This window comes from Rousettus aegyptiacus, unplaced genomic scaffold, assembly GCF_014176215.1.
Source record: "Rousettus aegyptiacus isolate mRouAeg1 unplaced genomic scaffold, mRouAeg1.p scaffold_m13_p_8, whole genome shotgun sequence".
Classification (NCBI taxonomy): Eukaryota; Metazoa; Chordata; class Mammalia; order Chiroptera; family Pteropodidae; genus Rousettus; species Rousettus aegyptiacus.
In genome coordinates this window covers 26,831,472-26,898,347 of record NW_023416311.1, presented here as the reverse complement: position 1 = coordinate 26,898,347, position 66,876 = coordinate 26,831,472, and the positions used below count along the sequence as shown (strand labels likewise).

The 66,876-nt window shown below is 49.9% G+C and overlaps 6 protein-coding genes, 1 long non-coding RNA gene, 1 other non-coding gene and 1 pseudogene across 16 annotated transcripts; 5 read left to right on the top strand and 4 right to left on the bottom strand.

Moving 5' to 3' along the window:
- The first annotated feature begins 937 nt into the window (after positions 1–937).
- Positions 938–4,313, top strand: LOC107511768. The gene is made up of 3 exons (XR_004952444.1): positions 938–1,055; positions 1,640–1,757; positions 3,969–4,313. It is a non-coding gene; the product is annotated as an uncharacterized LOC107511768 (long non-coding RNA).
- Positions 4,314–11,430: 7,117 nt separating this feature from the next.
- Positions 11,431–15,555, top strand: VPS37D (VPS37D subunit of ESCRT-I). The gene is made up of 4 exons (XM_016146580.2): positions 11,431–11,692; positions 13,089–13,260; positions 13,767–13,849; positions 14,466–15,555. The coding sequence occupies exons 1-4, from the start codon at positions 11,555–11,557 to the stop codon at positions 14,826–14,828; spliced, it is 756 nt and encodes a 251-aa protein (XP_016002066.1). The 5' UTR covers positions 11,431–11,554; the 3' UTR covers positions 14,829–15,555.
- A 2,769-nt stretch (positions 15,556–18,324) lies between these two features.
- Positions 18,325–18,443, bottom strand: LOC118607011 (annotated as a pseudogene).
- A 2,718-nt stretch (positions 18,444–21,161) lies between these two features.
- Positions 21,162–23,249, bottom strand: DNAJC30 (DnaJ heat shock protein family (Hsp40) member C30). Its single transcript, XM_016146581.2, has one exon. The coding sequence runs from the start codon at positions 23,235–23,237 to the stop codon at positions 22,557–22,559; it is 681 nt and encodes a 226-aa protein (XP_016002067.1). The 5' UTR covers positions 23,238–23,249; the 3' UTR covers positions 21,162–22,556.
- Positions 23,250–23,368: 119 nt separating this feature from the next.
- Positions 23,369–34,069, top strand: BUD23 (BUD23 rRNA methyltransferase and ribosome maturation factor). Of its 2 annotated transcripts, none has more exons than XM_016146579.2 (12): positions 23,369–23,494; positions 23,596–23,633; positions 24,823–24,918; positions 25,010–25,092; positions 25,181–25,277; positions 27,221–27,317; positions 28,376–28,426; positions 29,191–29,276; positions 29,479–29,524; positions 29,693–29,751; positions 31,475–31,532; positions 33,523–33,618. In XM_016146579.2, the coding sequence occupies exons 1-11, from the start codon at positions 23,447–23,449 to the stop codon at positions 31,518–31,520; spliced, it is 747 nt and encodes a 248-aa protein (XP_016002065.1). In that variant the 5' UTR covers positions 23,369–23,446; the 3' UTR covers positions 31,521–31,532; positions 33,523–33,618. The 2 variants fall into 2 exon arrangements, with proteins under 2 accessions (XP_016002065.1, XP_016002064.1); XM_016146578.2 differs by lacking the exon at positions 31,475–31,532 and adding an exon at positions 33,763–34,069 and having other exon boundaries at positions 23,371–23,494; positions 33,523–33,612.
- LOC118607195 lies at positions 32,955–33,087 on the top strand. Its single transcript, XR_004952732.1, has one exon.
- Positions 34,070–34,913: 844 nt separating the features above from the next.
- On the bottom strand, positions 34,914–51,744 carry STX1A (syntaxin 1A). 3 transcript variants are annotated; one of them, XR_001597142.2, is made up of 10 exons: positions 51,637–51,744; positions 43,533–43,610; positions 43,093–43,192; positions 40,413–40,487; positions 39,591–39,664; positions 39,385–39,493; positions 39,215–39,288; positions 38,311–38,448; positions 36,662–36,854; positions 34,914–36,321 (listed from the first exon to the last, which is right to left on the bottom strand). XR_001597142.2 is itself a non-coding variant. In XM_016146577.2 (10 exons), the coding sequence occupies exons 1-10, from the start codon at positions 51,664–51,666 to the stop codon at positions 36,244–36,246; spliced, it is 867 nt and encodes a 288-aa protein (XP_016002063.1). In that variant the 5' UTR covers positions 51,667–51,744; the 3' UTR covers positions 34,914–36,243. The 3 variants fall into 3 exon arrangements, 2 of the variants coding, with proteins under 2 accessions (XP_016002063.1, XP_036081491.1); XM_016146577.2 differs by having other exon boundaries at positions 36,662–36,772; XM_036225598.1 differs by having other exon boundaries at positions 34,914–36,772.
- An 8,049-nt stretch (positions 51,745–59,793) lies between these two features.
- Positions 59,794–60,960, top strand: LOC107511758 (BICD family-like cargo adapter 1). The gene is made up of 4 exons (XM_016146476.2): positions 59,794–59,922; positions 60,262–60,356; positions 60,585–60,705; positions 60,790–60,960. Exons 1-4 carry the CDS (start codon positions 59,794–59,796, stop codon positions 60,934–60,936), a joined length of 492 nt encoding a protein of 163 aa, XP_016001962.1. The 3' UTR covers positions 60,937–60,960.
- Positions 60,956–63,411, bottom strand: ABHD11 (abhydrolase domain containing 11). Of its 6 annotated transcripts, none has more exons than XM_036226050.1 (6): positions 63,201–63,411; positions 62,895–63,030; positions 62,049–62,330; positions 61,710–61,880; positions 61,436–61,617; positions 60,956–61,241 (listed from the first exon to the last, which is right to left on the bottom strand). In XM_036226050.1, exons 1-6 carry the CDS (start codon positions 63,323–63,325, stop codon positions 61,109–61,111), a joined length of 1,029 nt encoding a protein of 342 aa, XP_036081943.1. In that variant the 5' UTR covers positions 63,326–63,411; the 3' UTR covers positions 60,956–61,108. The 6 variants fall into 6 exon arrangements, with proteins under 6 accessions (XP_036081943.1, XP_016002069.1, XP_036081944.1 ...); XM_016146583.2 differs by having other exon boundaries at positions 62,049–62,222; positions 63,201–63,409; XM_036226051.1 differs by having other exon boundaries at positions 62,895–63,070; positions 63,201–63,311.
- Positions 63,412–66,876: the final 3,465 nt, after the last annotated feature.

Genomic DNA, 66,876 nt, shown 5'->3' with positions numbered 1-66,876 from the left:
TGGGAGTGGGGCACCTGGGAGCCAGAAGGAAGCCATGGCCTTCCCGGGCCAGACCAGTGGGATGCCCTTAGCCACTTCTCTAGCCCCTACTGTTGGCTATAAGTCTGGTGGCTATGAATCTACATGGCTTCCCTGTCCCACCATGATCAGAGGGCCTACCTGGAACCAGCTTCTCCACTGGTTCTTTTCAATACATTTGCCAGCCTCCTCCCATCCCACCCCCAACTTCACAGAGAGCCCCTTAGACCATGATTCAACCCCAGCCCAGCCAGAGGGACTCAGGAGGCAGCAGGAACCTGTGTGTACCTCACCCTCTGCTCCTGGAAGGTCGAACAGGAAGAACTCTTGGATTCTTGATACTGAGCCCTTTCTGAGGTAGGAGTTTGCTTCTCTCCCTTTGGTAGTAGAGCCTGAGTGAGGGGGGCGGGTCCACAAGAGTATTAACGCCTTCGGCCCAGTAGTCAAAAAAGCGCCCCTCCCCATTTGACAAGTGGGAGGGAGACTGAGGTCCGGTAGAGGGGAAGCTCCGACTCCCCTTAGGCTAGGCACCTACATTCACCTGATCCTTTCCACGCCCCTCACCTGGATTCCTCGGGATCTTCGGGTGGGGTGGGTCCCAGCCAGGGCCAGAGGGTCCCCAGACAAGCGTCCCCGTGGGATGCTTCGGGGTAGCGGAAGCTCTCGGCGTCTACTCGGCGCTGGCGGCAGAGGGCTCTGTGCTCTGCGCTGCACCGCTGGCCCGGCTTTTAGCAGCGGGTGTGGACTGCGGACACTGCCCGCCCCGCCCGCCCCGCTCCCCCACCCCCTCAGCTCAGGGTGTTCTTTGCCCCTTGATCCGGTACCTCCTTCTCTCCATAGCACGTGGGCAGCAGCCGCTCACCCAGCTTGTGGCCCGTGGGGCAGCCATGGCCCAGGGCATGGGCCCAGGCGCCTGCCAATCCCTTTCTGGGGCCCGCGCTCCTGCCCGCTCACCTTTAACCCCTTCCCCCTCTTCCCAGGGGCTTGGCGCCCGGCTCCCAAGACGCCGGCTAGGTTCGAGAAGGGAGGAGCTACAGGTATGGGGCCGGGCCCAAGAGGCGGCGGACAGGCACAGAGCCAGGCTGCCTCAATTACCTCCCTAACACCAACCCCTCTTCGAATTTCATTCTAGTCCCCAAATTCCTTCTCTCTATTGAATTTTTAGCCAGCTCACTGAACCCCATTCATTTCCTAGGCACCAGCTCTGTATTCCCTCCAGAGCTTTCTGCCTCTTGGTAATCCTCCTCCCTGATTTTCCATTCCCTGAGCAAGGCCTTCCCCTTGCTCACACCCACTATCCTTACTGAGCCCTCTGCTTGCACAGCTTTCTACCCTCCTTGAACTCCCGTTCCCTCTTGGAACCCCTCTTTCTAACCTCCTTTCTCTGTCCCTAGTCCCTCTCTCCTCTTCAGCCTCCTTCCTCTCCCTGAAGCCCTCTCCTACCCTGCATTCCTTACCTTAAGCTTCTGTCTACCTCCCTGAACTCCCAACCACTTTCCTGACCTTCCCTCCCTCACCCCCTCCTGTCTCCTGGAGCCCAATGACCTCTTCTCATGCCATCCTGGTTCTGGGTCCTCACATTCCTCCTGACTCACATTCAATCTATCACCGCTCTGAACAGGTAGCAGCCCAAAGAGAAGAAGGAGTAAGACTTCCTAGAGTCCAGCGAAGACACATGCAAGTCTTCAGAGGCCCTGCTGAGTGAGCTACACCTGAGAAGGGGGAATTCAGAGCCTTGGGTCAGCTGACAGTTCCAAGGGATGTCATGGGGCAGAGGGAGAAGGGCTCAGGCAGAACTAGGCCAGGAGCGGGCAGTCTGGGTTGAATAGAAGGAAGAACAGGTTGATGTCTGATGTTCTAGATGATGAATAGGTTTTTACTGGTCCCATGAATTTCCTTCCTTCTTTTTGGAGCTGGAGGTGGGCAGTGGAGTTTGAGGGAACCCTGCCAAGGATGACACTGGAGTCCCCTGATGAGGGCAGAAAGTAGAATGCAGGGGCCTGTGACATGAAGGTATTGGAGGATTGGGCTGGGCTCAGGGAGGCCCTGAATTATACAGGATCCTGCTCATCCCCCAGCCTAAATTCACACTGCCCTGGGGAGCAGATGAGGACACCCCTTATTCTTTCCAAACCTCTCATACATACTCAGTTAGCATTCCTGGTAGGTAAGCTTGGCCTTTCTTTTCTCACTCTACCCTCTCCTTCATGAGCTTTCTTTCACATGGTCTCTCACTATTGGGCCTGAGTCCTGCTAACTTGGACACCCGTTCACAGTCAGAGCCAGGACCCAGAGAATTAAATCATGCAGTGTGTGTGTGTGTGTGTGTGTGTGTGTGTAAGGGGAGTAGGGTTTGAGCTAGGGCAGGGGCAACCCTGGGGTATAGCCCTGGTCCTATCACTAACTGACTCTGCAACTGGGCAAAGTACTAGCTCCATCTCAGTACTGGGCCTCAGTTTCCCTATGCATAGTATTGCCAGATTTAGCAAATAAAAATCTAGAACGTCCAGTTAAATTTGAATTTCAGATAAACAGTTAATATTTTAAAGTATATATCATGTAATATTTGGGGCATAACTATACTAAAAGATTACTCATAACATCATCTGAAATTCAAATTTTACTCAGCGTCCTGGATTTACTCTACTTATATGTAAAAAAGGGGAGGCAGAGAAGTTTGGATAAGATATTCTTTCTCCAGAGCCCCTCTTACCTCCACCTACATCCTGTGAAAAACCTTAGGCTAACCTGGAAGTGGTCTGGAGGTGTTTGCATCCCTTGCAGAATAAGGCGAAGATGAGAAAAAATGTGAAGGGGATGGCTATGGTCATAGGACCTTCGCATCAGAGAAACTCAGAGAGAAATTCTTTGAAGCAATCCAGTTCTGGAAAGCTTCCTACAGGAGTTTTGTGATTACTTTGATGTTGATAAAAAAGAAAGGTGGGTTAGATGGCCTCTGGGAGATGGATCCACCTTCCTTAATGGCAGCTGGGGAGGCATGGGGGTCCCCTCATTTGAGGAAATCTCTGGAAGATCAATAGAAAGTATCTATTCCTTCATAAGAAGATTCTCTAGAGTGAGGCAAGGTCTCATTTCAACTCAACAAATCACTACTCCTTTATATAGATTAATTAATCAAATAAATCCCTTTGATGACCAGATGGGGGGGGGAGTGTTTTCTCCCCATTTTACAGAAGAAATGAGGCACAGAAAAGTTGGGTAATTTTTCTGAGGTCCATATAGGTAGGCAGCAGAGCTGGAATTTGAGCTCAGGTGTCTTGACCCTGCACTTGCTGTGTGATAGATCCTGCACTAGGGACTAGGACTGGAAAGATGATATAAATGTTGTTCTTGCTTTTTTGGGACCTCTAATCTAACAGTGGGAGACAGGTGAGTCTTTAATAACTCTAGTACAGGCCAGGCTGTGATCAAGGCTGTGACAGAGAGTGCTGGGAAGGAAGGACTGATTCTACTTGTGGAGAAGGAGGTTGTGCTAGGCCAAGAAGAATAGGTAAGTTCTTCAACAGTTTCAGGACAAGGCATTGGGAGGAAGGGCTTTCTAGGTAGATGGATGTCTTGGGAAAAAGCAGGAGAAGTGTGGAAATGCAGGAGAAAGTTGGAGAGTAGAGTAATCAGGAGTCTGGCATGACTGCAGGGAGTCCTATAGGCCAAGTATCAGATCAGGGAAAAGAATAAAGGAAGAGAATCTGGTAGGAGCACAGGCATCAGATAAAGAAATGTAGACTCCATCTGGCAGAGGGACAGAGAGAGTGTTAACCCAAGGTGGGAACAGCAAGGGAGAAACACTGCAGGGGAGAGCCCAGGGCCTGGGAGTGGCCTGACTGCCTGAGCTGAGTGAGGACTGTGAGACACACTGGGGAGGTGGATGGAAGACTTGTGGAGTGAAGGGACCTATTGTCACTGTGATTTCTTTGTGTGCTTTTCCAAAGGCCTTGGGTTTCCTTCAACTCTGGATCTAGCCCCAGTACAAGACCTTAAACAAGAACACATGCTTGTAAATGTCCGCGGAATTGCATAAAGAGGATTTGGGGACAGATAGAGGGTTTAAGGGTAAGAAAAGTGGAGGCTTCAGGAGGTTTTCCTGGTTTGAGTCTCAGCACCTGGCAAGTTGCTGACCCCTAAACCAAATAATGGAGTACAGGGGAGACTAAAGGTGGGCAGAGTTGGGGGATACTGCATTGAAGTCGCACCACTGGGTGACATCCAGCAGGCTGTTGTCCTCAGGATGGCAGGTAAGGTCCAAGCCTCTGATGAGGCAAATGACAGAGCTCTGAGGCAGCTGAGGATGTCGAGCTGCTTGTTTTTTCAGCCAGGGTTAATGCCTCCTCTGTGCCTACCCCCATGCTGTGATGAACATGATCATAATGTGGTAAAAGGGTGTCCTTCAACAGAAAGGCAAATGACTGAAGTCAGAGCCTTCACTTTCTACGAATTTTTAAAATAGCTACAAATAATATATTGTTTAGATGCATGTGCGTACATAATAAAACTATTTTAACAAACAGGGGAACTACAGGTGAAGATGAACAAGATGAAATGAAAAATGAAAAAAAAAGGTTGACCATATAAAGTGTTGGGCAAGGATATGGAGCAACTGGAACTCATACACTGCAATGGGAATTTTAAAACAGTTTGGAAAACTGGCAGTTTCTTAAAATGTTAAACATGCAGGTGCTGTCTGACCTAGCCATTTCACTCCTAGGTGTTTAGTCAAGAGAAATGAAACGATATATCCATACAAAGACTTGTACACAATTGCTTATAGTAGCTTTATCTGTAAAAGCCTAAAACTGGAAACGACCAAAGTGTCCATTGACAGGTGAAAGGATAAAACAAGTAGTGATATTTGGAACAATGAAAAGGAACAACCTGTTGATAAGTGCAACAGCATGGATGAACATCAAAATAATTATTTTGGGTGCTCATTAAATATTAATAAATCCACAAACAAATGAAATAAAAGCAGACCATACATGACCAAAGATGAGAATGTATTTAAAAAATAACAAGAATTAGGATTAATCTACATCAGTGTACCTGAGGTCTAGATTTTAAAAGGGACGTGTCTATGCATGCTGGGAAACCTGGATAGCAACAGAAAAAGTTGAATCCCTACTACATACCATATACAAAAATTACCTCAAAAATAGATCAATAATCTAAATGGAAGAGCTAATACTATAAAAACTCTTAAGAGAAAACATGAAGATAAATCTTCATAATCTTGAATTGAGAAATGAGTTCTTAGATGTGACTATACAGCTCAAGCAACGAAATAAAAATAGATAAATCGGACTCCATCAAAATAAAAACTTTTGTACTTCAAAGGACACCATAAAAAAAAAGACAGCCTACAGAATGAGATAAAATTATAAGTCAGATATCTAATAAAAGATTAGTTTCCAGAATATATAAAGAACTCTTGTCTACGGCCATGTTACCCTGAACAAGTCCAAATCTGTCTGATCTCGGAAGCTAAGCAGGGTCAGGCCTGGTTAGTACTTAGATGGGAGACCACCCAGGAAGACCGAGTGCTGTAGGAGTAAAAAATAAATAAATAAATAAAAAGGTATTGTAAGTTGACAAGATCCTTGCAATGTGAGGTCAACCAAGGATTGCCTTGCTTAAAACAAAACAAAACAAAACAAAACAAAACAAAAAACTCTTAGCAACTCAATAATTAAAAGACTTAATTGAAAAATGAGCAAATTATCTGTATATATATTTCTCTAAAGAAGATATAAAAATGACTGATAGCAGATGAAAAGATGCTCAATATCATTAATCATTAGAGAAGTCCAAATCGAAATTATGAAATATGACGTCACGCCCACTAGAGCAGCGTTAATAAAAAGACAGACCATAACTAGTGGTGGTGAAGAAATAGGAATTCTCATACACTGCAAGATGGTGCAGCTGCTTTGGAAAATAGCTGGGCCTTTCTTTAAAAAAGGTTAAACATAGATATCAAATATCCACTGTTAGATATATAACCAAGAGAAAAAAACACATGTCACACAAAAGTTGTATGTGAATGTTCATAGCGATATTATTTATAATAGTCAAACAGTGGAAACAACCCCAATGTTCATCAGCCTATGAATGAATGATCTACATATATGATGGAGTATTATTCAGCCTTAAAAAGGAAGGAAATTCTGACACATGCTACAACATGGATGAAGCTTGAGGACATTCAGCTAAGTGAACTAAGCCAGTCACAAAAGAACAAATACTGTATAATTCCACTTATGTGAGGTACCTAGAGTAGTTAAATTCATAGAGACAGAAAGAAGAATGATGGGTGCCAGGGGCTGGGGGAGGGGAGAATAAGGAGTTATTATTTAATGGGTACAGAGTTTCAGTTTGGAAAGATAAAAAGAGTTGTGGAGATGGATGCTTGTGATGGTTGCACAATAGTGAGAATGTGCTTGATGTCACAGAACTATACACTTGAAAATGATCAAAATGGTAAATTTTATATTATGTATATATTTCATTGCCAAAAAACCAAAAGAGATCTAATGCTAATAAATGTTACAACATAAATGAATCTTGAAAATATATATTATTATGTTAAATGACAGAAGCCAGTCACAAAAGGCCACATATTATAGAATTCCATTGGTATAAAATGTCCAGAATAGGCAAATCTGTAGAGATAGAAAGTAAGTTAGTGGTTGCCTAGAGCTGGGGGTGGGGGTGGGAGTGGAATTGGGGGAAATGGGGAGTGACTGCTAATGGGTACAGAGTTTCTTTTTGGGAAATCAAAAAATGTTCTATTATTATTTTTTTATTTTTTATTTATTTATTTTTTTTAGAGTCAAAAGGAAAGTTAATTAGAAAAGGGATAACACTCCACAGAGTGTGGTCTCCTCTCAGAGACAAAGAGTGAGAGACAGAGAGAAACAGAGTAAAGGCACTGAAAAGGACCTTGACAACAGAGAGAGACAAGGACAGCGAGAGAGACAGAGTAAAGGCACTGAGAGGGACGCTTGTACGATTTAAATTGTTGAATTGTATGGCATGTGAATTATATCTCATTAAAGTTTTTTTTTTTTTTTTTAAGGGATTGGCGATCAGATTCTTGGAGAAAAAATAAATTTAAAGACTGAAGCAGGGAGGAGAACCATGGAGGCGAAGCGTCCCCTTTGCACAGTTAGCTCTTGGAAGTTCCTGGAAGATAGTAAGTTCTCTGTGAGTTATAAACTAAGGGAATGTTTCCAGAAAGATAAACCCATTGCAGCTGCTGTTTTTGGAACATTGACTAAGTGCCAGTCATCATTCTAGACACTTATATAAAGTCATCTAATCCTTCAGCTTCTCATTTTACAGATGACATAATTAAAGGATTTGCTCTTGGTCACACAGGAAGTGGCAGAGCTCAGAATGGGGCCCAGGTCTGTCTGACTTTACAGCTAAGGTCTAAAAATAGATCCTAAAAAATTCTTAATTTTATATAAACGTTTTCAGACTTACCAAAACTACAAAGAATAATACAGTGTAAGCCTGTGTACCTCCACTCAGCTTAAGAAATCAAACTCTCAATGCCATCGAAGTCCTCTCTGTCTCTTCTATGATTCCATCCCTCTTCTGCCAAACAGCCATGCTCCTGAATTTGATACTTTCTGATCCCATACTTTTACTTTGTATGTATCCCCAAACAATATGGAGTATAGTTTTACATGTCTCTAAACTTCATATAAACAGCATTTTACTGAATGTACTCTTCTGAGGCTGCATTGTTTGTGAGATTCATTTAAGTTGACATGTGTAGCCGTTCTCTGCTCATTTCCATTATTACATACAAGTCGAGCTGCTATAAACATTCCTGTTCTTGCCTCTTAGTCCAAAAGAGCCAAAATTCCTACGAGTTTATATTAGTTTCCTATGGCTGCTGTAACAAATTATCACAACACTAGTGGCTTAAAACAACACAAGTTTATTATCTTATAGCTCTAGAGGTCAGAAGTTTGAATGAGTTTCATTGGACTGAAATCAAGGTGTTGGCAGAGGCAGGCTCTCTCTGGAGTCTCTAGGGGAGAAATCATTTCCTTGCCTTTTCCAGATTCTAGAGGTTGCCTACATTCCTTGGGCTGTGGCCCCTTCCTACATCTTCAGAGCAAGCAAATAGTGTCTTCAAAGTTTCTCTGTCTCTAACCCTCTACTTCTACTGTCACATCTCCTCTGATTCTGACTCTCCTGACTCTCTCTTATAAGGACACTTGTGATTCCATTGGATTGATAATCTCTCCATCTCAAGAACCTTGACTTAATGCAACATTTCTTTTGCCATGGAAGGTAACATATTCACAGCTTCCAGGATTAGGATGTGAATATCTTTTGGGGCCGTTATTCTGTCTACCACAGAGGGAACAATTGGGTAGTATGACATGAACATCTTTGAATTACGAGTTTGTCAAACTATTCTCCAAAGTAAATTGATTCCCTCTCTACTAGCATTGCATAAGCATTCCTGTCACTCACATTTTCACCAACACTTCCTATTACCCATCTTTTTTAGTTTTTGTCAACCTGATGGCTATGAAATGTCTGGGCTCTGACTGTTATATAGTCAAGAAAGAGACAGCGGTCAATGGTGTCAAATGTGAAAAAGAGGTGTCTTGGCAGTAAGAATGTGGTCGATGACTTTGGCTAAAACAGTGCCCTTAAAGTGATGAAAGGGGAGTTAATATTACAAGTCAAGGAATAAGGAGGGTGAGGAAATGGACATAGTGAGTGCAGAGTGTAGAGGGTATGTCCTAGTTAGCTTGGGCTGCCACAATGAAATACCACGGACTAGGGGCTTAAATAACAGACATTTATTTCTCCCAATTCTAGAGGCTGGCAAGTCCAAGATCAAGGTGCCAGTAGATTTAGTTTCTAGTAAGAGCCCTCTTCCTGGCTTTCAGACAGCTGCTTTCTTGCTATGCCCTCAAAAGAGTAGAAAGAACTCTACTCTCTTTCTCTTCTTACAAAGACACTAATGCCAACATGGGGGACCTAATCTCGTGATCTCATCTAAATCTAATGACCTCCCAAAGGCCCCACTTTCAAATATCATCATATTGGAGGGTAGGGCTTCAACATATGAATTTTGGGGAGACACAAACATTCAGTCCATAACAGGTTACTTTCAAAATATTGAGGTGTGTTTAAAGGCAGAGAGAGAGAGAGAGATAACAAATGGAGTGGGGCAAGGCATCTTGGAGGAGGCAGGTAAAGATGAAACCCATAGAGAGGTCACCTAGATTTACTTTGCAATGAGGAAAAGCTGCCTTTCTTGGAGGTGGGTGAGGAAGAAGGGCACTGAGGCAGATACAGAGAAAATCCAAAGAGATGAGGCAGAAAATGGCTGAAGCTTCTCTCTGTAATGGGCAGTGGAGTTATCTACTGAGACAGGCAAGAGTAGGTTTGGGGTCTGAGAAGTGTGGGGAAGGTTTACAGAGGACATTGTTATGGGGCATTCGACAGGGTGTCCACTCAGCTAAACAAAAAGGGATTAGTGAGAAAGAGGGGACGAGCTGAGCTGACGCAGTGGCCTCTCAATAGGTTTTATCAGTGCCTCTTATCAGTGAGGAAGTCCTAGAGCCCAGAGAGGGAGGGGCCAAAGAAGGGCCTTGTAAGTGTATAGGACGGCGGTCCCCAACATTTTGGCACCAGGGACCTGTGCTCCTATGAAAACTTAATGCCTAATGATCTGAGGTGGAGTGAGGCAGTGATGCTAGCACTGGGGAGCGGCTACAAATACAGATGAAGTTTTACTTGCCTGCCGCTCACCTCTTGCTGTGCAGCCAGCTCCTAACGGGCACAGACAGGTACCAGTTCATGGTGCAGGGGTTGAGGACCTCTGGTGTAGGAGACCTGTGGAAGCTTAGAGGAAATTATGGGTCATGAGGAAGCAGAGCAGAACCAGGGAGATCATAGCCAGAAAATTGGGAATCGTCAAGAGGCTCTTGCTAATGCTCAGGACCATGGTGGAGGGACAGCACAGACTGTGGGAGCCCAGAGGAGTGAGGCATAAAGCAGAGCCGCAATAGGTGGAGAGGGTCTCCTGGAGGTGGTGATGTTCTAGCTGAATCTTGAAGGGAAAAACCAAATTTCAGTTATAAAAATGTGGAAGAAGTGTTGGCTTTATAGTCTATCAACAAGCCTGTCCTGCCCCACTCTATCGGTTTTGTCTCTCTTTCTCAGACATCTGCCCAGTGTGCACTGGCTGGAGAAGTCCTTGTTGGGCTCTTTCAGCCCCTGTGCCTTGGCTGATGGTCTTCTCTTTGGTTTCATTATCTTCTCATTCAACTTCAGAACTCCTATTCATCCTTTGAAACCCAGCTCAAATGTCACCTCTTTCTGATTGCCCCTGGCTCCAACTCTGTATTTTCTTGGCAGTGAGATGAAGTGGAACAAGCTCACTCAATACTGTTTGATTTTAGTCAATTGACTTAATCTCTGAGTGTCTGTTTCTTGACAATGGCACTGGCCAAGCCTAGCTATGAAGATAAGGCACACGACATCCTCCGGCATCAATGGGACTCACATAGGATGCCATCATGTGGTGACACCTGACATTCTGTCTTGTAATAGAGTTAAGCTGAGTGAGAATGTGACTCCATTTGCCTAAATCCATGAGATCCCTGAGGGCAGAAACGGTGCCTCCATAGGGCCTGCCCAGCACCCAGCATAGACAGGCATCATGTGCTCTGTGGAGCCTGTACAGAGGAGAATTGAGATTGCCTATCATCTACCCGTAATGTGACTTTGAAGAGGTGACATCATCTCTGTGAATCTGCCTCCTCACATAACAGCAATATATTAGGTATTCATTATTACAGGTAAGGCACTCAATATTCACTATCTCTAATCCTCACAGTGTGTATCACCACCCCATTTTACAGAAGAGAAAACTGAGGATTGGGGAGGTAACCCACTTGTCTAAGTTAGCTGCAGGGCAGGAGCTCCTGGCGCCCAGACTAACTCAGAAAATTGCTGTGCGAATCCAAGGAGGAAATGTGAAATAGCCCTGCAAATTGTAAACGCCCGGGGTGGGACAGTCCGTGACTGGGGGCGTGGTGAATGATGGCCGAAAGGATGCGGAGAGGGGCGACCTCAGATATCTGGATGGCGGTGGGAGGATGAGTTTGCGGGCTGATCTGCGGATGGGAGAAGCGTGGCGCCGCGGGGCGCTGCTCTTCTGGGGTGAGCAGGGGTGCAGCTCACCATCACCCCCAGCCCCACTCCCAGCCCCACTCCCAGCCCCACTCCCAGCCCCACTCCCAGCCCCACTCCCAGCCCCACTCCCAGCCCCACTCCCAGCCCCACTCCCAGCCCCACTCCCAGCCCTCGCGCCGTGGCCCCTTTAAGAGCGGGCGGGGCGCCCTCTGGCGGCGGAGCGACGCGCGCTGCCGGAGCGGGAGCCGGATCCCGGAGCCGGAGCTGAGCGGAGTGGAGCGGAGCCGGGGCGGAGCGGGCCGTGCGGGCCAAGCCAGCAGCCGAGCTGGGGGCGCGGGCGGGCGGCATGTACCGGGCCCGGGCGGCGCGGGCGGGGCCGGAGCCCGGCAGCCCGGGGCGCTTTGGGATCCTCAGCACCGGGCAGCTCCGGGACCTGCTTCAAGATGAGCCCAAGCTGGACCGGATCGTGCGGCTCAGCAGGAAGGTAGCGCGAGGGACGCGGGCAGGGGGCGCGGGGGACGGGCTGCGGCCTGCCGGACCTGTCGAGAGACTGAAGGGCCGCGCGGGCCAGGCCGCGGGGCCGCTGGTGGGTGCAGGAGCCTGGCACGTACGAGTGGGCCCCATGGAGCCGCCCCCGGGGGAGGGGGCGCCCGGAGCCGGCCTGGAGCGGGTGGGGCGCCGGAGACCCAGGGAGGCGCCCGTGCACCCCCGGGATGCCGCGAGGCGTGTCCTACAGCAGATGCTCTGGGGAGGTGTGTTCCGGGGACAGAGGTGGCTGTGTTGTAGGGGGCCCTGGCTCACACACCCACGTTCTGTAGGGCCAGAGAGGGGAGGCGCCTTCTATAGGGAAAACTAGGGGCCTATTTGACACCTGGGGGTACTGTTGGGGGAGTGTCCGCATTCTGGGGGTGCAAGAGTGGGCTTTGTGTCTTGCTTTGGGAAGGGATACTGAAAGCTGAGGTGTGTATTCTGTAGGCCACCATAGGAGAAAGTTGCATATTTCACAGGAGATAGGCCCGGGCTGGTTGGCTGCTGGGCGAGGGGGGGGGAGGGGGGGTACGGGGCGGGGGGAGCAGAAAAGGAAAGTATGTTTTGAGGGGAGGCAGGGCAGGCAAGAGGGGCATGTGCATCCTATAGGGGACAGATGGAGGGTAGTGTGTTTTCCAGGGGCTGGGAGCCGAGGCCAGGCTCTCTTAGAAACAAGGAAAAAGCATTCTCCAGAGCTAGGAAAGAAGGGGGGGGGGGGCGTCTGCTTTCTGCAAGAGAAGAAAAGCTGGGAGCAAGTGCTAAGGGATTAGGGAGGAAAAGGGGGTGTGTATTGCTTGGGGGTGTGGGGATTCCACTGGAGGGCAGAAGGAGGGGTGTGAGGGGAAGAAAGGGTGGCTTGAGGGGGTACTGTGCAGGGACAGGACGAAAACCACTCTGGAGAGTCAGAGGAGGGATGGGAGCATTTTCGGCACAAACACCTGAGGAAGAAAGCAGACAAAGGCCTGGAATGAGAGGGAAGCTGCCCATGCATGGAAAATGGGACAGAGGAGGGAGGAGGACTCCTCAGGGACCTAAGCAGACATATTAATTGAAAAATTAAAAATTAACTAACGTTTGTAGAAGCTTTCATAGTTTTCCTTACTTCAGGTCTCAGCACAGCCCTATAAGGCAGCTGTTTTTAGCTCACTTTTGTAGAAGAGAAAACTGAGGCCCAGAGAGAGAGCTTAAGGCAAAGTCCTGTCTGGGCCTCTTTCAGTTAGTCCCTCCACCTGTTGGCTCACCATCCTGAGACTGGGGTGCCTTTGGCTTTGCCCATGGGCACTGTTGCCCAGGCAGTAGGTAGATGTGGGCAGACTCCCTGAGTGCGCCTCTTGGCTCTTCTCTGGTGGCAGTTCCAGGGCCTGCAGCTGGAGCGAGAGGCATGCCTGGCCTCCAACTACGCGCTAGCCAAGGAGAACCTGGCATTGCGGCCCCGCCTGGAGATGGGCCGGGCTGCCCTGGCCATCAAGTACCAGGAGCTTCAAGAGGTGGCTGAGAGCTGTGCGGACAAGCTTCAGCGACTGGGTGAGGGGAAAGCTGGGAGAATCATCTGGGGTGGGGGACAGCTGACAATCTGGCTGGTATGCCTTGGGAAGTGCTAGGCTTTGAAGGATGGGACTTGGGCAGACGTATTTTCTGGGCAAGTTCGAGGGGTGCTACTCCTGGAAATTGAGTCGGGTGAGTGAGCAGTTGGTGAACAGAGCTAGGTCAGAGAAGCCAGAGGGGGGCCCTAGGCAGTGAGAGAAAAGGGAGCCCAATACCCAAGGACATGAGGTGTTCTAGAAGACAAAGCCCCTGCTTCCTCTTTTGTACTAGGACTGGGGGCAGAATCTTGGGGGGAGGTGCACAAACTGATCCCATGGGCATTGTACCGATGAGGAAACTGAGGCCCCAGAGAGGGGAAGGGAAACACAGAATCACACGCAAGGTCAGTAAGAGTCAGGATTGGGCCCTAGGGCTCTGGCCTGTCTGTCCTGGGTGACAGGCCCTGAGGGCAGGGGCTATTCACTCTGTCCCTCTGTGGCCCTCAGAGGAGAGCATGCATCGCTGGAGCCCCCACTGTGCGCTGGGCTGGCTGCAGGCTGAGCTGGAAGAGGCTGAGCAGGAGGCTGAGGTGAGGGGAGAGGTGGCTGGGTCTGGGGACAGTGAGAAAGACCCATCCTATCATTACCCCTCCTTCATTCTTAGCTTGCAGGCTTGAGGGTCCCTCCTCCAGGAAGTCTGTCCTGAGTGCCAGACCCCCAGGAGAGCCCATTGAATTGCTGTCCTCAATGGACAGCAGGACTTCCTCTCTCCACCTGTGACACCCCAACCTCCTTCCAAGTCTCCCTTGTAAATGTCTCAGGGCAGTGTAGGCTGGGTCTATAGAGGAGCTGGGACAAACTTAGTGCTGGGTTGGGAGCACTGTGCTTAGTGAGTCAATAGAGGTGGGGGAGGAGGAGCCCTGGCCTTGATGAGAGGCACCTAAGTCTATTTCAAGTGACCCCCCATCTCTGTTCTGCCTCATCTCTCATCCAGCAGGTCTGGTGATAGTAAGGAAATTGAAGCTTGAGAGTAGAGGACATTTTTCTGCAGTTACTCAGCAAGTCAGGGGCAGACCCAGGCTGGAACTCAGGTGGTCTGTCCCCCAGCTGTGGTCACCACTGGAAGGGATTCAGGGTGAGAGGGAGAGGACCAGTCCTTGGTCTTTGGTTGTGCTCCTCCCAAACTGTCCCTTCATCCTGTCCCAGGAGCAGATGGAGCAGCTGCTGCTGGGGGAGCAGAGCCTGGAGGCTTTCCTGCCTGCCTTCCAGCGAGGCCGTGCCCTGGCCCATCTGAGGCGGACCCAGGCTGAGAAGCTGCAGGAGCTGCTGCGGCGCCGAGAGCGGTCTGCCCAGCCAGCCCCCACTGCTGCTGCGGATCCCCCCAAACCCTTTCCTGCTGCAGCTGTCCTGCCCACCGGGGCTGCTCGGGGGCCACCAGCAGTGCCCCGGAGCCTGCCCCCCTTGGACTCCCGCCCAGTGCCCCCATTGAAGGGCTCCCCCGGGTGCCCCCTTGGCCCAGCCCCCCTTCTGAGCCCTCGGCCCTCGCAGCCAGAGCCCCCCCACCGGTAAGATCTAGGGTATGGCCCCCCAGTGGAGGGCCCAGATAAACTTGATGTGTGGCTCCTCTTCCTCCCCAACTGCCTGGGTGGGGGGAGGGGCAGGCCCCTTCCCCTGGCCTCAGGTAGGCCCTGGCCCTGGAGGCTGAGCTGGGGAAGAGGGTCACCTGGAAGATGCGCAGAGAGGGCTGGGGGTGGGGTGGGCAGGGTGTTATGCCTCTGGCGCTGAGGAAACTCTGCCTTTTTTTGTCCCCTGTTGGGGCCTCCTGGGTGTTGGGCAAGCCCCAGTGAAAGAACTTGACTCACGGGAACCTGGGGAGGTGCCCATTTCCCCCAAGGGGTCCTGCCTAGGGGGCCTGTTGCACCCTGCCACTCCACTGGGCTTGCACAATGCCAAGGCTGATAGGAGTATTTTCCATCATGTCCTGAGCCTACCTTTCCCCCAGTCCTGGGGCCCACTGCCTAGGAGCCAGGTAGTCAGGCCCTAGCTGCAGGGTCAGGGACATCATGGCCCTGGGGCTATTATGTGCCCCACTCATGCTCAATACCCTGGGGCAAGGTAGGCCAGAGACTTCTGGACCTGTAAAAGTGAGAGTAGGCCATCCCCAGGAAAGACCATTCTGTATTTTTCTGTCTTGTCTCCTTAGAATGGAACCTTTTTGAGGGCAGGTCCTTGTCTTTGTATGTTCTGTCCCCAGCCCCACCTCCCAGGGGCCGTCAATAAATGTGATGAAAAGGATGATGATGCTGCACGACTCTTCTCTGCTCCCTAAACTAGCCACTCTGCTATTGCAGCCTCTGCATCTCAGCTACTGTGCTTCTTACTCTTGAGATGCCCTCCTTTCCTCTCTGCCCATCCGAAGTCCTTCAGGTCCAGTACTGTTCCTGCCTCTTCCATGAAGCCTCTGATTACCAACCCATGGGAGTCTTTCCTAACTCTTAACTTCCCAGCACTTCTAGCCAGAAACACACTCAGCTTCTTCACTGTTCTCTAGTTGCCTCGCCTGTACATACCTTCTTTTCCTGGGTCGCTTATAAGCCCAGTCAGGATGGTACCCACTCTTTCTCTGGCCTAACAAATGCTCACACCCACTGATGGTGGAGGGGGTTCTGTAGTGCTGAAGCTATCCATCTACAGCTAGGGTAAGCACAACGTGGCCAGTTTGGCTGAGTGTGGGTCAAGAAGATGGGAGAGCAGGAACATGCCTTGAATCAGCTTAGGTCAAATATGATGAGATAAAGTTTGGCAGGGAGGCATGGAAGGTCTTACAAATAAAAGGGGACAGACAGACTGTTGTGAAAGTTAATGTGATCTTGTTTCATGTTAATAGGAATAGAACCATCTAGAAGGAGGGAAGTGTTGGGTTGGCTCAACTTTTCACTGAAATTTTACATTGTAAGGGGGATCCCCCAAAACAGCACTTTTGGAGTAATAAGAAAGAGGATTGGGATTAAGTCGCATGTGGAACAGTCGAAGAATCCATTTGAGATACATGTGTGATGTTTAGTCTTTGAATCTCTAAAGGACTGCTCCATGTAGAGCCAGAGGTCAGAGCCAAGATCAATGGATGGAAACCACAGGGAGCCAGATTTTGGCTCAGTATGAAGCTCTTTAAGTCAGGGTTGCTATTGGAGGTAGCTGGTCACCATCACTAAAGATGTGTGAGCAGCGCCTGAGTGACTGCTTGATGGCATCTTTAGAGATTTAGGCAATAGCTAGAGGGACTGGCCCATTTGAGCTTTTCAGAGCCCTTCAAATCCAGATATTTACTGCATAGTGGCACACTGATAGTGCCCACTTGAGAACCTCAATCCCACATTGGCCTTGGTTCTCCTACTCTGCTCACTGCAAGCACTTGAGTTGCTGGAGGCTGAGGGACACTGGAACCACAGGGTGCTTGCCTGAGATGACAGAAGACAGTCCTGGGAGACCTCCCAAATTCTAAGCACAGCCTGGGGTGGGCTGGGCCCTTCTTGCTCTGGCTTCCTATTCCTGATCCATGCTTTCAGGCAGTTTTTTTGTTTATAGCTGAAAGAAAAGGGGCTAAGGTTGGGCATATTTGAGCCTTCCTCAACTATCATGAATTGGAGAAGAGCTACTGGAAGGTGAAGTTCAACCTCCGCTCCCTAGCATAGGTAAGAAGAGAAAGGGAAAAACCCAAGCAATGGAGGGATATGGAGGGGTGAAAAGTGTTATCATGGAACTGGATGGGGTCTTTGAAAAGTCAGTGCATACACCTCACCTTCCCTCAGAGAGCTCAGATTCAGTTTTAGAGAGGGGAGGGTATAAGGCCCCTCAGGGTTCTGCTCTAGCTTGAAAAAGACCAAGGCAGGTAGATACAGATACCACCAAAGTGGAGTGGCCATGGGAAAGGATTAGAATTGGATGGTTAAAATCTTCATTAACCCCTCTGCTTGAAGGTATGTGGAATGTTCTGGAAGATTCCGGGCAGGACTCTCTTCCTGCTTGAAACCTTCTGGAACTTCCTGTTCCCAGGTTCTGGGGCTCCAGGGAATGTTCCTGGCCGTAATCCTCTGAGAGAGAACTCAAGGGTCTAAATCAAGGAGTCCGTAAGAAAGGCCCCACCTATTATAGAACACCAGTGCTTTTACAAGCCAAAAACGAAAAGTTGCCCAAATAACAAAATTCCCATCCTTTCTTGATAAAAAGGAGTTCATGCCCTTCGAGAAAGTCTTAAATCTCCTTGTTTAAGAATCACTTCTATTTTCCTAAACTTCTCCCCATGTTTTCCAAATATGAAACATAGTAACATTAAATTTTTTTTTTTGGCCTATCAATGCTTACTGACCTAAGTTGGCCTGAACTAGAGTGGGCTCAAATCTTTACTACTGAATTGTGTGGCCACTGAAAAGCTACCCCTAAGAACTTGCCCCTAACCTCCAGGGCCAGAGAGAATTAAATGGTTTCCAAGAGACCAAGTTAGGCTAGCTGTGGATTTATCCCAATTTATACAAGCATTTACACAACAGATTGATTGCAGGAATTGGTGTTTCTGTATCAAAGGACCTCTGGCTTTGTCTAGGACCTTGCCATTGCTATAGACCTCTCCAAAGATTCTTCCTGTCCCACAGGTAACTAAGATTTACACTCTGCCTTCCTGCACAAAGTATAGGCTCTTATGTACTACGTAACCTAGGGATCTGCAAACTCAAATATCTTTAGAGGCCAGGAAGATCACAGTAGCACAAAGCAGTCTATTTCCACAAAGTAATATACTCTCGCATTTTTCTGGAAATGCATGGTCCTTTTTCAAAAATTTTCCTCTCAATAAACATGGGATTTTATACCTCTCTATTGCTGGGAGTATAGCAAAATGGGGAGAAACAGCCTATCTAAAAGGCAAATGTTACAACTTTTTCTAGGTAGTAATGCAGTTATGAACACAATGGCATAACATTTTTACTTTCTTTGAGAGAAAACAGAAATCTAGATTTTGACACAAAGTCTCCCAAGTTATGTTGGCTAAAGTTATTTTTTATTTTTTTTATGCTTACAGCACCTGGTATTCCTAGGTGTTCTCCCATCCAAGTACTAACCAGGCCCCACCTTGCTTAGCTTCTGAGATCAGATAAGATCAGGCCTGTTTAGGGTGGCATGGCCATGGATGGCTAAAGTTATTTTAAGACACTATGCCAACCACAAACACTGTATGTTGGTTGGTTGTGGCCTGTGAACCACAAATCTTGGTCTTGCTTCTTTTGTCTAGTAGCAGTCCCATCCTAGGACTGAGAGTGTGAACATTGAACAGGCGAAGGCAGGATGGGAGGGCTAACCTACTTCAAGATTAGTGACAGGACCCCCAGTTTGGACGGCCTTAGGAAAGTGGTGTGATGGCTAGATCCATAGTGATACTATGACTTCATGATACATGGTGAAGGTGAACTCTGTGCACTGGCTTCTTGGGGATAACACTGAGCATTCTCAGCATATGCAAGTTCACAAGGTCCAGACTCAGGTCTATCATCCTAACACAATAACAGAGGGATCCTCAGTTACTTTGCATGAACCCTATGGTTGACAGGGCTATAAGCTACACTTGAGAACAGGAAAGGCAGCCATTCTTCTATGATCCCGATCATCGTCAGGTGGCAGTCTGGCGTGATCTCATCACAGGGCTGAGGAACTGAGAGGAGGCAAAGGCCAGGAGAGAGCCCACTTTTCTAGTTCCATAAATACAAGAGAGTGAATTTAAGTAGTACCGCTACTTACCAGCTGTCCCTTCTCTCAGCCTCTCTTCATGAGATCTGGTGACCTTCCAGGAAGCCCAAAGGTCTAAGACATAGCCCCTCACCCCTCATTATGTTCCTTAAAGGGAGTATGGTGGCCACTCATCTGGGCTCTACCCTTGGTGCCTGTGCCTCAGTATCAGAGGTGTATATGTATACACACACACACACGCATACAGTCAGTAATGACCAGATGGACAACCCATTGGCCTAAAGTAGGCTACTCTTATTTGTCTCAAGCTGGAAACATTACAGTGAACAAGGTACATCCTATGACCAAAATGCCTCCTCAAAAGGAAGCAGGAAATCCTACTCTCTCAGCTTTGGGATCTGTACAGGATTTCACTTGGCAATAAAAGGCAACAGAAGGAAAAGCAGTTTGGCTCAGGAGAAATAAAGTCCTGGTCAAGTCCAAAGACAATTGCCTAGACACGTAAGACTTTGATCCTGTCTTGTCTATGCCTCCTCATTTAGGACCTTTGTGTGCTGCTCATTCAGCCTTGTATTGTACTTGTACACCTATTCCTACCCTAGTGAGCACAGCATTGGGCAGGCTGGACCACTCTTGTCTGTCTGTTGAAAGGGACTAAAGTTGAGCATGTCTGAGCCTTCTTCCACCATCAAGAATTGGGGAACAGCTGCTAGAAGGCAGGGACTATGTCCATGGCTAGGTTCAGCCTCTCCTCCCCAGGGCTGGAAGGGAGGTATGTTACCATGGGGACCACTTGGGGGAGGGGGCAGTCCTACAGAAAGCCTCCCACATGCCTCCCCTTACATAAAGAGACCAGACTCCAGTAGAGGGAAGGTTGGCAGTAGGGGTCTCTGAGAGTTCAGATCTAGCTAAAACACACACACACACACACACACAACCTGAGGCAGGCAGAATGGCACTATTAGAGTGGGCCTAGTTCTAGGCCTAAGGAGCTAAATTAGATGGTTAATAAATTTTACTTACTACCCTGTTTGGAGTTACATGGAATATTCATAGAGAAAACAAACTTGAAAGGTCTATGTCAAGGAGCAAAAAGATCTCAGCTATTATAGACCACTAGTGCTTTTACAAGCAAAACCTAAAAGAACCCCAAATCCTTTTGGTAGAAATCTGCGAGACTTTTGCCCCCAAGGACACTGTTATGCCCTAACTGCTTGGTTGAGAATCACTAGTTTCTTCATATTTTACTATGCTTCACTTCCCATAGTTTGTATTTCAAAAAAGAACAGACCTTCCCTCTTTTTTTTTTTTCAAATATGAAACATAGTAACATTAAATGTTCTTTCTCAAAGTACATACTCCCTCCCTCTCCCCTCCTCCACTGAGCACAGCTGGCCTGAACCAGGGTGGGCTCAATTATTTGCTACTGAATCCTGTGGTCACTGCAAAACCATGACTAAGAGCTTGCCCCTCACCTCCAAGATGAGAGAGAATCGAATGGTTTCCAAGAGACCAACCTGAACTAGCTGTAGTTTTATCCCTTGGTTGAGAATAACTAGTTTCTGCACATTTTACTATGCTTCACTTTCCATAGTTTGCATTTCAAAAACGAACAGACCTTCCCTCGTTTTTTTCCATATGAAACATAGTAACATTAAATGTTCTTTCTCAAAGTACATACTCCCTCCCTCTCCCCTCCTCCACTGAGCACAGCTGGCCTGAACCAGAGTGGGCTCAGCTATTTGCTGCTGAATCCTGTGGTCATTGCAAAGCCATGACTAAGAGCTTGCCCCTCACCTCCAAGATGAGAGAATCAAATGGTTTCCAAGAGACCAACCTGAACTAGCTGTGGGTTTATCCCTTGGTTGAGAATCACTAGTTTCTGTACATTTTCCTGTGCTTCATTTCCTGTAGTTTGTATTTCAAAAAGAACAGACCGTCCCTCATTTTTCAAATATGAAACATATTAACATTAAATGTTCTTTTTCGAAGTACATGTGCATTCCCCCTTCTTAAATCAGGGCTCACTGAGCATAGCTGGTCTGAACCACGGTGGGCTCAAATTTTTACTACCGAATCAATCATATGGTCACTACAAAGCCATGATAAGAGCTTGCCCCCCACCCCCAAGGCTAGAGAGAATTTAATGATTTTCAAGACACGAAGTTGAACTAGCTCTAGGTTTATCCCAATTTATACAAGGATTTCACACAAGAATGTGACTGTAGGAATTGGTAGTAATATACCAAAGCCCCACTGGCTTTGGTTAGATTTTAGATTTAGGCCCGCAACCCTTGTGGTAGATCCCTTGCAAAGGTTTTCCTATCACATAGCTTTATACTCAGCCCGGGTGCAGAGCACCTACAATTTCATAGCCATCCCCCCCCCCCCCACCATGTACATAAGGGTTAACTCAGGGTTAAGAGAGCCTGACTACTACTGCTCTAGCCAAGTGATGACTGACCAACTGCTTAGCATAAATTAGATACAGAAAAAAAGCTTCGGCTTTGTCTGAACAGGGAGTTCCCACCACATGCCTTCAGTCCCTCAGTAGTCTCACCAACTCCGAACTCTCAAAATTCCCCAGCTTCAAGCAGCCATGTTTGAAGGATTTGGCTTGTGGAGTCTGCAATAAGCACTGTAAGCTAAACAGAATGGGTCACACTCAGACGACTGTAACTCCATTTGTTGCTCTATTTCTGGGAGATGGGCTGCATAGTTAGCAATGACGCTAACTGGTAAAGGGATGACCAGGTGACAAGGCACACTGTCCCAAGAACAAACTTTACTACCAGCATGTTTTAGTCACTGAGTCTATTGGAACTATGGATAATAAAGTGTGGTAGATCTCAAGAGAGCAAATCATTTGCTTTCTGATGTCATTCCCACGGAGTAACTTCTCCAAGGTTAGATAAGTAGGGGCAAAGGAACACTCATTCCTTATGCTCAATGACCTTGCTTTCCCACTTTCACGTGCCACCAACAGAAGGGAGAGTGAGGTTTGCTGACCACAGAAGAATGGCAAGGTTTCTACATATCACATAGTTAGCTTACATCAGGTCTCACCTGAGGCTTAGGGAACTCACAGAAAGACAGGGTTTGTATAAGTTCAGAATTTTTCCTTTGGCAGGCAACGATTGGTCACATTGCACGTTTCAAGGTTACAGAGGAGCCCCAAAGTACAAACATGGGGTAGGATCAAGCAATTCTTGCTCAGAGTTTTACAATAAAGCCAGGGCAAGTGTTCCAGAAATTGACATCAGTAAGGCAACCTCTGGAAGCAGGCACTCGAGGGACTCCAGAAAATCCTTCCCTCGGACTTTCACGGCTCTTCGTTTTCAGACCTCTTGCTTGGGCATCGAAAAACCTCCTTTTCTGGACGTAGGGAGAGGGATGTGCAGGTCAACGCTAAGCTGGGCCGGTAGGGAAGAAGAGGGGGAGGGGAAAGCGGTTCTTTCAGACCCCAGCAGAGGTAGACTATGGAAGGCGAAGTGTTCATGACAGGAAAGGCCATTTTCTAGGGATTGATTAGGGGCTGCTTCCATTTCCTCCACTCTACGATTAAAAACGAAAGCCCAAAATGATGAAGACTGTGAGGAGAAAGAAGATGAAAGTTGTGTCTCGGGTCTCGTCCCAGCTGAAGCCCTTCTTAGCCCGGTCCTCCTGCTGCTTGCGAAGGGCCTCACGCCGGGCCCTCTGGCGCCGTTCGCGCTCTAGCTGTTCTCCGTAGTGCGCCTGGTAGAAGGCGTCGAAGTCGAACATGGTGCGGTTGGCGCCCGGCGCGGCTTGACCACGGCCGTGGGTCCAAGAGGCAGGCGGCGGGGCGCGGGGCGCACCAGGGTCCGCTGCGGGCGTCCTGGAAGGCCGGACGCCAGGTCCACGCAGGTCCGCGTCGCTGAGGAGGCCGCGGTCATACTTGCGGCGCAGGGTGGCACTGCCGAGCACTACGTATGCCTGGGAGATGCGCGTAAAGCGCTCGGCAGCCTCGGCGCTCCCCGAGTTGCGGTCTGGGTGGTAGAGGAAGCTCTGCCGGTAGTAGGCCGCCTTGATTTGCGCCTGCGTGGCTGTGGAGGGAACGCCAAGTAGCTCATAGAGTGCTGTGCGCGAGTACGGGCCGTCGCCCCGGGAGTAAGTCCTCGCTTTTAGGCCCAGGCCCGATACCCAGTTTTGTGGAGATTCCCCGGCCCGCCACAACCTCCACAGTAACAGCCGCGGCCACCTTAGATCGCTCTTGGCTGCCATCTTGAATGGATCTAGCGGGCGGTGCTAAAATAAACTGGCCAATGGGAGGCCTGCGTTTTTCTCAGCACGTCGGCCCTGTAGCCAATCAAGTAAAAAAGAAGGCGGGGAGAGGGGTAGAGCATGCGCATTACGAAGAAGGCGCGGTGCCGATGACATAAAAGCCGGGCGTGGGGCGCGGCCTGCGCTAGTTGTGTAGCTCAGGCGCGAGGATGGCGTGCCGTCGACGGAGACCAGAGCTCCGCGGACCCCCAGAGCTGGTGAGGCCCGTGGCTTACGGACACCACCCCCCTTCCTTTTTTAGAGTTTCTGCGTTTTGATTTCTCCCCCAACTACCATCTTCTCTTTCTTTTTCTCTCAGCATTACGACAAGAGTGAAGCCCGGAAATACACGCGCAAGTAAGGGAGCTTGTATGTTGCGCGGTGTCGGCGGTCGGGAACTGGCTAGTTTCCCTGATATGGGGCATTACTTAGAAAGCACGCAGAATCTGAGGAGAGGGGTGGGGGGAGGTAGGGACTTGGGTCGATCTCGCTTTTTATACTGGCAAAGTCAACTTCAGTTAAATTTCCGAACCCTTTGAGTCTCAGTTACCTCCACATTAAAATGGGGAGTGAAGGTACCTTTTTAGGTTGTTTGCAAAGTTTAATGTGACAACTTGTATCAGGCATGTGATAAAATAGGCAGTGGGTACGTATGAGGGATTAGTGCTATTGCGGGGAGGGAAATAACATTCATAGAATGCTTATTTTATGTTCCTATCTATATTATCTCATTAAATCTTCGTGACAGTTGTTGGTGTAGTATTCGAAATTCATAGAGAGTAGTTATTTATTATATAAAGTCGCGTAATAGGTGAAGGCTAGAGCAGAAACTTCCAGACCTATTCTTTCTGAAACACTACCCTATTGAAAATTCTCTAGATACTTTGGAAAGCCAGATATATTTTGGCATGTTCTGTTCAATATAGTAACCAGTAGCTATTAGCTATTTCTTGAAACATGTCTATTTGAATTGTGTAGATCGAAAATGTAAAATATTTTACTAACCATTTTTTATGTCAATTATGTGTTGAAACGTTGAAGTAATCTGAACGTATTGGGTTAACTAAAGTATAGAAGATACATTGGGTTGGGTTTACTATCACAGTTAATTTTACATATTTAATTTCATTTTAATTGGCTACTAGAAAGTCATGTGTGGCTTGCATTATATTCCTCATAGACAGCACTGTTATAGATTTTTGTTGTGCTCTGTTGATGCTAATATGAGAGTAATTCTCCCAAGAAACATGTTCTTAATACAACAACAAAGCCTGATAAATTCGAAAATTCCAAATGGTTGGTCATTAGCTAAGTGATTTGTTCCTTTCACGTTAGTTTTGCGCCTGGTACAGTTATAATTTGTGTCACAACAGAATAACATGTTGATGTATTATGTGGACATTTCAGGTCACTTTTACGTAGTTTTAGTTGAGTTTGTTGACCAGGAAAGAGAATCTTGTTCCTTTTTCTATTTCTTTGGCTTTTTTTGGTCTAAGTGTGGTTTTAGCCTGAACTTTACCACTGGCTTGTGTTTCTGCCTTCATAGCTCTCGGATGATTGATATCCAGACCAAGATGGCTGGGCGAGCGTTGGAGCTCCTTTATCTGCCTGAGGATCAGCCCTGTTACCTGTTGGATATTGGGTAAGGTCCTAGGGCTCAGTTCACATTATTCAGGTGGTGGGGCATCTTTGCTACTCATGCTGTCGAGTTCCTATTCGATTGTATCTTCCAGTTGCGGTACAGGGCTGAGTGGAGATTACCTCTCGGATGAGGGGCACTATTGGGTGGGCATTGACATCAGCCCTGCCATGCTGGGTAAGTATGTCTTATTTAACTCTGAGATGTAGTATTGAGCAGCTCTATATATTGTCTGTTTTCCTCACAACACTCTTCTTCAATGTAGATGCAGCCTTGGACCGAGATGCAGAGGGAGACCTGCTTCTGGGGGACATGGGACAGGGCATCCCCTTCAAACCAGGCTCCTTTGATGGATGTATCAGGTAAAATCTTCCATGTTCTGCTTTTAGTCCTGTAGGCCAGTGTTTCCCATACCTGGCTGTGCAGCAGAGTCATAGGGATACTTACAAGTATCCCATGGGGTTTTTAGATTTATAAGGTCAGAGTAAAGCCCCAAAACATAACCCCCCCCACCCCCACTCAAACATCCTGTGATTATCTTGCACTGCCAAGTTCAGGAACCACTGGTATAGATTCTTTCTGCTTTGAATGTGTGTGGTAGGGGAGGAGTGGTCTTCGGAGCCACTAGGAGCCATCTTGTCGGCCCCAGCAGCCATCTTGTTGCATTTAGGAAGAATTCTGTAGTGGAGAGTGGCAGAAACTGGAATCCTTTCTTGGGCAACAGGGTCAAGTTTTGAGTGTGTGCATGGTACTTTGGTAACAAATCTTAGACCTTTGAAGCTGTTGTTAGAAACATGAAATTCTTTGTTTCCTGTGGTAAGTTCTGTTCCGTATTTTGTGTAGTGTTTTGTCCCTAGAGTGGAGGTACGGAATAGAAGAGGAGGAAATCATAGTTTAATCATTATCTAGGGGAGACCTGTAATTTTAGATTGAACTGTAGGGATGTAGAGTAGGGATCTGGGAAAGTAGAAATTGAATTTGAAGGTTTTATTATAGAGTAAGGGATTAGCTTACATCTGGGAACAAGATTGGAGAAAGAAGACATTTCAAGTATAGCATTTGTTTTTTAGTAACTATTCGGTGAGGTGTTCTAGGCTGCAGAAAACCAAAGGGCAATGGTATGATCTGTTGATCTGTATGTTTTAGTAGTAAATGGTCGTTTTATTTTTTTTGAAGCAAGATGGTATGGCTAGCTTTTTAACAAACATTTTGTTATGTGTAACATGTACAATGTGCTATGAATTTTGTGTGAATACAGTCCCTGTTTTTTAAGATTCTCCATGGTTTATTAGGTACTATTAAACATGGATAGATGAAATAGAGTGTGGGGTGTGCACTAGGAATTCATGGGACGCATCAGAGTTGTGAAGACAAGCAAGAAAGCACAAGAAAGCCTTGGGAAAGGAAGAGGGGCCTTAAAGGTTAGGAGGAATTGGGATAGTCAGGAGAGGGTGTCTTGAGTGAAGGAGTAGTTTGAGCAAAAGTCATGAAAGTGGTTGAGGAAAGCAGTCTCATTTATAGAGACAAATGAGAGATTTCATGGAAGTTGAGATTGTGTGGGGTTGGGTCCTAAAACACTTTTTACGCCATCCTAAGAAGTTTGGGCTTTATTCAGTAGTTGACAAGCTGGGGAGTGACAAGATCAGATTTGTGTTTTAGGAAGGTTATTTAAGAGTAGAGAAGAGAGATAAGTTATCTTGTTATAGAAACAATTGAGACAGTATAAATTCTGGCTTTGGAGAGTGGTGGAGGGAAGTAAAAGCTGGGAGAGGCAGTGGAACAAACCACTGGGGTTTGGAGTTCTGTGGATGTGTGCGCACAGCACTGAGGAAGTAAATGCAAGAAAGGAGGACATAGTAGCTGCTCATGGTTTTAAATTTGAAGATTGGAGACACTTAAACCAATTGAAGGGACTGATATCAGAGAGTGAACAAATGGCTTTGTATAAAAATTGTAAAGCATGTTTCCCTTGATTTGGAGGAAAGGAATGAAGGTGTGGGTGGCAGAGGGTGCCTTGATATGGCGAATAACTGAACTTGAGATGCATTTAGAAACACGGTTTAGAAGCTATTCCTTTGGGCTGACTGCAAGGAAGTTAATGCTGACCTCTTGTATGCCTTGTTTGGTCCAGTGTTGTAGAGTAGTGACCCGGAATGGACCAGGATATGCCAAGAAAGGGAGTGATGGGCAGAAGGGTTTTGCCTGGAGATCAAGGCTATATGGTGTTTGAGTCCTGAAGGGGCAGGGGTGAGCAATGTTACTGGTCCCTTTCCTGACTAGATTACTTTTTTTTTTTTTTTTTAAGCATTTCTGCTGTGCAGTGGCTCTGTAATGCTAACAAGAAATCTGACATCCCTGCCAAGCGCCTGTACCGCTTTTTTTCTTCTCTCTATTCTGTGCTGGTGAGTATGAGATCTTCAAATCTGGGCTGCCTGCCTATCCCTCTTTTGCCCTGTGGGTAGAGCGATGAAGTAGAGGCATCCCATGGCAAGGCCATTCAGATTGAATTGGCATGTCATGGTAGGTAGCACCTTACTGTGGTTGCTTCTGTCCAGGACCTCAGCCCAAACAGAAAAGTCAGTAGGCTGATATGTAGAAGATGCTGATGTCAGAATCTGAGACAGATTATAATTTCTGTGTCCCTTATGTTGAAATTTATCAGAAGTTGATTTGGGGATATAGGCTCCACAGTGAGGACTGAGACATTGTGTTCAGGCCACACAGAGCACACCTTCCAGAGTGCCCATGTCTCATCACTCCTTCCCATTGCTGATGCTCAGATGGGGAGCAAGGTGGTTACCATCGAGAGAGCCTTTATTAACTTTATTAACTGGTGGTGTTGATTTCCATTTTTTACCAGGATTAGTTGATAGTTTGAGATTCTAAGTTCTAAAAATGAATTCTTCAATTTTTTTTTTGAAGGATCCAGGTGTTTCTTGGTTTCCTTCTCTCCAGCTTACCCCCAGCTTTCCTAGGGTAGGTTGTTACTGCAGAAGGCTGGCTGGTCTTGTGCATTATATGGTGTGGTTTCTCTCCTGTTCACGCATTGGGGTTAATCCCAAAGTTCTGAGAGCCTTCGTGTTTGCCTCTCTGTTGAGACACATTTCTTGTATAGGTTTGAATAATCAGCTCTCCATTATATTCAGGTCTCTGCTTAAGCATCCCTCTGAGAATGGCCTTCTTTGAACCAAAAGTAAACAGTCTTTCAGTCATTCACCATTCTTTGTCCTAATGTACTTATTTTTTTGGCACTTAATCACTACTGTAAATTAGCTGTTTTCCCCACGACTGAAGTTCAGAAGGCTATCTCTTTTGTTCACAGTTGTATACCCATACCTAAGAACAGTTTCTTGCACATAATGGGAACTCAGTAAATATTTAGTGAATAAGGAAGGGAGGATTATCTGGGTCCTGACCCCATGGGATATTTGTAAGATAGCGATGTTTCTTTTTCTTGCAGGTCCGTGGAGCCCGTGCTGTTCTGCAGCTGTACCCTGAGAACTCCGAGCAGGTGAGTCTCTTGGCTACTGGAGATGCAGGGGAGGGGGAGGGATCCAGAACAGGTAAACTGTTCTTGTCTTGCTTCTCACTTACCTGCTCTCCTGCTGTTTGGAAGTGACAGAACAAGGAAACTTAATGCTGGTTGGTGGAAATATGAGGGAATTAGTATCTGAGTGTGGTCCCTGTGGCCCCTGAAGGCATGTTTTATAATCTAATGTCCTAAAGAGGAATGATGGTATCTGCAGAAACAGAGTAGGGTGTTTTTCTTCTCTTGACAGATAAAATGGGTATCAAAGGTAATGTGTTAGGATGTTACTGATTTCCAGTAATCCATAATATTACTGATTACTGGGGGTGAGGATATCCGTAGTTGTCTATCCTGTGGAGTATAATGCCATAGGAAGGAGTGAGGTATGAGGAAGTAGGAGGTAGACTCTGAAAGACAGGGCTGAGCTGTTCCTGACTAATGCAATGAATGAGTCTGTTTCCCAATTGGTGGCGATTCATTTCCTGATATTTGAGTGGGGAGATAGGTCCCTGGACTAAAAAATGGCAATTGCTTGTTCTGTATTCTCCCGAGGGAGGTGTATACTGGTTCTAGCCTGCACTTTTCTCTATGTGGCTTTTAGGGACTCAGAATTGGGAAGTCTGATAAAGACCTTCAGTTCTTCTAGGCAAAGTCCATCGTGGGACTAGACTGGCTTCTTTAGGGGACTGAGGGGGAGCATCCTGCTCCCATCCTCCCTGTGTGACTCACTGCTGTTCTCTCTGCAGTTGGAGCTGATCACGACCCAGGCAATCAAGGCTGGCTTCACTGGTGGTGTGGTGGTGGACTACCCCAACAGTGCCAAAGCAAAGAAGTGAGTGCTTGGGGGCCAGTGTGCTGCCTATGATGGTGGAGAGAGAGTGGTAGTGTGGACAGAGTAGTGTTGGATTGGGTCCCCAGGATGCAGGTAGGAGGCCCTGATTTTCTGCACCTGTTTATGGAAGGGAGGGTGAGGACTTGCTTCACCTTGTAAAGCTTTGCAAGTCCAGCCCTCACCTTGCACTTTCTTGTTTCAGGTTTTACCTCTGTTTGTTTTCTGGACCATCAACCTTTCTGCCAAAGGTGAGGAGGGACTCTGATTTGCACCACATATTTTTTGGGTTCCCTTCTTGTGGGGCTGAGCCTAGTACCAGTAGGAAGGGCTCAGGCCTGGATACTCAGGCCTTCTGGGGTGTGGTAGGGGGGTTAAGAGATCTCCAGAGTGATCTAAGAGCACTTTGGTTCTTGCAGGGCCTGAACGAAATTGATGAAGAGGAGGAGGCCAAGGAATCTACATTCACAAATGAAAGGTAAAGCAATCGTTCAGCCCTGCTTAAGGTGCAGGGGGTTGTTGCTGCTGAGTTTGCTAGACATGGAAGAGAAAAGTGGAGGTGGCACGACTACTCCATTTCTCTCTGCTTTCACCAAGTCTTGGGTTCATATTTAGCAGTGACATCAAGGTGGTAATAGAACCAGGGAACCGCTTGAGACTATCTGTTCTGCCTGTCCTTCCCTGAGGCTCCCTCTTCCACCTCCGTCTGGAGCCCATCCTCTCTTGGCTCCTTTGGCTCTTCCTTCCCTTTCCTTTATCGGTCTTTATTTTCCTGGGCCATTCCCATAAGCATACAAATTGTGCTGCACAATTTCTCCCATTTTCAAAAAGATCCTCACTTAACCCCATAACAGCTCCTAGCTACGACCCTGTTTAATCTTCTCTCCTATCACAAAACTTCTACTTGCCTCTTTTTGCTTCCTCCCCCTACCATTCTCTCAATCCTCTTTCTTGGCTCATGCTTTCTCATTTAAAATTGCTTTTGGCAAGGCCACCACCACCCTTTCTTGCCAAATCTGTGGTCATTTCTGAGTCTTCTTTTCCTACTCTCCTTCACTTGCTTTCTCAGTAGACTCAGCTGACCCAGCCAATAACTTGCTTAAGACTTCTCACTTGGCTTCCCACTCACTATCCTGGCTTTCTCTTAACCTCACTGTTCCTTCTCAGTCCACTCTGCTCGCCCCCTCCTCTAGAGCACTCTGGGGCCCAACCTGGACCCCTTCTCTCTCCATGCTGCCTTAAATACCAACGTTGGTTCTTAACTACCAGATTTATATCCTTGGTCTTAATCCTACCTCTGATTTCCAAACTGCCATCTAAGTATCCATACCTGAATTTCCCACAGATGTCTTGAACAAAACTGAGCTCTTGGTTTTTACCCCCAAACTGCTTTTCTCCATTCTTTACCGTTCTCAATCATTCCTGTCTTCCTTAAATCTCATATCCAGTCAATCCATTGGCAAGTCCTTCCCTCAGGCTCCCTCTGCCAACCCTTTCGTCATTCCCACCTTGTCTTAAGTCACCACCACTCTTTCCTGGATTACCGAAAGCTGCCTCACTTGTCTCCCTACTTTTAGTCTTTGCTTCTCTCCATTTTTTTTTCTGCAATGCAGCAAGACTGATTCTTTCCTTTTTCTTTGATTTTTTTAAAAAAATATTTTGCCATGTCTCTGTTTATTCTTTATTTTCCTTGACATCTTTAATTACTATGAATCGTGTATTTGTTTACTTGGTTATTTGTATCCCCAACTAGAATGAAAACTTGGTGGGAACTCGTATTATATTCCAGACATCAGTAGAGTATCTTGTTAGTAAAACGTATTCAATATTTGTTGAATGAATAATTGTTTATAAGATAGTGAAGGAGGAGGTTATCTCTTAGTTCTATTGGATGTGAGTGAAAGGTCTTAAGACTTTGAAGACTTTTAAGAGGAAAAATGGGCAGAGAATGAATGAGTTTGGAAGGCCCACCAGTAGTGAAAATCATGAGTGTTCCTCATGTCCACCGCAGTATCATGGTGTCTGACCACTTGGCCCTTAGTAGTCATCTCTCTCAACTTCCTCAGCCTATTCCTCATGGAGACTTGGGCACTCTTCTAGATGTTTTCTGCTGTAAGACACCTGTCAGTTGCTCCCAGTGAGTGGTCCCATCTCCTACTTCACAGAAGTACATGTTGTTTAACTCCCTCCGTCCATCTTAGGATCCCTCTTGTCCTCACACCGGTGTCTACAGACGACATGTCCTAACTGTAAACTTGGGTAAGTTGTGTGACCTGAGCATCCATTTCTCATCTATTTAAACAGTGGTGATAATGCCATCCACTTGGGAAGTGTGTTGAGTGCATGTTTGTATAGGACTCAGCACAGACCTTGTCTCCGCCAGTTCTGCAGGCTCTTACTATTCAAGTCTTCAGATTTGGGGAGGGGAGGATCAGTGAGCTTCTCCGATAACTATCACTTCCATCAAATTACATTCTGGCCACTTAAATAGTTGAATCGAAAAGTTTTTTTAAACCTTTACCTAGTTTATCTCTAATCTATATTTCTTTCTGCATTAATTGTTTCACCTGTGCATTTTTTAATCCTTGCCACTTGTCCTCTCCTAAACCACTCTCTTGAAGGGCTCGGTCCACCTCTGGCATTTGCCATTTTTGGCCACCACTTCTTTTCTGGCACTTGTGGTCTCTTCTGGGCCATACCATCTTCACTTGTTCCCTTTTATTTCCCCTGATGACTCTTTTCCATTGTTCCTTCTGTGGCTCACATCCTGCCCCCTGTTCACTATACCCTACAGCTTGTCATTTTTATAGACTCATGGGGGTTAGTCGTGCATACCTAGCGCCTAGTTTGTAGCTACTTCTTGCTTTACACCTGGCACATCAGACTTATGTCCCCTAGTTGTGAACCCTCTTAATTAAGTTTCTTTCATGAACCACTGCCCCTCAATACCCTGACGTCTAGACCATGTTGTGTCATTCCTTTGGTATAAAATGTCACTGGTTATTCACTGTTTACTGAAGGGAGGGCACACTCTTCACCGGTGTTTACACCGCTGTGAACTGGCCTAACCAAGTGAGATTCTGAGATTTTTAAAAAAGTGATTCTGACTTTTGTTAGAACAGATTAGAAATAGTAGCAAAAAGGGTTTGTCATGCAGTCAGGCTTCCTCACCAAGGAGGAAATTTGCAGATGAATTACTCAATTCTTCACAGACCCTCAGACTCTCACTTGGATGCTTCCCCTTCTCATACCTGTGACTCAAGCACACAGGACTCTTCTGTTCCCTAACCTTTTCCTTCATTCTTTTCAGTGTCTCATTTTCATATATTGCTTGTTCTCTGCTCCCTCTATCACCTGCCTGTAGAGATACCAGCTTATCTTGTGGCACTCTGGTTTTCCACACCCTGTGCTTTTCCTTTCTCATCACTCCCTTAGCATCTCCTGGGCCTCTTTCCACTAACTTTGCCTATTGTAGATGGTCTGCTACAGCCACGCCGTGTGCTGTTCAAGAGCAAGGCTGGTTCATAGCCTTTGTAGAACATCTATTGGCTGTGCATGCAGGTGCTCAGGAAATGGTCACTCATATGGAAAGCAGCCCTGTGTGGTGTTATGCTGGAAACAGTTTGATCTTAACTGCCAGGTGGGGATGTGGGTTGGGAGGCCCAGGCTTCCCGTTCTCAGCGCCTCTCTCCCATGGGGCTGTGGGGGTGTCTCTTTTCTCCTCAGCCAGGGCTGGAGGCCAAGATAAGCCCTTGAGGATCATTGTCAGGGTCGCCATGAGTTGGGCAGTCCTGTTTTCCTACCTCAGACATTTGTAGTTGCTGGGAGCCCCTACTTGATGGGTATGCTGACCCTACAACCAGACTAGGGGCTTAAGTGACAGCAGTGGGCCTTGGGCCTCTGGCTTTCCAATAGATACTGGTAGGTTCTTAGGAGCCAGCCCTGGCCTAGGTTTACCCAAAAGTAGCCTTGTCCCCTTTCTATTAGCCCCATAGGCAGGATGTATGCAGACCCAATAAGTGGTCACCTGCCGCAAAGATGCCTGCGAGTGAGTGGGGCTCACACCTCCTTCCTTCCTATTAAACTGCTTTGACCCCAGGGGATGTTATCAGGATGAAGGTGTGCAGAAGAGGGACTTACATTGTAGAAGGGCATCAGAGGGAAGCTCACCATTTTTCCCTGCCTGGATTGACTTGGGTGTCAGCCAGACCCTCCCATCCATCAGCTCACCTCTGTATCTCCTGCACAGGGTCCCATACAAAATTGCAAGGCGGGGGGTGGTGAAGAAGAGCCGTGAGTGGGTACTGGAGAAGAAGGATCGCTGCAGACGTCAGGGCAAGTGAGTACTTGGGCTGGGGACAAGCTACTGGGGTGGGGGTTCTGTCTGTAGCCACTAAAGGCTCACCAAGGCTCACTTGCATTTGAAGGGGTCCCAGGAGTTCTTTGTTTTTTTCTGACTCTTTTTTTATTCCTTATTTCCTCACCACAGGGAAGTCAGACCTGACACTCAGTACACTGGACGCAATCGCAAGCCTCGCTTCTAAGCAGTTAGCTGCATCCAATGGGACAGCTTGGGGTCCACACATTGTGAGCTGTGCCATTCAGCCAAGGCAGTTGCCTCTGGAAAGTTTTCTATATTGAAGCGCCACTTCATTAGCTGACAAAATTGTTTTAGAAAAGTTTTAAAAAGTTCTAAGTGTTTTCATTAAACAAAGTTCTGAGAGCATCTTATTTTGTTCTAAAAGCAATAAACCACTTTTTGTGGAACTCTGGTATTTTCCAGCTCTGATCCTAAACACATTTCTAAGTTCCTGTGTTGGTGCGGGTTACTACTTGATTTCACAGATATGAATTAGATTTAAAACACTCAAATGTATGAAAGTACTTTTTTAACCTATAAGGAACCTAGGTAGATTGCTTTAATTTAGGATTTCTTAAAACACTAGGCAAAGTTGGGAAGGATGGGCAGGATGAAATCTATCTGTGGTACCTATTGGCCTGAGGCCTCTGCCCAGTGTCTGGGCTGATTTTTATCTCTGAGCTGCATTGGCAGCTGTTGACTAACCCAGAATTTGGTTGTGTTGGCCTGTTTTCTGTCTGATCACTAGTGGTCAGAAGGCAGGCCCTGCCAACACTAAGGTGGTGTGGGGACTGTCTAGCACAGGGGTTCCCAACCCCTGGGGCCATGTGGCCTGTTAGGAACTGGGCCACACAGCAGGAGGTGAGGGGTGGGCCAGCAAGCAGTTTCATCTATACATTCAGCCGCTCCCCAGCTCTAGCATCACCACCTCAGTTCCACCTCAGATCATCAGGCATTAGATTCTCATAGGAACTCTAGTCCCTGGTGCCAAAAAAGGTTGGGGACCACTGGTCTAGCAGACTGATAATATAGGGGGCCCACTGGGTACTTGAGACTTCTGAGAAAGTCTGAGATCTGAACCTACCATATAGAACAGACATCAGGATTTGATCAGGAGTTGAGACAGACTGTGGTGGAAGGGACAGAGGGGTCTGGAAGTTGAAAGCTGAAAGAAGAGATTAGAATCCTTTGCCTCTGAGCTCCTTCCCCTTAGTGCTAAACATATTCATCCTCAAGTTCTAAGGCCATGACATTGTCAAAAATTGAGAACAGAGGCATAGTACAGATACAAATGTTTAATCTACATAAAAATTTCACAAAATGGGCAGCTGGTTGTACCAAGACCTTTGGTGAAGGGGTCAAAGAGGGGAAGGAAGTCGCTGTTAAAGGCAACACGGACAGTGGTCACAGTCACTGGGCAGGAGCAAAGCTGAGGGAAGGTGGGCTTGGACGTAGCCCCATTCCCTATCGCATGCACTTGCATGCACACTCCTCGCCTGTCAACAAGGAAGAGGGGTCTTGAAATGGTGATACGTTTCTGACTTGAGAAGCCCCAAGATGGCGGGGAGGGAGGTACTCCCTGGCTGGCTGCTGAATACTGCACCCAAGACACCTGACACTCATGTGGCACATCAATGTGAAACAGCAAGGGCAGGATGTGATTGCAGGCCTGAAGTGGCATCTGACTTGCTGGAGCACAAGAGAGCAGGGACCACTGTCCCAAACATGCAACACAATGGGTTGAGGACCCAACTAAGGCCTGCTGGGGAGAATGGCTGGCCCAGGCTGCAGGCTTGACCTGACTGGGGCCTGCTCTGCCTCTGCCTCCCTAGCTCCAAAGGTGACTGAAGACCAGGTACCAGTCAGCCTTTTTTCGAGAATGTTAACCTGGAGTCAGGCACAGTCCAAAGGGATTGCTCCTGGGGCTGTAGGAATGTGGGAAGGGAGGCTGAGGCAGCTGAAGACCTGTTGGACTCTGCCCCTAGGTAGGGGAGGGAGCTTAGTCTTGACGTGGGCAGGAGCCACCTGGCCACGGTACACTGAGCCTCCCTGGCAGTGATCAGCTGTTAGAGGCTTAGAGCTGGGCTGTCTCTCAGGGCTATCCTTCCCCTAACCTGAAAAGCAGCACCATGTGGCCAGCTGGTCCCTACCCCTCAGGGGGCTGGGCTTAGGGGGACAGCTGGAGAGGACAGGGCAGATGGGTGGGACAGTAGGAGGCAAAGTTGGAGTCCAAAGAGCCTTGATTCCCAGAGAGGGTAGACCACAGGTCAAGTGTGGAATTACTGAAAGCTGGGCAAGGGAAGCGTGGCTACCCTGGGCAGCCCTCCTTGGGAAGGGTGAAGTCGCCAGGGCCCGAGTTTGTCCCTTGCTGACCCATCACCCTGCTGGCTTTTTCCCAGCCTAGCTCCCCTGTCTCTTCTGTACAGACGCACACTGTTACAAAGATCATGCACACAATGGCTCAGGGCAGGGTGGGTATGGAAGGCCCCGTGGCAGTGAAAGGAGCAGTATGGAGTGAGAAGGTGGGGGCTCCAAGCCAGAGGATGGCAGCAGCCAAGGGGGCCTCCTCAGGGTGAACCATCCAGGGTGGAGTGGCAGGTAAGGTGATTTCTATCCAAAGATGCCTCCAAAGATGGAGGCAATGACAATGCCCAGGATCACACAGCAGATGATGATCATGATCTTCTTCTGCACCAGAGAAGCAGGAAAGAAAGGCCTCAGTGCGGGAGTGGCTGGAGCTGGGAGGGAGACTGGGTCTCTGGGCAGAGCTTTGAGGGGCCTGGGCTGTTGCAGATGGGGCTGTAATGAAGGTTGAGGGCTGGAGATGGCAGGGCTGAATGGGACAGGAAGGTGATGGCCTGAAATTGGTTTGGTGAGGTTGTTATAATGAGGCACTGAAGGCCTGGGAGACTTGGGTGAGGCTGTGCTCACAGCAAAGAGGTGGGATAGAGGCAGAGTGGGGAGAGATCTGTAACCACTGATAGGTGGGTAGGGTGGGGTACGTTTGGGTAGAGTTGGGGATTTTTACCCGGCGCGCCTTGCTCTGGTACTTGACTGCCTTCTTGGTGTCAGACACGGCCCTCTCCACATAGTCCACTGAGTGCTCCACATTGTATTCGATCCTGTCAATCATTTCCCCCTGCAGAGCCAGGGGTGCCTGAGTTCCAGATGGCTCCCCTTAGGGTCAGGACAGGCTTTGGGAAGGACTTCGGGAAAGCATCCTGAGGTTAGAGAGAACAAAGGGAGTGTGAGGAGAATGGGGTAGTTTCTCATCTATGCCAGGCATTCTGGGCAGCTCGTGCCTCTTCCCCTAGAGCAGCCATCCTGGGAGGGAACCGGCCATGCAGTCTCAGCCAAGGGTGTGAGGACCATGCAGAGAATGCTGAGCTGGGACTCTGACCATTGGTGCCAGACAGAAGACAATGCTGGGCAGATGAAGGCAGGGGCAGGAGTGAGTGGGCTGGAGTCTGGCCATAGCTCATAGGTGACCATGGTGAGCCCCTCATTCCATCCTCCTCAGGCATGATGGTTCCATCCAGCTCTCTTCTGTCTTCAACCTTTAAGACCCTCCCTGCCCAGCTCCACAGCACTCTTGGGCCCTGCAATCTGGTCCCATGCAGCCTGCAGAGGCCACTCTGACCATGACACTGCCCAAGACTCCCAGCAGTGGCATGCTGACAACTGACAGCTCTAAGTTCACTACTCCCATGGGTGTCCTTGTCACCATAGTCTTTCACCTGATAGCAACAGTAGCCTCTTCATGGCCTCTGTGCTTCCCAACTAGGGTCACGCCACTCTCATACTTCAGACCCTCCAATCTAGAAAAGACTCCAGGTGCCTAATACCTGCCAAGGCCCCTGTCTACCTCATCTCCAACTGCCCCTCCTTTCTCCTCAAATAAGGACCATGATGTTATTGGTCCCTCTGCCTGGGCCAAGTCTTCACTTTTCCCCTGGGAAGTCTCCAGAGCTCAAACACCACTCCCTCAGGCCTTCCCTAAATATTCCATCCAAAGTGGCGTCCTCAGTGACTATCACAGTAGTACTCCAAGGATGGCCCTTAGACTAGTAGCATCAGCATCATCCTTAAGCATGTTAGAAATGCTAATTCATGGGCTCCCACCCGAACATACTAATCTCTGGGAATGGAGATCCAAACAGGGAAACATAAGAAAATAAGCCCTCCAAGTGATTCTTGGGCACTTTCACGTTTAAGAACTGCTGCTCTATCACAATGCCAACTTCTAATATCTCTTGAGCACCTTGCACCACAACTGGGGAATATTCCAGTTTTCTTTACTTATGTTGCCCTTTCACCCAACAGACATTAGCTCCAGGAAGCAGGCCTTTAGCTGTCCTGGTCACTGCTATACTTCCAGCTCCTAGGAAATGACCAACTACAGTGCCCACATGACCAGACAGCTGTGGATGAGACAGGACAAGGTGGGTTGGGCCATGCAGGGCCATGCATTGCCTAGAGCCTAGTGGCTGAGCCATGCAGAGAGAGTCCTTCAAGGTGGGTGAGTCCCTGGAGGCAGTTTTAACAGTTGGTTAATTACCTGAAGACTCGGTCTCTCCCAGGCAGGGCAGCATGTCGGGCAGAAATGGTTGGGGTTAGTGCAGCCCTGGGTGTTGCTGTGGGCTGGTGGTGGGGAGCAGTGGGGCCCCGGGCACTCACCTGGCTCTCCACAAGCATGGCCATGTCCATGAACATGTCGTGCAGCTCACGGATGCTGTTCTCCAGCTTGATGATCTCACTGTGCCGCGTCTCAATCTCGCTCAAGGCCTGCTTCGAGATACTGGAGTCCATGATGATCTACGAGATGGGAGTAGTGGGCTGGGACCCAGGCACCTTGAGGGGACGGGGGTGGGGACCAGGACAGCAAGAGGCCAAATGCGAACACAGCTGGCATGGGCAGAAGCCTGAGCAGAATGTTCCCCCTTAGCCACAGCCCTCCCTCCACTTTTTGTGCAGTTCTTACTAGCTATTACTTAACTTCTCTGAGACTCAATTTCCTACCTATAACACTGCCTACCTGTGCTTTGTAACTGCTAAGTAGTACTTATCACCAGCATTGTATAGACCCCAAGAGACTGCCCAGTGGACCCAGGCTTTGAACTGCCTTTTTCCCATCCCTTCTCCTCCTGTTCTTCCTGCACTGAATGTAGCTGCTTGTCCCCTCTCTCCTCCTGGAACCCATGTCCTCAAACTGCCTCCCCACCTGTGTGCCATCTACTTCAGGAAGTCCCTTGCATGGCAGAGTACAGAGCTTCACTTGAATGCAGGGACAGCCAAGGGCACCTGTGTCCTCCAGGAGGGGAAAAAGGTCCTGAGGATGGTGGAAGAAGGCCCTAGCCAGTGGAAATGGGTAGAGGTAGCAAGGAACTGGACCCAACTGGGAGAAACCAGGAGACCTTTGCCACTAACATTTATATGACCTCAACCTGGTCTCTACCCCTCTTTGGGATCTGGGTTTCTCTAAAACCAGCTGTGTCCAAGACTGTCCAGATCAAGCACTCAGCTCATACACCAGGGTCATGGTATGAGGGCACCCTGTGGGAGGGGTGGTGTCCACACTCACTCCAGAGGCAAAGATGGCCGGGTTCCCACTTTCCAGCATGTCCTCCAGCTCCTCACTGGTTGTAGTCCTGCCGGCTGCAAGCAGGGGTCACACTGAGCACAGCCCTCCCTAGGGAGTTCAGCAGGGGCCTGGCCCTGACCCTCGGCCCCAGCTCCACCCCCTCAGCTTACTGATCTCCAGCTGCCTCTGGATGCGGCCCTTGCAGCGCTCTCGATAGTCAGACTGTGTCGCGTTGTACTCAGACATGACCTCCACAAATTTCCGAGACAGCGTAGAGTGCTGGGGATCCGAGATAGGGGTGCAGGTGTCAGGCCCAGCCCCATAAGGTCCCAGAGCCTCAGACACCAGCTGCCTGCCCCAGAGTCCCAGCCCACACCTGCGTCTTCCGGATCCTTAGGTCGGCAGATGAGCGATTCAGGCCTTCTTCCTGCTCAATGCTTTGCTCGATGCCTGGGGGGAATAGATGGCTGCTAGGCCATAATCTGCCTCCATTCACCACTGACCCCCAACCCACACACCTAGGATCTGGCTGAGGACCCTCCCACTAGGGGACTTGTGAGGTCACACCAGAAACAGTAAGAGGGAAAGCCAGGCACTGATGGAAGAGGGGCCAACAAGGGCTCTTCCAAGCATGATGAATGTATAGGTGTGTGCACATACGCACACCTACTTGTGAGGCCTCAGGCACATATCAGGCTGTATGTGAGCATCTGTTATATGCTAGGCCTAGTGGCTCAAGCCCACCCAGTCTCTCTCCTGCTCAGGAAGGCTGTATACCCAACAACGGGCCACGCCCAGAGTGGTAAGGGCCAGGGGCTGCAACATGTGGGGCAAGTGGCTCCTAGGTCTGTGCATTCTGGGTGTGTATGTCTGTGCTCACAAAGCACATGCAGGTTTCTGTCTGGGACCAAGCAGTTCTGGCCACTCCTCTAACCCTCTTTAGGTAAAGTGGGGAACAGTGCCCAGAGTAGAGCGCTCCCTAGATGAAGCCTCAGGCATCTGTCCCAAGGCCCAGCCCAAAGCCTGGCACAAATAGGCCTGCCAAGGAGCTGCTGAGTGAATGGCACATGATGGCAGTCTCATAAAGGAAAGCAAGATCCAAGGTACCCCCTCAGAGTTGGTGAAACCCTGTGAGCTGCATGGAGGAAGCAGGCCTCTGGTGCCTCCCACTCTAGACAAGACTAGAGCCCAGACTCACTCTTCAACTTGGAGCGCACTTTGTTTGCTGTCTTCTTTATGTCAGACATGAGCTCCTCCAGCTCCTCCTTCGTCTCTGGGGAAGGAGAAGGGTAGGGGTTGATACCCTGGATTCCCCAATGCTGATATTCAGGCTTAGTCTCCTGCACATGGGGCCATGGGGCCCATTGATGGGGTGCTCTGGGAAGACCCTGCACATCATGGGTCTCCCTTCTTCCCTGGCTAAGGTTCTGCCTGCCCCTCCAATCCTGGGCCAGAGCCATACCAGCTGCAGCCTCACACCCTCTTGTATTGCCTTCCAAGAAGCCTCCCTTTTTCTTTCACTGGCTTCCTCACCCCCTGCAGATAACAGATGGGTCTAAATTTAAGGCAGAAATAATTGTAGAGCAGCTGGTGATGCTAGAGTTGGCACTGGGGAGCATTTACTTGATACTTGTCTGAGTTGAAGGTGAGGGGTACAGGCTCACCTAGCATTACCTGGTGGTAAGCATTCAGCCAGTGGGCTGACAGGGCCAGGGGCCATGAAGATGGAAGCCAGTCCCCACATCTTCCCACATCCAGCACCCTGGGTGGGGCAGACCTTTATCTACTCACAAAGCCCTTCTCCCCAGGTGCTGAGCTCAGTGGAAGCCAACTACTGAGTGTCCAGTGGGTGGATGAGGGCAGGAGGCACCTGGCCTGGGTGAGAGCTGATAGAGAAGAGCTTCGAAGGGTGGATCCCCTGGAGTACAGTTGGCCCTGGAGGTAGCAGGCAGTTGGGCCTATGAGAAGGTGAAGCTGGACCTTGTTACAACTAGAACTACCTCCCTGAAGCTTGAAGAGGCTATGGGGGTGCTCGGCTTGCCCCACTCCCTGTGCAGGGTTACCTGGCAAAGTGGAGCAATATAGCTGCTTCCCTCTGGGGTGCTTGGTGGAGCGATGGGCCCCAGCCTGAGGGCAGCCCCCAGGACTCTACCCTCTGGAGAAAACACAACCGAGCTTCTAGCTGCAACCTTTCTCATCTACCTTCTGCTTGCCTCCAGTGCTGGGGCTGCTTCTGTAGGAAACTGGGGAGGGGTTTTACAGTAGATGATGAGGTGGGGCCACTCCCAAGTGAGGTGGAGTGGAGGGCTTTGAGGGGTGGAGGAGAATGCCTCATTCGTATGAACAAAGGAAAACTTGGTTACCAGCTGCTCTGACGTCTCACCCGTTTTAGTTCAGAACCAAAATAGCCCAGCCGGATGGCAGCCCCCAGAGGAGGCAGAGCAAGCCTCAGCCCAGGAAAGCCCCCCACTTACTGCCATCTTTCTCTGTGACTCCTTAACTCTGCTCATCTCTGCCCTAGAAGCCTTACCTTTACTCAGCCCACACCAGTGAGCTCCTGACTGCTCTGCTCACAGGTGGCAATTCTGAACTGGTCACTACTGACTATATGACATGGGGAGAAGTGCTGATGGTGGCACAAAGGAGCTGAGGGGAGAAGCCAGGCAGCTCTGCTGTCCTATGCCACCCCACCTTCCAGCAGGTAAGAGGCTCTTTATAGTTTCTGCCCCTCAATCACCTTCCTTCTCACCAGGAGTGACCCACTGAGGACACACACTGATCCAGATATAGATGGGCACACAGACAAACCATGTCACATGTTGCCATTCCAGACAAGCCTCTGGGAAGAGGGGTGAAGCATGATGACTGCACTGGATGTATACCCTGCTTGGGGTGGTCCCCTTCTTTCTACCCCTTCCTCGGACAGTTACTCTGGCTCCCAGCTGACTCATTTTGCCTTATAAGAGCCTGGCACTGAAAGGTTGGTGTGGCATTGGCTTCAGGTTCAAACACACTTTGGGGGTGTGAAGAGATTTTTTTCCTGGATGCTTGAGGATGCCTATGGGCCTGGGAGTGAGAGGCCATAGATAGGGAGGTAGTGCTAGAGATGATACTGAAAGGAAGTCCTAGGTACTATGGGTGGCAGGCTGTGAGTTCTGGGCCCTGTCACTGCCTCCCTGGGGCTGAGGGTAAGCCCCTGCCAGAGGAGGGGACCTCGCGCCTGCATGTTGTCAGTGTGACACTTAACACCTCAACAGGAATTGTGACAGCCAGGTCAGGGGGACCTGTCCGGGGACAGAGTGGAATGTAGATACACACAGGCTCCTTGTGCAGATGGAGCCCTGAGAAAGTCTGGTTCCGGGGTACCAGTGGCCAGGTGTCAGGGCTGCCAGCTCTTTCCAGAAGCTCTGCCTGCTTGGACGGCTTGCCCTCCCACATTACTGATGCCTCAGAGCTGCCATCTGCTCCCCAGGGAGCCGATGAGGGGAGGGGCTGGACTGAGAGACCTCCTATTCATTAGAGGCAGCTCCCTCCCTCTTTGCCTCCCTCCCAGAACCCTAGGGCTCTAGCCAGCCCAGTGGCCTTAGAAAAAAGCCAGCTTACCAGAGGAGGGAGGGCAGGCTGACCCTGCCCAGGCCTGAGGAGGGCTACCCCTCCCATCATGCTTTCAGAAGACGTGGGTCCAGAGGGTGATACTGGGCACGGAAACCCACCACCCTGGGCCTGGGGCAGCTGTGTTTGCTAAGGTTCCCATGGAGCCTTCTCCAACCTGGCCAGGCCCAGGTGCCCCTCAGCCAACAGTAACGAAGGGTGCCACTTTCAGGCAGCAGCACCTTCCCGGAGGCCTTGAAACTTGCCCCTCACACCTATATACTCACTCTCATCAGGGTTAGGGGAGGCCAGGATGGCACTGTGCTTCCGCTTCACCTCCTCCACGTTCTCCGAGATCTTGTCAATGAAGCCGCGGATTTCCTCCACCTGTGGACCAAAGTAGGCTGGTCAGGAGAAAATCCAGGGACAGGGCTTTCTGGGCCCATGGCTTGCTCAAAGTGGCACCAGAAGTCAGGCTTTGGGCTAGGCTGGGGCAAATGGTAATGGTGGGGTTGGCTGCTCCAAGATCATTCTAGACTGAGGTGGTGAGGAGTGGGCCAGTCCAATCCTACACTTTGTTCCCCTCTGATCTGCAGTCTATCCAACCTCAAAATAGGTTAATTGGTGTTCAAGGGCTGTGTGAGAACCCTGGGCCTGGCTCAGAGTGAGACATAGTCACCCAAGGCCTGCCAGTGTATGGGGAGAGGTGAAGTGTGGTGGCTCCCACCTGTTCAAAGAACTCATCCATGAAGCGGTCTCGGTCCACAGTGACAGTGACATCATCATCATCATCGCTGTCCTTGGCCTGCAGAGGTATGCACACATGAGCGGACCTGTGGTAGGACCACTGGGTCCCACAGGACCTGGGACCCCAAACTGCCTAGCATCCATATATAGCAGGCTTGCAGGCTGTAGCTCCAGGGCCCTAACCATTCCCTCTGTCTTTTTGGCAGGAATAAGGCCTGGCTATGCCCTCAGCTACCAGCCACAGTGAGACCTGGAAGATCTCTGGTGACCCAGCATAAGGAGAGAGGCCTTGCCTTTTAAGTTGGTGATGGGGAACAGTCTCCATCTCCATCCAGGGACTCTTTACCCTGCCCAGCTGCCTGCTCCTTCCCCCAAAGGACCGTGGTCCTCCCTGTACTTCCTCCACTCTAGGGTGCCACCTGGGAGGCCCTGCCACTGGCTGGGCAAGAAAACCTCAGGGCTTCGTCCCCTGGCCTATGACCCCAATTCACAGACCTTGCCTGAGAAAGGCCATCTGGAGGCCAGGATTGTGTTCTCTCCAGGCCAGGAGTTCCCAAGCTCCCTTTCTTGGAAGGGCCCTGGAAGGGGAAGCCTGGGCTGTCCTGGGCCTGAACATCACCAACACCTCCCTCCCAAAAAGCTGGGTGGCTTAAACATGAGGACATGCCCACAGCATCCCAGACAAGCTGAGAGAGACTGCCTGTGCAGGGCTCTGCCAGGTGCCGGCTTTGCCCACTCTCAGGAACCTCTCTCTCCTGGTCAGTCTTGACATAGGACATTGATTCCTTTTCTTTTCTGGCCCAGAGCTGGGCCCAGTAGGCACAAGAGGCCAGTCATGTTGCCACTTGGCTTGGGGCCTGCCTAGGCCTCAGCCACAGGTATAGGCCATACAAAAGCCACCTGCATCATGGAGTGGAGGTAATTATACCCCTGACTTCCCTGCATGCTGGCCATGTTCATTACTGTCCACCCAACACCTTGACTTGGCCAGGGTCAGCCTACTTTGCTGGCAAGGTCAGCGTCCCTCTCCAGAGATAAAGCCAGGGCAGGACCATCTCCCCTTAGACTGGAGTTCTTAGGTTCAGTCACACTTCTTCATTTCTCAATTCCCTATGGGGAGAAGGCACTAGCAGGCTGGGCACTGGCTCTCATCTCCATGCTCTCTCACACCAAAGACCAAGATGGAGGCAGGTGGAGGGTGAGGTGATGGGGAAGCTGAGGGACCAACATAGACACTGACTGGCTGAGGGACTTATCTGTGGGTGTGTTTGCTCCTCTACAAAATGGGGACAGTGAACACCTGGCTGCAAGGAGGGCTGAGGAAGGGTGGGGAAGCATAGTATGTTCTTCAAAGGGCTGTGCCCCTAGGGCTCTAGGGGGTTCCACCATCCCACCAAAGAGGGGCTTGCCTAGAAACTTTTTGAAGATGGCTCTGAGGGGCCCCTCTCATCAAGAGATCACATCTCTTCCCCCAGCAGCTAAAATAAATGCTAGTTCCCACAAGTGCCTATGGCTACTACCAGGTGGTCCCCCTTCCCCCTACCAAGCCCACCTATAGACACATGGAATCTAGAACCATTCCCACACTTTTAGACCATGCTTAGGAACTGAGACAGAGTGCAGCCTGGAGGAGTCCAGTTCCCCTTCCTCGGCAGCCTGACAGGTCGGCAAGTGGCCCTAGGAGCTCCTGCCATTCAGCGCCCTGCCCTTTCTGTCCTCCTGGTGCTCAGAAACAGGAGTGGGCTTGAAGAGGGAGGAGACGAATTTTCCAGCTCCCTTCCCAGAAAGAACAGTGATCAGCTAGGGCCAAAGACAAGGGCACCTGAATCACCAGAGATGAGTGTCATTGCAAGAGACCCTTGGGATCTGGGTTGGTGACCCTCTTTGGGCCTCAGCTTGCCCATCTGTAAAACAAGGTCATATCTTATCCAGGTATCCAGCCAGCTCTGACCTGCTACCTCCACAGCCACCCCAGAGGACTGAAGGCTGGACTCGGGTAGTTCTTCCAACAAAAGGTTGACATGAGAGATGCCCATGTCCTCCTCCTGGCTCTTCATCTATGAAGGTAGAGCTATGAAGAGGCCAGGGTCTGACTGGGGCACTCAGGTTGGGGCACTTAGAATGGGCCTCAAAGCCAATTAGAGGGTTAAGGGCCTAACCTCACAGCTTTGGTCAAACTATTGTGCCTCCATGCAAAACCTTGAGGGGATGCTCCAAGGGAACCCTTTCTTACCAAGTTCTTCTACTTCTTCCGCCTTAGGACTTTTCATCCCACCCTCCTCTTTACCTCTCTGCCCCAGCATGAAATCTGATCCAGACACACCTCACCTTTAATGGGCACCCTGCTCCTCCGATCCATCCACTGTCCCCTCTGCTTTCCCCATGCAGGTCCTTTTGCCCAGGATGCTGATTCCATAACACTGATATTCCTTTCATCCTTAGCTGCCACCTCCTTCTGGAGGCCTTCCCCAGCTCCTTGGGGGAAGGCTTCTGGAAGGAGGCTTCCTCTCACACCCTATTCACATCCCTACTGGAGCCACAGCCACAGACTCTCAGGCCCTAAGGTGCCTGAAAAGTCACCTTAGCCACAGCTTCCAGCCTCAGCTTGCATGCTTCTTGTGATGGTGAGCTCACTAGCTTTCCTAGGCAGCTCTACCATATCTGGCAGCCCCCATTATTGGAAAATCATTCCCTTTCCTGTAGTTTGGCCCCAGACCACAAAGAACCTGTTGATGCTCTCTCCCTTGGGCTGGCTTTGCCAGAGACCTGAAGTTAGCATCCACATCCTCCTTGGATTTTTCTTCTCAAGTTGACCATTCCATCCCCTTCAGATCCTTCCTGAGTCCCTTAAATTGTAATGCCTGCCCCAGACTTGTTCAATTTGGCCTGTTTTCCCCTGTAGTAAAGGATACAAACTAAATCTGCTGCTGATAGTGGTCTGAGTAGTGCCAAAGAGCTGACCCATCCTCCTTCTTTCTTCATATTCTGCCTCTATTAATGCAGCCGGAGATCACATAAGGGATCCTACAGCACTTCCTGACAAGGAAAACCCCAAGCCCTTTACCACTGTCTTCTTGATTAGATTCTGGGTCAAGTGAAGGAACTTTTTTGTTTCATTTCTAATCTTTGTTCCAGTTTGTTAAAAGCTGATGGCTCATGACGCTACTGTCTCCTGCAACCTCATCCACAGCTAGGCCAGAGTCCTGTGGCACCTTTCTAGAGGTGTTTTCCAGATTAACTCAGACCCCTAATCAGTTCTCACTGGACGCTGAATAAATGACACAAATGTAGGATGCCAGCCTCCCTACCTCCCCTGCCCGCAACCCAGACACACTCCTGACCAAAACGGAACTTGGAACTAGTGTCTTTCTAATGTCCTGGGCTGGCCAGGTTGGACATCATGCACATGCACAAAGTGGGTACCCCGATGTCTGCTGAATGATTAGGGTCCCTTGGGAATCCACCAACCCTCTCTGAGTGGCAGTCACATCTCTGGAAAGAGGGATGGAGGGACTGGAGTTGGGGACTTGGGAGGCTTCCAAATGGAGGTGGCAGCTGGAGCCATGGGACAATTATAAGCTTGAAGATTCAAATGTCTTCTGGATCAACTCACCCAGACTCCATGTGGGCACCCAGCCTGCCACCTGGCCAAAACTAGTCTCCACCTCATTCTCCTGAAATCCCTCCTCTGAACCCCCCTGCTCAGATCTCCCCTCCCCATCCCCAAGGGCCCCTCAAGTCAGAAGCCAGAAGGCATCTTCCTCTCCTCTCACATCCAACCAACATCCGATTGTCCTGGTGTTTTCTGTTCATCCTTCAGTGGTTCTCAAGCCTGGTCTAGCACCAGCATCCCTTCGGAGGATATGAAGAAAACAACTTCCAGGGTCCTATCCCAGAGAAATCAAACCAGAATTTATGGGGCTGGAGGTGGTGAGGCTAAGTTAATAACCTCCTAGGTTTGAGACCTGCTGGTCTGGTGTCACTCCTCTCTGACCGGCTGTCTGTCTCAGCTCTAGCTACACCACCTCTGGCCTGAGCAACCATGAATAAAAGCCAGGAGGCGTGGAAAGGGGTGCTGCCCCCACAACAGCAACCTTCAGTAACAGAAGATCCTGCTAGAACCAGCTAGAACCACTAGCACAAAGCCCTAAGCTTCCCCTAGTGGAAGCCAGGCAGCCCTGGTGGTATCTCTTAGCAGAGGCTCTAGGATTTCAGGATAACTTTCTGGAAACAAGAGTTTGATTACTCCAAGAGGCTCAGAGGTCAGGCAACCTCCAGGCCTGTCCCCAGGGATGGCAGCAGGCCAGCCAGCAGGGTTGATTCATTCCTGCTGAGCAGGAGTTGCTGCTGTCTGCCTTGTGGGCTATTTTTTTCCCTTCTTCTTTTTAATGACTAATCAAAGTCAATATCACTAGAGAGACCCAGAGCTGAGTCAGGGGTGTGTGAGAGGCCAAGCTGGGTCTCCAGGAAAGAGGGTTCTCCAGTATGATCCCTGTACCTTCTCACCATCCTGTGTACTCCCTCCTCCAACAGATTCCTGCTCTGAGCAGGGTCTGCCTCTTAGCAGAGCCCCAGAGCAGCTTAAGGTGGCAACTTCAGGTAGTGAAAAAGGGCTGAGCTCTGCCCCTAGATGTTATGTGATCTTGGATAAACCCCTAGCACTTTCTGGACCTGTTTTCCAACTTGTAAGTTAGGCAGTTTAACTAGGTAGTCCTTGAAGACTATTCCAGCTGCACCCCAGATGAAAATGTGCCCAAATCCATTGTTCCTTCTGGGAAGAGGTAACTAGAAAGAGGGAGAGAAGCAATGCCACCCTGAGCCTATTCTTATACCCATTTCTTTTACTCTGAAAGGCAGATCCTGCTGGCTCCATTGTACAGATGAAATGAGTATAGAGAGAAGGCACAAACCTGCCTGCTGTTGCCCCGGGACCCACAGTCTCTTCCCAGTAGTGAGAAAAACAAAAAAGGGAACTAGTAGGCAAAGGGGGAAACTGCCCTGGCTGCTCCAGTGGACTGGGCTCTGCTCTAGACCAGGTGTTAGGACCACTCACCATTCTCTCTTGGTTGGGCATTCCCACTCCTCTGCTTTTGCTCACCCTGGTCCCTCCTTTTGGACTACCTCTCCCCCTCCCTTCAAATCAAACTCCTCTTGGGCCATCCCAAGTCCTCTTCTTCCAGGAAGGCCTTTTCTAGGATCTGCCCACCATGACTATTCCTCCTCTCTCTGTCCTTTGGCTCCTACAGCAGGTCCCATGTGTCCCACACAGCCTAGCATGTATATGAACACTGTTCTGGGCCTAGGAAGGGTTGGGTCAACTCCAAGAATTTCTCAGAAAAAGAAAAAAAGAAAAAAGAAAAAAGAAAAAAAAGGAAACCAGGGAGGCCTGGTTTCCCTCTGAATTGGGGGAAATAGGCAGCTGCATGGCAGGCAGGGCTGCCTGGGATATCTTTCCCCCAAAGTCTTCTGCTTGTGTGACTCTGGGCTAGTGTTTGCCCCTCTTAGGCCTTTGGTTGCCCTTCTGATCTTTGAGGGCTGCCTATAAGGCGGGGGCCCCCACGTTGGCCCCAATGATCCCTTCACTCTCTTTCTGGGCAGGAGGGGGCTAGAGAAGGCTAGAGGCCTGGGCCTGGCCTACAGAGTGCTAAGCAAACGTGCCAGCTCCCTCCCCAAGTGCGACTTTTATAAATAAGCTCCCTTCCCTGCATTCCTTCCAAATGTGGTGGCGTTGGGTGAGGAAGGAGGAGGAAGGAGGAGGAGGGGGAAGGAGGGAGGGGTAGGGGGTGATGCAAGTTGCTGTCTCAAGCACCATCTCTGTCCATCCCAGCCGGTACTAGACTCTTGGTTCCTGGGGTTCTGGTCTGAAACTCTGATATGGAGTCAGAGTCAGGAGTCCTATGACCACCCTTCCTGCCCTGAGAATCTGGGTTCTAGGTTTTCCTATTTCTACTTTATAGATGGGAATTTGAGGCCCAGAGTGAAACTTATGGGAATGGCTAACTATTCCAACCCCTCTAGTGTGGGTTCTTGCCACCACTCCATCCTACCCACAAGGCTGCTAGAAACACCTAATGGGCAAGACCACCAAAAATGAGGACAGCAGCTTTAATGGGCTCCGAATGCCTGAAGGGTTACGGCTAGAGAGGAAGCCTCAGTTGATTCAGAGAAACCAGGCCTTACCATCTAAGGGCCCAACTTGGTTAGTATGTGGGGAGGTTTACGGGGGGGGGGGGGACATTCACAGAGATACACACTGGAGCAACAGACCTAGGTTCAAGTTCCCTACAACCCAAGCTTTCCTAGGGGTTCCCCAGTCCCAGCCAGGCATAAGTCTGCCTCTCTTTGGACTTGGGAATGCCTCTCTTTGGACTTGGGAATGCCCCTCTTGATCTACCAGGCAAGCTACTTGCTCTTTTGTGCCTCAGTTTCCCCTTCAGCAGAGGGGATGAAGGAGGATGAGCCAGAGGGCCTGTCAGATGTAGAGGACTGTGTACTCTCTGACCACTGGTTCCCACATATACTTTCATCTGACCCAGGAGATACCCAAACATCAGCAAATGCACCACATGGCCATTCACTGCAAAGATAACACTCTTTATGACTCAACGGAACACAGGAAACTTGAGGGCAACCGCAAGGACTGGCAGGGAAGTATTTAGACACTACATACGACATGAGGGACCACCTTCTTCCTTTGAAACCTCCTGAGGTTTACTCTGGGGGTTGGGCACTCAGCCAGAAAAAAGACAGGTCTGATTGTAAGGTAGGGGCTGGCGGCCAGAGCAAGGGAGAAATGGAGGCAGGAGGACACAGGTCCCAAGCCCAGGTCACCTGGGGAATAAAACTGGTCTAATGGGGGAAGACCCAGGCACAAATATATGGAGTCTCTGGGCAGTGAGTATCAAAAGCTCAAAGGATACTTGAAATTTTCCATGTGAGAGGACCTAGGTCTCTAGCTCCAAGCTGGACAGCAAGGGTACGGTTCTGGGGAGCCACTGGGATCCCCCAGAGACCAGCAGACAGGGCCTGCCAACAGGGTGGTCAGCCAGAGGATCAGAAGAAACTCAACCTGGTCTAGAGCCCTGATGGGCCCCCTCCCCACAGGTAGGCTTCATTTCCTTCGCTGCCCCACCACAGGATCCAGACTTGCCACCCCTAAGAGCAGAGGTGTGAACCCAGGACTAAATAGCAGAGGCAAGGGGAGTGGGCGGGGCTGTGGATGAGGAGCAGGCGGCAGGGGTCTCACAGTCAGGGCTGGGAGAGAGTGGACTGTGATTCAGAACCTTAGCGCATCCTCCTACTCCCTTCAAACCCTGCCCCAGGAGCCACACCCAGGGAGCCTACAAGAAACAGGTGGAAAAATAGGTTCTGGTCCGAATCGGACCAGAGAACACTGGAAGGGTCTGGAAACGCCGCCCCAGGCTTCCCCGAAGCCAGGAAGATGGACCGGGGGCGGGCAGCAGCTCCCAATCGTGACAGGGTGGGGAGCCACAGGTGATGGGAGCTACAGGTGATGGGAGGTAATGGGAGGTGATGGGGGCGGCGGGGCGTCGCGTGAGCCAGCGCCCACCGAAGGAGCCCGACCCCACCCGACCGTCCGATTCCCGCAGCGCTCCCCGCAGAGGGGCTCTGGGTAGGGGATCGCCCCCGGCCCCTTCCTACCGCGGTCCCCGCCGTCTGTCTATACCAGAGCGGGGAAAGGAAGGTCGGTGATTTGGCACCGTGTGGGAACAGACTGGACCTGCTTCGCGGACGGCGAAAGGTTAGGCTTCCGTCCGGCCATCGATATCCGATTGATACCCCTCCAATCCCCACAACGAGGAAGCGACAAAAAGTTTATCCAGGACCCCTGACTCCAGACGCCAGCACATGGGCCAAAGGGTCCGAGCTCACGCCAGCCCGTGACCCGGAGGGGTACGAGGGGTGGGACCCGTTGGAAGGTCGGGGTCTCCGGTTCCACCCCATTCCCTCCCGCCCCGGCCGGGCACGGAGGGGCTACCGCCGGGGTGACTGCCGGAGCCGAACGGGGAGTGGCCCGCGCGCTGAGCGAGCGGAGAGTGGCGGCACGCAGGGGCCGGACTCACCGTGCGGAGCTCCTGGGTTCGGTCCTTCATGCTCTCGGGAGTGGCCGCGGCGCCGGCTGCAGCCTTGTGAGTCCCGCATGCGCGGCGGCCGCCCCGCGGCTGCGCAGCGCCAACCCAGCCCCGCCCCGGCCCTCGGGACCCCGGCCTAGCCCCCAGCCCGGCCCCGCCCAGCGCCGGCCCCGCCCCGCCCCACCAGGCCGCGGCCTCGCTCCAGGTTCTGGGAATCCCGCGCCTTTCCCGGATCCACCATAAGGTCCTAGCTCTGCGACCTAGCTCCCTGCGTTCTTGACGCGTGATCACTGCCTGGGTTAGGGCTCCAGAGCCCTGCTCTCTCACTTGCCTCAACCTTTCCTTGACTCAGTCGCTCAGTATCCTTCATTGTGGACCCTGAATCTTCACTCCCTGAGGCCCCCAGACCCCTGGGGATTTTTTGGAGGTTGGACCCCCTCCCCACCTTGATTTCATTGCTTGTAACCTCCAGCAGCCCTCTCCAAAAACCTCTAGAGTTCCAGCCTCTGAGCTCCTGCCCTTCCTACTTTACTCCATCGCCCAGACTCAGGCTCCGCCCCCTTTCCTCGGGATTTCTCAGTTCATAGGTCTGATGCAGGGTGACCACCCTTTTTCCTTTAGTTTCCACTCCCAGCAGCATACTGGAACCCTTCTATCTTTGGGGAAGGGAGATCTAAGTTATAGCCTCCTCTCCTTACCCATTCCCTGATTCCCCAACTTTAAGCCCCAAACCCAAAGCTTAAGATCCTCTTTCCTAGCTAGTAGCTGGGGCCCAGCTCACTCTGCCACAAATGGGAAGATCTTAGCAGTACTGCAGAGGAGTGATGGTTAGGGGCTAGTTAGTAGCAGATGCTCCTTTTCTGATCTCTGCCAGCATCTTGTTGAGACAGCAGCCACACATACCACCTCTAGCTCTGCCTTCTGTGCCCTGGCCCAGACCCTCTTGACTTCAAGCCAAGCACTCCCCCTTCCCTTTCCCAGGGCTGCCAAGGTGTTGCTCTGGAGCTGGGCCAGCCTCCTGTTGCCCAATGTGTCTAGGCCTGGCACTTCTCCCAGACTGTGGGCACAGGTTAGCTGGCTGACAGACAGGCTGGAGACACTGTTTTCGTCATCACTTCTTCCCTAGAAAATCTGACCCAAGACTAGCTCATATGTGGCCTTGCATGAGAGACAGCCACACCCCTTCCAGTTGTCCACACCTCCACCTTGAGTGTCCCACAGGACAAGCATTGACAATGCATCATTTGACAAATGCAAAACCAGGACTCACCTTCTAGAGGGACTTGCTCAGAGTTACAGGGAACAAGTGGCAGGGAAGATGCTGCCTAATTCCTGGTCCAGAGTACTTTCCTGTGTGCAGTATGATTCAGTGGGCTGGGTCTTGAGTACACCCCAGAGCCCAGTGTCTGGCTCTGTGGGGAGATGGCAGGAAGGGGAGACACAGCTCTTGCCCTCAGACAGCTTTGGTGTCAGACCAAGCATCTCTTATTAAAATGCGTATTAAATGGTAGCGTGGAAAATGAATAAAGAAAGAACATGTGCCCTTCACCTTAAATTCTGCCTTTCTGATATAGATCTTACCCTTACTCAATCATTTATTCATTATCAAACATTCCCTTAAATACCATATTCTGGGGCCACTGTTCTGTAAGGTGCTCCTAGTGTAATGGGAGAGACAGACATGATTTCAATATGTGAGGGATCCAGGGTGGTTTCCCAGAGGCAGGGATGTTCAAGCTGGGTGTTGGAGGAGTGGGGTTGCAGCAAGAGATGGTGCAGGACTTTTGAATAAAGGAAGGAGTTTGCCCAAAGTCACTAGGGTTGGGTGAGGCAGCATTTGGAGACTCTCGGGAGCCTGCTGTAGTGCTCATGTGTGAGGTGGGTGGGGAATGAATGAGGGAGACCTTGAATGTTAAACTTTGTCTTGCAGACAAGGAGTAAGCAATCAAGGATCAAACTTTTAGTCCTTTAATCAAAAAAGTATTAATTAGCATTTACTGTATGCCAATTGCTGTAGATGTTGGGGATGTGGCAGAAAACAAGACAAAAGTTATTGCCCTCAAGGAGTTCACATTCTAGTAGAGGAAAAAAGGGGTAAACAAATAACAAAATGGTGATGATATGCTATGGAGAAGATAATGTAAGAAATAAACAGTAGGAGGTGCTGCGATGGAGGCAGGATTCCAGTTTTAAATAAATGGTTGAGGAAGGCAGAAAAGATGCAGCTGAGTAAATATCTGAAAGAGGTGAAGAGGTGAACCATGTATGTCCCTGGGGGCAGAGCATTCTGGGCAGAGGGAATATCAAATGCAATGTCTATAAGCAGGCAGCATGTTGGAGAAACAGCAAGAAGGCAAGGTGCTTGGGGCATAGTGGGTGAGGAAAAACTCAGAGGTGAAGTCAGAGAAGTTGAGGGAGGGGCCTTGTAAATATTGGTGTCCTTTGGCTTTTAGTCTCTGAGTGGGTTGGGAGCCACGGAGGATTTTGAGCAGAGGTGGGACATGATCCCTCTTGGGCTTTAACAGAATTGCTCTGACTGCCAGGTAGAGAATAGACTGAAGGGGACACAGATGAAGCAGGGACATCATTTAGGAAGTAGTTGCCATAATGGAGGTGGCAGCGACAAAGGTGGTGACAGTGGTGATATGGTGGTAAGAAGTGGTCATATTCTTGATACATTTTAAAGGTAGAGCCAACTAAGAAAAGAGAGATCTCAAGGATGACTGGAGTTAAGGGTTTTGAGCAGAACACCTAGAAAGATGGTGTTTGCAAAGGTAGGGGAAGAACTGGAGGAGCAAAAGGTTGAGGGAGGGGGTAAATCAGGACTTGCGGTTGGTCCTATTAAATTCGAGTTGCCTGTTATACATACCAATGGGGAGGGCAAGTAGGCTATTGCCCATATAAGTCCGTAATTCACAAGAGAGGTCCGGGCTGGGTATGGCCAGCAGAGAAGTTTCTTAAAGCAAAGGAAGAGGCCCCTCCGTAGCAGCATGGAAAAAAGCTGGAAGGCTGCTGTGGTGTCCAAGAGAGACCAGAGACCATGACTGTCTGAACAAAAGTGGGACCCATCAGGCTGAAGAAAAGGGTCAAAGGCATTCAAGAGATTTATTTAATATTGTTATACTTTATTTAAATTATGAAAAGAATGTTTGTTGTAAAACATGAAAACAATGACAGATATTATGAACTAGAAACAACAGGCTCTGGTGACTGACCATGTACAGATGAGAGCAGAACTGGCACCTGGAGGAGGAGCAGATGTGGGCAGGTGAGGAGTTCAGACTGAGAGGTGTAGCCCCAACATCCAGGAGACATGTAGATGGTCGACAAGGAGTTGGTGTGGAACACTGGCTGGAGACTTGGGAGGCAGGAGTACTCTGGTTTTGGGTAGAGTTGGAAGTTGTGGGCCCCAGTTGTGTGTGCGTGTGTGTGCGCGCGCGCGTGCGCGTGCGTGTGTGTGTGTGTGTGTGTGTGTGTGTGTGTGTGTGTGTCTGGCTGTCTGTCTATGGAAGAAAAAACTAAGACTGAAGGGGAAGTGTAATGCTTCCTCACAGGTGTGGGATGGACAGAGACGGAGGAGCCAGAAACGTGGCATAGGCTAAACTAGAAACTGTTGTACTAGATGCCATGGGACCCCAAAGCAGCTAGCTACTCCTTGAGATCAGGGACCATTTTATAGAGGTGGGGCATATGAATTTGGGTGTAAAGGATGATGGCTAGGTGGAGAATAGTACTTGGTGCTATTATAGCACTTTTCCTGTGTGGCTATAGTCTGTGTTGGCTGTCTGTCCCCTCATTTGATGGGGACATCTGAAGGGAAGGAACCAGGTCATGTTCTCATTGATTCCCCAAGCCTAGCACAGAAAGTGTGTTTGTGAAGTAATTAACGCCAGCACCTTAGAATGAGCAGTGTTCCTATAAAGGAACACTGGGGGAGAGGCGGGCATTTGGGCTTTCATCCCACAGGCTGGGAGGCTGGGTCAGCCTCTTGCCCACTGGATGGATCCCTGATGTTGGCAACTGCTGCCATCTGCTGGGCAAGACCAGTGTTGCCTCTTGGTTGCCATTGTAGCTGAGGCCTCTGTGTATTTGGGATGAGAGTCACTGCCTGTCCTCCAGAACCCCTCAGGATGGTGAGAGAAACACCCTGACAGTGACAAGATGATGATAGGAAGTACAAGGCTTTCGGGATCTGGAGTCAGCTTGTGTAGGATTCAGGAACAGGATTGCCCTCTGGGCAGAATCACGGCAGATATGGAGCAGGAAGGGACAGCTGACTCTCCATGGCTGGGGAGTCATGGCTGGGGAGTGTTTGTGTGTGTTTATGTGTACACGGGAGGGTTGTTGGGTTTTCTGTCGTTGCTTTTCTACTGCCTTTAGGCAGGCTTACTCCTTCTTCTCCTCTCCTGGGAAGTCTGGCCCTGACCCATTATTGTACAAAATGCTGGCTATTGTGTGCAGTGCCTCATCTAACTTTTGCTGTGACCCTATCAGGGTGGCCCTCCACTCGTCCACTTCACAGATGAGGATGAAGAGGTTCAGGGAGGTAAACACCACAAGTTCATAAGGGCTGGGTGACTTAGTTTGTAAGCCACCCAGCCCTGTACATCCCAGCTGTTTTGACCACAAAGCCCAGCCCCCTGCCCAGCTGGCAGCTCTCCTTCTCCCTTCTGGCCTCCTCCACCCCAGCCCAACACCACCCTGTAACCATCTTCTTTGAGGACTGGTCTCAGCCATCTTGGAAGCTGGGGAGGAGAGAGACATGGGAATGAGTCCCCACTGCTCGGTGTGTGATATTTGAGGAATGGCTTTTCAAGGGAATTCACTATGCGCCTGAATGTAAGATTATCCCTTTTTTCAATGAAAAGTTTTCAAAAAAATTTGTTCCATTAATTCTAATTTGAACATTTAGAGATACAGATGAGAGAAGCAACTCCTTACTTATAATATTTAAAATAGTTAAAATTACATACTTTTAGAGTGCCTTTATTTTGAAACAATTCTTTTCTACTCTTGTAGTTTGTGAAAGTTTATTCAAACCCTTCACTTGCATTTCTGCCTCTGTGTCACATATCATGTGTCATCCCTAGCATCATCTTAGAGTTCCCTAACACAGTTTCCCCAGACACGTCATCTTCACTTGTGCTTGGAAATACAGCACTTTTTGATCCATAAACAATGCTGTTGCTGAAATATTATTTCAAGTCATGAGAATGGTTGTTTTTCACCTAAGTGATGGGTTAATATTTGTTATCTCCTTGGGGTAGCACAGAACTATATATAATAGCAGTCTCCAGATCTTTCCTCATTCTCTCTCTGTGCTTAATTTTTCTCCACAGCACTTCTCACCATCTGATATACTTGTTCATTTGTTTGGTTTCTATCTCCCCTCACTAGAATATGAGCTCTGTGAGATCAGGAAATTTTGTCTGTCTTCCTGTTTTATGTCCATCACCTGGAAACACTCCTGAAACATAGTAAGTGCTCAATAAATATTTGAGGAATAAATGAATGACCTTAAAGCTCTTAGAAATGTTTGATAGTCCAGTGGCAGCCAGGACCATGCACGAGGAAGGCAATGGGGCGGCGTGGGAAAGTAGCCCTGCATAAGTTGGGCCTGGGTGAGGAGGGCATCTAAGTCAGTGGGAGCCTGGTTGTTTTGGGAGATTAGCTACATAGAAGGGGACTGACCAAATTATCAAATATATTAAAGACAATTGGAGAAATGGGGTAAAATATAGAAAAGAGAAAGCTAGGATGAACCCTGTGCTGCTGGACTGGAATTTAAGCTCTAAATGTAAACTTTTTTCCACATATGTATTAGAGTTCTCCAGAAAACCAGAACCATTAGAATATATAGAAAGAGGTTTATTACGAGGAATTGGCTCCTGGATTATGGAGCCTGAGAAGTTCCACAATTTGCTTTCTGCAAACTGCAGACTTAGAGTCAGTGGTGTATGTAGGTCCAGTCTGAATCCAAAGGCCTGAGAACCAGGAACATCAATGATGTAAGTTCAAGGGCAGGAGAAGACTGGTATCTCAGCTCAAGCAGTTAGGAAGGGAGAGAGAATTCAACCTTTCCTTTGTCTTTTAGTTCTATTCAGGCCCTCGATTGATTGGATGATACCCACCCACACTGAGGAGGGCCATCTGCTCTACTCAGTCCACCAAGTCAAATGCTAATCTCACCATCACAAACACACCCAGAAATAATGTTTAACCAGAAATAATTTTTAACCAGTCAAGTTGACACATAAAATTAACCATCATGCAGATAACACATAGTGGTAAATGTGTGTTTACGTGTACAAATGTGTGTCTACTGAGTGGACCTAGAAATAGAGATTACCCAATTGCAATGAGAACACATACACCCAGATCTGAGTTTCTAAATACTATTCTCCACCAAAAAAAGAACCAGGTATTATTCCAGGAATGGCTAGTTCTAGGGCTGGCACAGGGAAAGACAAGATGATCCTGAAATATCTTGTTGAGCCAGGAAGAAAGGCAGAGTTCAAAGAATGATGGCACTATCAAAACAGCAAGAGGTCAGCAAGGGGCACCCATTGACATACCTGGGACAGTTTGAGCATTGGAATAAATTAGAGGAATGGGTTATAATGCATTGAATAAAATAGGAAACCACAATCCATTCTGATATAAATACATAAATGGCAGTGAAGAGAAAGTTCTTTACAATAGAATACCAGCAAATAAATGTTTTGACCATTGCAGCAATAATTAATTTGGGAAAAAATCATTAATGGATGCTGAAACCTATGAGTGAAAGTGGGATGAAAAAGAAGTTTCAACATCTCAAAGTACATCCCTTCCCCAAGACTTATTAATCATGATCAAGTGATCAGTATAAATACCACTAGTCATGGTTCCAAATGATATTGGATTTGAAAATCCATCATTTCTGATAGTTTCTCCCCAAATATGTTCAATCACTAGGAAGGATTGAACAAACAAAAATTGAAGGATGGTCTACAAAATAACTTCCCTGTAATCTTCAAAAATGTCAAGGTCATGAAATGCAAAGACTGCAATTTGTTCTGGATTGAGGGAGACTAAGGAGATATGACAATTGGGTACATTGCTTGATACCACATAAGATTTTTTTAACCATAAAAGGATATTTTATTGGACATTGAAGAGCAGTTTGAAATTGTTTAAAAAGTTAAAAGAAATTTCTACCAAGTGTTAGCCCTTCTCCTGGCTGACTCCTGCCAGCCCGTAGGATTCATTTTAGAGAAGTTCCTGCAGAACTGTGACTGACTAGGAATGAAGGGACTTCTTTGTTTTCCCACTGATCCCTGGACCCCAACATCCTTTTCTGATTATATGTCAATGCTTCACCACCACCCCCCCCCCCCCCCCCGCTAGCCCCGGAGGTCCCTGGCAGCAGGGGTCCCATTTGGATTATGGCACAGTACAGCTTCTCAAAATACTAAATCCCTACAAAGGGGTATATTTGGGGGGACATCTCAACCTCACCTCTTCATCTGGGGTTCAACTAAAGAAATTGTTGTGACCAGCTTTTAGAGATGCACTTGGCTGAGTGGGACTCACAGGCAACCACGGGTTTCATGGGGGGGGGGGCAGTCTCAGATCTATTTCAGGTCTAACCCTGATGTAACCTGGCTGAAGAGGCCTCTCAAAGGAGAAAATTCTCTTATACATTTGATGTCACTGATATGCTCAATGATTACATTGAAAGAAGTGTGGGACACAGAGACACCCCCTCCCCCCCCCCCCCCCCCCCCCCCCGCGCCCCAAAGTACAGCAGACCCACTGTGCTGAAGGATGAGAATGGTGGAAATATCAGAGGAATGAGCAATGCAGCTAGGGAGGATGGACATTTGAGATGTTAGGAGAAATTTTCCAGGAAAAAACTTTCTTTCTGTTTTCTGATAATATGAAGTTATAGTTGTAAGTGTGGATAATGCCATTCAAGGTACTAAGATGTCAACGCTTCAGGTTGGTGGAGTTGCACCTCTCACAGCATTACAGCAGCCCCCGCTCCGTTCATTTCTCTTCTCCTGATGTGGGTAGAGCGCCCCCTTGGGGTGAGTAACACAGGCGTCTCTCTGGGCCCAGCTGGAGGGTTCCAGGATCTAGGAGGGGAGGCAGGGGCCTGGCCACATGCCTGGGGCGGAGACTGACAGGGAGTGCCTTGCCAGGAGGGCAAAGGGCTGTGTCCTCCAACTGCCCCACCCGGCTGACAACACTCCCTGTCACCAGGCCACCCTTTCTGACTGGGGCCCTTGTGGGGTAAGTGTCTTTCTGAACCCACCTTGTCTCTTTTCTGGGCATCGCTGAGAAACTCCTTTCCTCCTTGGGGCCTCCGAACACTCTGTCTCCTCTGCTTACCCTTATGTTAGGTAGGGGTGACACCTGCCACCCCTTCAGCATGGCACAGGTCTCCCTCCTCCACCTTCAGAAGTGCATGAGACTGGGCACTGGGGGGCAGGTATGGAATGTCTCAGACCCTTCCCTTCCCGATATCAGCATCGGGACCGGGACCAGGGCCAGGGCAGAAGGGCCCAGAGTGGGGTACCTCATCCAGGTAAGCCCCAGATCACTGTTACCTCTTCTGTCACACTACAATAGAGCCCAGAATCTCAAGTGGCTGGAGCACTGGGGGGCACCCAGGCAGAGCACTTGCTGGACCAAGTCCTCCAGGAGCGGGATGAAGCCATTGCCAAGTGAGAGGCAGCTGCTTGTGGAGGTTGGGGTGGGGAGGTGGGTGGCCCACCCTCAGGACTCTGTCCTACTAGAGGAGGGGAGGGGGGAGTCAGGCATTCCTGGAAGAAAAGCCACATAAACACCCACTCGGTCCCAAGGCAGGTCATGTGGCCACACTTGCCTACCTCAGGGACCAGCATCGGATCTGCAGGGCCCAGGCCTCAGGCTGTTCTTCCTGGTACCTGCAGGAAACGGGCAGTGGAAGCTGAGCTGGACACATGCAAAGCCAAATTACAAGCTATGGAGGCCCAGCTGCTAGAGATCCTGGAGGAGAAACTGAGACTGAGGCAGGAAGTGGAGGCCTGGGAGGTAGGGTGGGAATGCCATTCGGGCCTGGGAGGCACAGGGAGATGAGCCCAGGGTCTGCCCCTTAACCTGCTCTCCTACCCCTAGGAGGACATGCGGCAGCTGGTGAGGCAGCAGGTCGAGAGTCAGCTGCAGAGAGAGTCCAGGGGCACGTTGACAGCCCCTGTGGAACCTGGAGCAGCCAGACTCCGTTGGGTCCAATTCTCCCTGGGTCGGTGGGGGCGTTGGCGGTGAGACTGCTCAGCCCAGAACCTTGAGAGCAGTGTCTTTATTCATTAAAGCTTGAGATATGACCACCATTATATCCTCATGCCCTCTCGGTGCCTGCCCGAGTCCTTCTGTATAGAAACGTGGAGCAGGCCACAGAGCCTTGGGTTTCAAACGTGCCCTCTCTGGCCAGCAACTCTTACACCAGAAAGTCTCGAATGGCAGCCACGAAGTCCTGTAGGTGGCTGGCGTGGATCCAGTGGCCAGCATTAGGTATAGTCTGCACCTGGGCCTGAGGGAAGAGTCTCCTAATCTCAGGGTGGTGGCTGGAACTGGAGAGAGAGGGAGGAAAAAAGAGAAAGGCAGAGCAGGAACAGATGGAGAACCATGTGAGCATACATGCCCTTTGGGGTTGGTGAGCTCTCAAGAGCCCCCTGACCACATTCAAGCCCTCCCTGAGGCAGGCTCACCAGGCTGATGGCTGGGTAAGTAAGGCATGCCCCACCTACCACCCAGTTTGGCTTACTGTATGAAATGAGAGTTTTCGCCAAAGAGGAAGAGGGTTGGCCCAGGGTAGGATTCTTGTCGTGGTGGGAAGGCTACCAACTTCTCCATGTGCTGGGCCAAGGCATCCAGGTTCGGCCTCCACACAAAGCGCCCATCTGCCTCTACCAGGTTGGTGAGCAGGAACTGCCGCACGGCAATGTCCTGTTTGGCGAGCTTACTGTGAGACCTGGGATCACCACTCTTACTCTACTCTGACAGGTCCCAACCTACACTTGGGGGCTTGGGGGCATCACCTGGACAACATGACTGAGCTGTTCGTCAGCCAGTTTGCGGGCATGGGAGTGGGGCACCTTGTCTGGGATGTCTACGGCTCTCATGGCTGCTATGTAGGTTAGATATTCCAGGCCAAATTTGCTGTCCACTGGGCTGATGTCCTCGACAATCAGACGTTCCACCAGCTCTGCCTGTGGGAGAGAACCAGAATGGGGACCAGTATTAGGGCAGGCACAGTGGCTGCAGGCATAGTTCCCAGAATCTGAACTTGGCCATCCAAGGCTCCTTTGAGTCCCAGGTTGCATGCTGGGCACTAGAGTCTATACTGGATTGGAGGAAGCTGGATAGGGATGACTCACCCTCTGTAGTGCCAGCAGCATGGCTGTCTTGCCTCCCATGCTGTGGCCAATTAGGACACAAGGCACAAGGCCCAGCTGGGGCAGGAAGTCCTGTAGGTCCTGGCTCATGGCCTCATAGCTCATGTCTGGGCTGTAGAAGCTGTCACCATGGTTCCGAGCATCTACTGTCAGCACCTGTGGAGTGGGGTGAACGGTGACAACACTGGCATCCAAATTCTGGGTGTAGACAGCCAAAGGCCTGGAAGGCCTGCAAGTAGCAGGTGGAGAGCCTGGAGAGAGATCCTGAAGTGGAAGAAGGTGAGAGGACCTGGTTCCCAGACATAGGAGCCCAGATGAAAAACCTGGGGTCGCTATGACATAGAGGAGAAGGCCTTAGGAGTGTGACCATATCTCTGAGAGCCTGGCCTGGCTGGGTGGCAATCCCAGAGAAAGAAGATGCCAAGAATTTCTAACAGTTGAAGCACCAAAAGATGGGCTGCTGTAATAGGTGGGAAGCCCCATCATCTCTGGTGAACAACAGGGGCTGGCCCCTTTGGCAGAGAGGGTGTTGGCACTTAGGCATTGAACAGCCAAGAGTAGCTCAGTGTGGGGCATGCAAATGGAGATGGACTGAATAGATGGAAACCCAAGGGAGTGAATGGGGTCCATCTAGGGCCTGGGTCTGCCCTGCGGGCTCCATTCTTAGAAGGTCAATCTCTCCTTTCATCTCTGTTCAGAGAGACCTGCCACTGCTCAGCGGGGACCCAGCAGTGAGGGCAGAGAAGCTGGCGTGGCTCCGTCCTCATTCCTGGTCCCGCCCACCAGGCCCCTCCTCCTGCGGGACCCCCGCCTCTCCCGGAAGCTTACCCTCCGGCCGGTCTGCTGGGCCAGGGTCTTGGCGACGGAGTTTAAGTTGGTTTTGCTACCAAAGAGTCCATGAAGAAGGACAAGGGCCGGACGGACTGCGTCCCCATCCAGAAGCTTGTAGGAAAGTCGCACCGGCCTGGTGGGAGGAGCAAGGATGCGGGAAGATTCTGAGCTGGCTGGAGAATAAGTTCGGGGATGTAAGCAGCCAGGGAGGGGCCGGGCCCAAGCGGAGGAGGTGGGGCCATCGGGATCGGACCAGCGGGGAAGAATTAAAGGACAGCCTCCCATCGGGCACCCTTGATTGACCTTGACTCAGCGCCGCCTTGGCCGCTGCTGCTGCTGCTGAGTGCGACAGACACCGTGGAGAAGCTAGTTCTGGAGAGGCCGAGACTCCTGTGGGGAAGCCTCCAGGTGCAGGCCCAGCATAGCATGACTGTTGAACACTGCGAGCACCTCAAGTGCTAGTCTTGTACCTTTGCTCCGCTTCCTGCCTTTGCTCAGAGCCCCGCCCAGTTCTGACTGGAGCCCCGCCCTCTCCCCGCCCCCAATAGAATTCCCCGCCTTTGCTCCTGTTTTCCATACGTAATCCGGAAAAACGGACCCCTTCCAGTTCCTCCCCTTGCGCCGGTACGTTACTCTGTAGGCACCGCGCCTTCCGGTAGGAGCACGGACCCTGGCCACGCCCTGCTTCCGTCCCCTCGAAGCTCCGCCCATCCCTTTCCGCTCAGAATACTTGCTGCGGGCCTGGGAATCCGGTTCCTTCCGCGCGGGTTACCTTGGGGTTTGGCGTGACCTCTGGGCAGCCGCGGGGTAGGTCACCCGCAAGCCAAGGGGGTCCTCCTTGCTTCGGCCTATGCCTGCAGCCACACCTGGTCTTCCCCTCTGCTCTCACGCACTACCTTAGGTGGGTGCCATAGTTTGTGCCGCGGGCGGGGGCAGTGGAGAGGCGTGCTCAGTGCTCCACAGTCGGGCGCCCAGACGGGCGAGACGGAGCACCTCGTACCCATCCAGAAGTCATGGACTCTAGAAAAAGCTGGGAGAGACTCTAGAGGTTATCTTCAGCCATCCGCTATCCCCACCCCTTAAAGATAGGAAAACTGAGGCAAACCAGAACGTCTGGTTTGCCATTCATGATGCGAGTCAAGATGGGAGGCCAGGGCCAAACCCTGGCAAGGTGTTTGTACTGGTGGAGGCATTTAAGCTGAAATGGCTCAGATCCACTCCCGGCCTCCCACCCCTCTAATTTATCAGTGGAGAAATGAACAATCCTCCCACCATTAGAAATCAACACATCCTGCAGAGAAATCGCCTATCTTTGGAACCCTGACCGGCTACCATCTTCTCTCTCCAGTTTGTGGTCCTGGTGGCTGAGGTGGTATGGTCCGAGGTCTCCGAGGGCTTCCGCTGCAATCCATCCTTTAGCAGTTGCAAGAGTAGCTACTCTTTCTATAGCAGAGGTTCCCCCCACCCCCAACCACAGCTGCAGACCTGTGGTCCTTTTAGGAACCTGGCCACTCAGCAGGAGGTAAGCTTTGGGCAAGCAAGAGAAGCTTCTTGTATTTGCAGCTGCTCCTAAGTGCTAGTATCACTGCCTCAGCTCCACCTCAGATCATCAGGCATTAAATTCTCATAGGAGTACCTGTCCATGGTGCCAAAAAGGTTTGGGACTACTGTTCTACAGCATTCTGCTCAGAAACCTTCGGGGACTCCCTATCCCTAAAGTTGAGAGTTAAAATTTCATCACTAAATCTCAAGCCTCCCCCAGTCCGATTCTACTTGTTTTCATCCATGCTCCCCAATCTCTTACTTCCCAAGGAGGCACCCTGAGAACTACACTACACATTACCCTTTAGGTCTTTAGCCCCCAGCCTCGACCCCTCTGCTGAGATGCTGTGTCCGCCTTCCAGATAGGCAGTTGCCTGAGTTCAGGATAACTGCCTCCTCGAGATTTCTCAGATTTCTCCAGTCGAAACTTATCTCTTTTACCCCATGTTCTCAAAGCATTTGTCAGAGTGTACTCTACAGTATTATAGAACTGACCTTCTCCATGTCCACCGTAGGCTGGGGACTCCTGGAGGACCAAAGCCATGTTTTGCTCATCCAGTGCAAAGTGCAACAGTAATTTTAATGAATGATCATGGGGAGATTTTGGGTACTAGCTGAGACTTAGGTTCAGCTGGGAACCTGGTCTGTACCCCCTCCAGGAGATGACACCTGGGCTAGTGTGGGTTATACTGGCCTTTCTCCCGCTCTTTAGGGCAAGCCGATGGAGTCAGGACCAGTGGAGGCATCCTAACTCTAAGGCCCAATAAATGCCTTTGCCTGATAAAATGGCCCCTATCTTGAGTCAGCCTGGGACTGGCAGGTATTTCGTTCTAATATTAGGAGGGCTTTGAGGTCACTGGGAACTCTACACACACCAGGTGGTGTGATCATTCATTGCCAGAATAGTCTTTAGGGGAGCGATGAGAACATCCAAGCCCTGGATGGGGGCTGGCTCAAGGCCTTGGGGGCTGGTCCAAGGCCTGGAAAGGGTCTTTGAAGAGAAGAGTCAACCAAACAAAGTGTTTAGTTTCTGGAGTTAGTGGAAGTAAGGGAAGGGGGTTCACATAATGTTGGTGATTCAGGAAGGTAGTATTTCAGGCTGCCCCCCACTTCCTCTGCAGGCTACTGTCTAGCCCCATAACCCAAGCCTGGCCCAGGACCCTTAACACCACCAAGAGCCAGATCCTGGGATCCAGGGGCAGAAGCAACCTTGAGACATTCCTGAGTCCTGGGCTCCAGCATTGTCATGTGACTGGTTAGGGCGGGGTCAACAAGCAAAGAAACCGTGGGCTTAAGGTTTCCACTTGTTGCTACCAAGGAAGGACTTTGGTGATGTCCTGTCGGGGAGGAGTCAACTGGGGCTGCCCACTCCTCCCCAGCTTATTAGGAACTCGCTGTTGGTCGGTCAGGGTCTCTCTTTTGGGGGCTGTCAAACCGCTGGAGAGGAGGCCTTTAGAACTTCCGATATGCTGAGGTGATGTAGGGGGAAAGAAACCGATGCAGAACAAGAACTCACTACCTCCGCGAGGAGGTCGAATCTACACTTCTGAGTTCCTGTTCCCAATAGTTCCAAATCCCCCTGTGAAGTGGAAGGGTGTAATCATCCTCATTTTACTGCTGTGAAAATGGTGACGCGGGGATGAAGTAACCCAACTCCCAATCACTCAGCTCGAGAGTGGCCCAGCCCGAATTCCTTCCCGAGCTGTGTGACTCCTGGTGCAGTGTTCCGCCCTTCTGGCCGAGACGGCCAGCCTAAGGGGTGTGGCCTGCAGTGGCTGGGACACTGCACTCTGGTGGCAGCAGCGTTGAATGGGTTAAGGCGGGGAGGAGGCCGGTGTCCTGTAACCGCACCTGGACCAGTATCGGTCACGTGGGCAGGGTTTCACCTGCCCCGCTGAGCAGGGACAATCAGGCCGCTTGTTCCAAGGTTGGTCGCCATGGTGACAGCAGTGCGCCTGGAGAGGTCATCAGGGCAAATTCCTGCCCCCCAGCCGGGTGTGGCAGGGGTGTTAGTCATACTGGGGCCAGCTGGGGTTCCCAGAAAGACCCCTCGAGGTTTCTCACGGGTCTGTTCCCAAAGGACCCCTAAATGAGTCCCACCCTGCCTCCTCCCATCTCATTCCCACTCCCCCAGCCTGACCCCACCCTTAGCTCCATTTCTCTCCTCACAGATTTTGAACCTGAGTTTATTAAGATGCCAGGATTTTCACATACAGTATTTTGTTTAATCCTCACAGCAGCCTTTCCCTGGTGGGAGTGGTAATTCCCCTGTGCCTCCCAGAGATTCACTGAGTACTTTGAGAACATTTGTCCTTCCTTCAACAATCCACAGACACTTTTGTAACCTCTCTACTACCTGCGTTTCTAGACACAGCCATGAACAAAACAAATCCATGAACCACACAACAATAGATTCTGTGGAATATTTATTTTCTTC

Excerpts from the sequence above, each read along its gene's own strand:
- VPS37D (XM_016146580.2), top strand. The coding sequence starts at position 11,555 with ATGTACCGGGCCCGGGCGGCGCGGGCGGGGCCGGAGCCCGGCAGCCCG. Across the intron at positions 13,261-13,766 it reads GGACAAGCTTCAGCGACTGG|AGGAGAGCATGCATCGCTGG; the intron begins GTGAGGGGAAAG and ends TGTGGCCCTCAG. Across the intron at positions 13,850-14,465 it reads AGGCTGAGCAGGAGGCTGAG|GAGCAGATGGAGCAGCTGCT; the intron begins GTGAGGGGAGAG and ends ATCCTGTCCCAG.
- DNAJC30 (XM_016146581.2), bottom strand. The coding sequence starts at position 23,237 with ATGGCAGCCAAGAGCGATCTAAGGTGGCCGCGGCTGTTACTGTGGAGG.
- BUD23 (XM_016146578.2), top strand. The coding sequence starts at position 23,447 with ATGGCGTGCCGTCGACGGAGACCAGAGCTCCGCGGACCCCCAGAGCTG. Across the intron at positions 24,919-25,009 it reads TGTTACCTGTTGGATATTGG|TTGCGGTACAGGGCTGAGTG; the intron begins GTAAGGTCCTAG and ends TGTATCTTCCAG. Across the intron at positions 27,318-28,375 it reads CTTCTCTCTATTCTGTGCTG|GTCCGTGGAGCCCGTGCTGT; the intron begins GTGAGTATGAGA and ends TTTTTCTTGCAG.
- STX1A (XM_036225598.1), bottom strand. The coding sequence starts at position 51,666 with ATGAAGGACCGAACCCAGGAGCTCCGCACG. Across the intron at positions 39,665-40,412 it reads AGTGCGCTCCAAGTTGAAGA|GCATCGAGCAAAGCATTGAG; the intron begins GTGAGTCTGGGC and ends TATTCCCCCCAG. Across the intron at positions 39,289-39,384 it reads CCAGAGGCAGCTGGAGATCA|CCGGCAGGACTACAACCAGT; the intron begins GTAAGCTGAGGG and ends CCCTGCTTGCAG.
- LOC107511758 (XM_016146476.2), top strand. The coding sequence starts at position 59,794 with ATGCCTGGGGCGGAGACTGACAGGGAGTGCCTTGCCAGGAGGGCAAAG. Across the intron at positions 59,923-60,261 it reads CTGACTGGGGCCCTTGTGGG|AGCCCAGAATCTCAAGTGGC; the intron begins GTAAGTGTCTTT and ends ACACTACAATAG. Across the intron at positions 60,706-60,789 it reads AGGAAGTGGAGGCCTGGGAG|GAGGACATGCGGCAGCTGGT; the intron begins GTAGGGTGGGAA and ends TCCTACCCCTAG.
- ABHD11 (XM_036226049.1), bottom strand. The coding sequence starts at position 63,182 with ATGGGAGGCTGTCCTTTAATTCTTCCCCGCTGGTCCGATCCCGATGGC. Across the intron at positions 61,618-61,709 it reads AGCTCAGTCATGTTGTCCAG|GACATTGCCGTGCGGCAGTT; the intron begins GTGATGCCCCCA and ends CTCGCCAAACAG. Across the intron at positions 61,242-61,435 it reads GAAAACTCTCATTTCATACA|TTCCAGCCACCACCCTGAGA; the intron begins GTAAGCCAAACT and ends CTCTCTCTCCAG.